The sequence below is a fragment of the Lissotriton helveticus genome, chromosome 1_1, assembly GCF_964261635.1.
Source record: "Lissotriton helveticus chromosome 1_1, aLisHel1.1, whole genome shotgun sequence".
In the NCBI taxonomy this organism is placed as follows: domain Eukaryota; kingdom Metazoa; phylum Chordata; class Amphibia; order Caudata; family Salamandridae; genus Lissotriton; species Lissotriton helveticus.
Window position 1 is genome coordinate 245056872 of NC_136057.1, and position 72089 is coordinate 245128960.

General features: G+C 45.6%; 1 long non-coding RNA gene across 1 annotated transcript; it reads left to right on the forward strand.

Moving 5' to 3' along the window:
* The first annotated feature begins 30433 nt into the window (after window positions 1-30433).
* LOC144768864 (uncharacterized) lies at window positions 30434-35793 on the forward strand. The gene is made up of 3 exons (XR_013598645.1): window positions 30434-30691; window positions 31098-31310; window positions 33577-35793. It is a non-coding gene; the product is annotated as an uncharacterized LOC144768864 (long non-coding RNA).
* Window positions 35794-72089: the final 36296 nt, after the last annotated feature.

The following is a 72089-nucleotide window of genomic DNA, read 5'->3' on the forward strand; positions in this document are numbered from 1 at the left end:
GGCTCCCACTAATTATTTCAGAATTACCCCCAGGACCTGGTCCAGCTATTTTCTTTTTGGGTTTTTTGCCGGATTTGCGCACCCAGCACAAATTCGCCCAATTTTGTTTTTAAAAAAGTGCTTTTTCTGGACTTGGGGGTTTTTGTGGGACCCTATAAGAAGGCCTAGGGGGTCAGGGGGTTTGTATCCTGCCCCTTTTCTTGGTTTTTTTTTATGTTTTTCACCCTTTTTTGTCTGACTCAGCTACAGAGTCACAAGATGTATGCCAGCACTTCCTGGTTTGGAGTGTTGACAGCCAATCAAAATGAGGTTCATGCTCGGGAGGAGTCCCTACTCCTTCTCGATGCTCAAATACTGATATATTTTTTTTTTTCTCAGTAAATACTGAATGGATTTTCATCATTTAAAAAAAGGGGGCTTTCTGACCAAGAGCTATCTTTTTCCCAAATTTGCTGTAAGTCTGTTTAGCAGTAAAGGCTGGAACCTTGTACAAAGTTCCTAAGGAAATTAACATGGGGAAAATGCATTTTTGGACCCACCCTTTTTTCTCAGCCAACGCTTGATGAATCACCCCGAAACTTTTTAGACAGATGCTGACCGGAGAGCTTCATTAGTTTTGAAACTTTCCCGAACATTTGTCAAACGGCGCCATAGATATCGGCAAATCAAAATACGATTTTCCTACCAAAACAAGGTCCTAACTATAACTACCTCCTGGTGACGGCCAGTAGGTAATTGCCTCCTGGCAACCTACAGTAGGTAATTACCTACTGGTGGTCGACAGGAGGTATTTATAATTAGGACCTTGTTTCTATTCAAAAAGTGTTTTTTCTGTTACCAACATCTTTGGTGCTGTTTGACGAATCTTTGCGAAATTTTCAAAACTAATGAGGTGCTCTGGCCAGCCTCTGTCTTGAAAGTTTTGGGGTGATTTGTCAAGCAGGGGCCGAGAAAAAAGGGGGGTCCCAAAATGTGTTTTCTCCATGTTCATTTCTATAGGAAACTTAAGCCACGGCTAGAGACTGAACTGCTGAACGGAATTACACAAAAATTGGTCAAAAAGGTAGCTCCTGGTCCAGAAAGCACTCTTTTTGTTAAATGGTGTAAATCTGTTCAGTAGATGCTGAGAAATTTAATCATTTTGCAAATATCAATATATCCACATGAAGCGAGTTACAAAAAAGGTGAAAAAATCCTAGTCACTGAGAAAGTTCACATGTCTTTTTTTCAAACCGGGAGCTAATAAATGTATTCATCTGTGGGGCTTGTTTCTTAAGTGTTTTTATCACAGTACATGCCAGGTGCACAAGATTTCCTCTGAGGGACACCTCTGGTGCCTGTACTCCTGTGCCAGCCTGCACTGCAGCTCCCAGCCTTCACTAAGTGCAGTGAAGCTGGGGAGGACCAGGAGGAGCAGCAGCCCTGAGTAGAGGCAGAGACGAAAGCAGGCTTATGTCCCAGCTGTCTGGCCTCTAGCGCTCTCTGAGGAAGACAGGGTACTTACGGCTGCCTCTCCCTGCTCCCCAGAACCTCAACAGTGAGCAGGGGAGCTCGCTGGCTGAGACTAACTCTGCAAGATTGGCAGTGGAGCTGAGCCTGGCCACCCTCCCCAGGAGCCCTTCCCTCACCTCTGACTCATTTATTTATTTTTATCCTCAAAAGAGCCCGCAAGTACCCGGGAGGTGAGCGGGTCAGCTTGGAGTGGTCGCTGGCCAGATGGGACTCCTACCACGCTGGAGTATAGCCTGTGATCTCGTCGGCCGCTTGACTTGGGGTGTGGTGGGTGGCGTGCTGCGTCTTTGTGGCCCATGTTATCTTGTTTCTGGAGTCAGATCTGAGCAAAAAGATCCAGAACAAAGCCCTGCTTGTGGAGCCTATGCCGAGAACCAGGTACCACTGAGCACGTGCCATGCTGAGTGTCTTACTAGCCCTGCACCTCCCTGTGCTTTCCTTCACCGGCTCAGTATTTAGCTTATGCTGCTGCAGTCTCACTGTAAGGGGCAGTGATTTTTGGGGCTACTGGTTACTTGTATTATTTCAGACAGGATTGCCTCCTTTGGCAAGTTCTTTATAAAACGAAATTACACACTGAGTTTTGTTTAAATGTTTTGCTTGCATGTGTATAAACTGTGGTTTAAAAGTATCACTAGGTTTTCTTTGTAAATAAAGACTTATCTTGGAAATAATGGGCACTGTATGAGTTTGCATACCTGTCAAAGTAACTCTTCTTGGGTGGCCTCACAGTTTGCACTGTGTTGTTCTGGTACAAGGCTGGCCCGGCCTAACTTGTCTACTGAGGTTTTTAGGGCTAGTGGAATATGAACAGTGGGATAATATTAGGAATCATATCCTCTTAATGGGGACACCCCGAGATACACCCGCACACTGGGGGCCGGTATGGTCATGTCGAGACAAAGACGATTAAAATAGAAACAATCCATGTTTAAGCCATGGTTTAAAGATAGCTCAGAGTCAATAATGGTGCAGTTTATTAACCAACAGCATTGTGCAATTTGTAGTTATGGTTCAGTTAAGATGATTGGTCCAACTGATGATAAAAAACCCAGCATGGAGTGATTTATAAAAGAATGATAAAAACTGGAACATTATGTTGTTACCAACATTAGTTTGGGGTTCTCCACCCAAAAAAATGAATATTGACTTGGACGTGTCCGCAGGGGACAGAGCTATCAAGGGACATCAGTACTTCAAAGCAATGTCCCACCAATTGGGAGAGAGCTATCCTACCTTGAAACACACCAACTTATGGTCTGTGTCAGTGGATATATTGTGACATGCATGGATTGGAGTGATGTAGACAATTACATAGCGCTAAGTACCCCTGACGCGACACAACAGTTCTTTATTCATGGAATCACTCTCATTTTTCTGTCAGACATGAAGTTAACTCTCTGACTTCTTGCAATATAGTAAATAGAAGAGTCTTAACAGGCCTAGACGTAAAGTGACCTTAAAGGGTCGCAATAAATACATGTTTGGCTTAGTCTGCAAGAGAGGTGATCTGACAGCCCATTGCTGCTTTTGTGTGTGTGTGTGTGTGCAGAGGGAGAAGAGCCATTCACAAAAGACCAGATTAATCAATGCTGGCTATTCTCCCTGGCACACGCTTCCTTTCCGTAGCTGGCGTGAAACTTCAAGGAGCAGGGCTGCGAGCTGAGGAAGCTTGGGCCTTATGTTTTATTTACCTGGGAAATGTTTATCACTAACACAGAAATCCTACCTTGTCTAAGAAGGCTGCAGGAAGAGAGACCCTGAGCTGATAGCTAGCACATCTCTAAATACCTCGATACGTGGGGTAGCTATACTAAAGAAAAAAACATTCAAGGTTGAGGTTAATAGGGTAGCATCTGACAAAGCGGGTAGATGGGTCATCGCTCAAATCACGTTATCAACTGTTAAATACACCATATGTGCAGTATATGGGTCTAATCATGGTGACGCTGCAGTCTTTGATCGTTTAAATATAGAACTACTAGGGTGGGAGGGAGAGATATTAATCATGGGGGATTTCAACTGTGTAATAAACTATGCAATAGACACGACCAAGAGTACCCCCTCACAGCGAATGTGTAAGACTAGGGCATCCATTTTAGAGCTGGCCCGTATACATAAATTAAAGGATGTCTGGAGACAGCTACACCCGACATTGGCGGGATATACTTACCATTCTATACCTCATAAAATGTATTCCCGTATAGATATGGCCTGGGCAACGAGTCAAATTACCAACGGCTGTAAAATGGAGATCTGCCCAAAGGTAACGTCGGATCATAATCCTATAATGGTAATTTTTAAGGTACTTTCTTCAAAGAAAGAACCCAGGCTATTTTCATTACCCAGACACCTCTTATCTGATAATACGTTCATTCCTTTACTGAAAGCTCACATAAAAGAATTTTTGGAGTTTAATATTGATTTGACTAAAATTACTTTAGTTTGGGACTGTTGCAAGGCCAGTATTAGAGGATTTGTACAGCAATATATTATCCAGCAGAATTTCAATCAGAAAACAGAGACTCAATGCTTAATTTTAGGAGTTAGAGGGTTAGAAGAACACCTGGCCGAGATTACTAGAAAAGAAAGTGCAGGAGCCCCTATTAATTTAAACAAGGATAGACTTGAACTTAAAATAAATACGCTGCGCTGCGAGACTAAAAAATTCTTAAGAGATAAAGTTACTGCTAAATTACACAAATATAAAATTACACAGTATGAGAGCGGTGATAGAATAGGAAAAATACTTGCTTATAAAATAGCTGACGAACGAGCCACCTCTCTAATAAAGAGTATAAAAGGAACAGAAGGTACTATTTATACTCAACCTGAAAAGATACTGCAGTAATTCGCTGATTACTACACTAAGCTGTATACCCCCGAGAGTGTGCCCTCAACTGATCTGGTGGAGAATTATATCAGAAATAACTGGCAATCGGAGAATGATTCGATATGTATGGAAGAGTTAGAAAAAGATTATACTGAAGAAGAATTAAAATTAGCTATTTTTTCCCTCCCATCTGGAAAGGCTGCTGGAGATGATACCCTCCCTATTGAAATTTATAAATTATGCTGGAAGGAGCTGGTGCCTATACTTTGTTTGGTTATTAATCAGATTGCTACAGATAACGGGGCACCGACATCTTGGAACACCGCCAAAATTATATTTTTTTTAAAAAAGAATAAAACGCCTACGGAATGCGGATCTTACCGCCCAATCTCCTTGATTAATGCTGATGCTAAGGTTTTTGCCAAATTACTAGCCTTGAGACTGTCCCACATTATGCCGAGATTGGTTAGCAAACATCAGCATGGATTTGTAACAGGTAGAGATACGACGCAGCATGTAAATACAGCCATCACAGTGCTTGATATGGCCGCAGCTAACTCCACCCCACTCGGTATTATACTACTTGACGCTGAAAAAGCATTTGACCGAGTGGGGTGGGATTACCTGTGGTCAGTTTTGAAAGCAATGGGGTTTAAAAGCAAGTTCATTACTAAGATAAAAGCACTTTACTATTTACCTAATGCATTAATTGGATACGACTGCCTACTTTCTACTAAATTTCCCATAAGAAGAGGAACTCGGCAGGGTTGCCCTTTATCACCCCTTTTATTTGCGCTCTCTATGGAACCTTTTATTAACGCCATACAGCTTCAAATTATGATAAAACCATTTACATTCGGGGCAAACTCTCTTAAAATAACAGCATACGCTGATGATTTGGCAATCTATACAAGCGATTTGACTGAATCCATGTTAGGTATAGTTAAAGAGGCAGAAATCTTCGGAAAAATTTCGGGTTATAAGCTAAACCTAGATAAAACACAAATTATAGCCAACTATAAGCCGCCAATACCTGTGATGGGAGTATGCTATGCTGCTATTTACCTAGGCATTAAGCTGACATCCAATATAAGGGAAATTATTTTACTGAACTATGATGCTTTATTAAAAGAAACTGAGGCCCTCCTTAAAAAATGGCATAAGGTACCTTTAAATCTTATCGGGAGAATCAACCTTATTAAAATGAACATTCTGTCAAAATTTTTATACTTATTCAGATGTATACCGTTGAAAATAAACACAGTCTTCTTTAGAAAACTAGATGGCATATTGGGCAGCTTCATTTGGGGTTATAGAAAGAACCGAAGAGCACTCTTCTCTCTGAAACTCCCATTTATAAAAGGAGGGCTTAATTTCCCTAGTTTCCGATTGTATTATATTGCATCATTTTTGGGGCGGATACAGAGTTTGTTTAACTCCAGCAATCCATACTTTTATCATCAATTTATGTTGGGGCCAGATTGCTTGCAGTTTTTGGCTAGAAGTAATGACCCAAACTACTTCAAAAGAGTGAGGTTCAAGCCCGCAAAGGACATGATTAACATCTGGAGGATAATTATGAATCAGAATAAGTTATCATTTTACCATCCTCTTTTAAGACTATGGAACAACCCAGGTTTACCTAGCATTTTTTCCGATTCTGGGTGTAAAATATGGGCGAGTCAAGGTATATTGAAACTTGGGGATCTTTACGGCTCCTCAGGTTTTTTGGAGTTCGAAACATTAAGGTTATTGTATAAACTACCTGAGCACACTTATTTTAAATATACACAAATTCGTGATTTTCTTGTAGGAAAATTAAAACTGAAAGAGATTCTGGATTCAGATTTTTGGCAATGTATGTACAAGGGAGAGGAAAAGCAAATAGTAACTATTAGCGAGGGATATAAGTGTCTTACAGAAAATAAACTAGATGAGTGTCCAAAAATAGCAGAGAAATGGGCCTTATGCTTTCCCACAGGTATCACCTCGAATGAAATATCATACTCCTTAAAGAAAATTGACACGCTAGTTCACTCTTCAAGCTTAAAACTGCAAGCATATAAAACAATTTGCCAACTTTACCACACTCCTCTACAAATAAGTAAATGGTCCCCGAATAATGCCTTTAACGATCGAACTAAATGTCCCAAATGCCATCTACAGGCTGCTGATCTAGAACACATGCTGGTCCTTTGTCCTGCGCTAGTTTCATTTTGGGACAGTATAGGGAAGATACTGAGATTGAAATTGTTAATTGATGCACCTTTAACATCTGAAATGATTCTGTTAGGTATACAGCCCAATTTTACACCTTTTCAAGATTTAATCTTTATTGTGCTGGCATGTGCCAGGTTAGTTCTGGCTAGAGCTTGGATAGCTGATCAAGCACCTAATGCGAATGAATGGTGGTGTTTGGTTAAAGAGATACATCATATGGAGCTATCTCTAGCCAGAAAAAGAGGAGCGAAAGCGATGATTAAAGTAAAGAGAATATGGGGAGGCATGTTTAATACAACCGAAACTAACTAACTTGATCTGAAGCTGTGTCTAACTCTAAGTCAGATAAGATTGTATTTATTTGTGTAAATCTTTCCTGTATTGTATTTATTTGCCCGTTTGAGAATTGATTATTATTTACAAGTTTTGGTAAACTGCTTTTTGTAATATTTTTATAGACACTCGAAGTTATGTACAACAAAATTCTGATTATTCTGTTCAAATCTGCCTGTGATACCCATTAATAAAAAGGTTTAAAAAAAAAAAAAGAAGAGAGACCCCCTTAAAGCTATAACTCGTCATTGAGGGTGAAAAATAAAAACGAAATATTAGACCACTCTGTGACAACTGTAAGACTTTGCACCTCTCCTGCTTCTTTCCGTATATCTCTTGCTTATTTCTGTACCTCTCTTGCTTCTTTATGCACCTCCATTGCTTGCTTCTGCACTCTTCTTGCTTCATTGTGCACATTTCTTGCTTTTTTCTGCACCTAGTACCTCTCTTGCTTCTCTCTGTACCTCACTTGCCTATTTCTGTACCTCACTCTCTTCTTAATCCACCTCTCTTGCTTCTTTCTGTATTTCGCTTGCTCCTTTCTGTGCCTTTCTTCCTCTTTCTGCACTTCTCTTGCCTCTTTTAACAATCGTCTTCTCTCTTTCTGTACCCTACTTGCTTATTTCTGCACCTCACTTACCTCCTTCTGCACCGCTTTTGCTTCTCCTGGCACTTCTCTTGCCTGTTTCTGCATCTCTCATGCCTTATTCTACCCCTCTGTTGCTTCATTCTGCACCACTCTTGCTTCTTTCTGCAGCCCTCTTGCCTCTTTCTGTACCCCTTTTCCTTCTTTCTGTACCTATCCGTGCCTCTTTCTGCACCTCTGTTCCTTCATTCTGCACATCCTTTGCTTCTTTCCCCACCTTTCTTGCTTCATTCTGTACCCAGCTTGCATCTTTCTGCACTCTTCTTGCCTCTTTCTGCACCCCTCTTTCTGCACCTCTATTGCCTCTTTTCTGCATTTCTGTTGTCTCTTTCTGCACATCTATTGCTTCTTTCAGCACTTCTCATACCTATTTCTGCATCTCTGTTGCTTCTTTCTGCACATCTGTTGCTTCTTTCTGTACTTGTCTTTTTACTTTCTGTACCTCTCTTGCTTCTTTCAGCACTTCAGTTGCCTCTTTCTGAATGGCTGTTTCTCCTTTGTGCACTTCTCTTGGCTCTTTCTGCATTTCCATTGCTTTTTTCTGTACCCTTCTTTCCTCTTTCTGTACCTCTCTTGCCTCTTCCTTCACCTCTCTTGCCTCTTCTTTCACCCCTCTTCCCTCTTTATGCATCTCTCTTGCCTGTTTACGCATCTCTCTTGCATCGTTCTGCATTTCTCTTGCCTGTTTCTGCACCTCTGTTGCTTCTTTCTGTACTTCTCTTTGCTCTTTTGCAACCCTCTTACCTCTTTCTGCACCTCTCCTACCTGCTTCAGCATCACTATTGCCTTTTTCTGCGCATCTCTTTTCTTTTCCTACCCCTCTTTTGCCGCTTTCTGCACTCATCGCCCCTCTTTCTGCACCTCTCTTGTCTTTTTGTGCACCTCTCTTGTCTCTTTCTGTACATCTCTTGCTTTCTTGTGCCCTTCTATTGCATCTTTCTGCACCTCTGCTGCTTCTTTCTGCTCTTTTCTTGCCTCAATCTGCATTTCTATTGCTTCTAAGGGCACTTCTCTTGTTGCTTTCTGCATATGTGTTCCTTCTTTTTGCATTTCTCTTGCCCTTGTTTGCATCAATCATACTTGTTCTGTACCTCTCTAGCCTGTTTCTGTAACTCTCTTTCCTCTTTCTGCACTTATCATGCCTTTCTGCATCTCTGCTGATTCTTTCTGCGCTTCTCTTGCCTCTTCCTGCTCCCCTCTCTCCTCTTTCTTTACCTCTGTTGCTTCTTTCTGCATTTCTCTTGCTTCCTTCTGCAGCTCTCTTGCTGCTTTCTGCACCTATCGTGCCTCTTTCGGCACCTTTGTTGCTTCTTTTTGCACTTCTCTTGCTTGATCTGTACTCGCTTGCTTCTTTCTGCTCCCCTATTGTCTTTCTGCACTCGTTACTTTGTGCACCTTGTGCACAAACTTATTTCTTTGTGCACCTCCCTTGCTTCTTTCTGCACTTCTGTTGCCTCTTTCTACACCTCTGTTGCTTATTTCTGCACTTCTCTTAGCTCTTTCTGCATTTCTTTTGCTTTGTTCTGCACTTATCTTGCCTCTTTCTGCATTTCTGTTCCTTCTTTCTGTACTTGGTGTGCCTTTTTCTGCACCTCTGTTGCTTGTTTCTGCACTACTCTTGCTTCTTTCAGCACCCCTGTTGCCTCTTACAGTACTCAAAACCCCACCTTCTGCACCTCTCTTGTCTATTTGTGCACCTATGTTGTCTCTTTGTACCCTTCTCTTGCTTCTTTCTGCAGCTCTGTTGCTTCTTTCTGTAATGCTCTTACCTCTTACTAAATTTCTTTAGTTTCGTTCTGCACTTCTCTTGCCTCTTTCTGCATTCTGTTCCTTCTTTCAGCACTCCTTTTGCCTCGTCCTCAATCCCTCTTGCTTCTTTCTGCACCTTTGGTGCATCTTTGTGCACTTATCTTGCTTCTTTCAGTACCTCTCTTGCTTCTTTCTACATCCCTCTTGCCTCTTTCTTCACCCCTGTTCCCTTTTTCTATACCTCTCTTCCCTGTTTCTGCAGCAACTCTCATACCTCTTTCTGTCTCTTGCCTCTTTCTGCACTTCTGTTGCTTCTTTCTGCACCCCTGTTGTCTCCTTCTGGACTCGTCTTCCCTCTTTCTGCACCTCGCTTGCCTTGTTGTGCACCTATTTTGTCTCTTTGTGCACCTCTCTTGCCTCATTCTGCTCATCTTTTGCCGCTTTCTATACCTCTTGTTTTTTTCTGCACTTCTTTTACCTCTTTCTGTATTTCTTTTGCTTCGTTCTGTACTTCTCCTACCTCTTTCTGCATTACTGTTCCTTCTTTCTGCACGTCTTCTGCCTCTTTCTGCACCTCTGTTTCTTGCTTATGCACTTCTCTTGATTCTTTCTGCACCTCTCTTGCCTCTTTCTGTATCTCTCTTGCCTCTTTCTGTACTAGTCATGCCTCTTAATACACTACCCTTGCCTCTTTATGCACCTCGGTGGTTTTTTTTTGCACTTCTCTGGTTCCTTCTGTATCTCTTTTGCTTCTTTCTGCACCTCTCTTGCCTCTTTCCGCACCTCTGTTGCTTCTTTCGGTACCTCTCTGGCCTGTTTCTGCGTGTCTCTTGCCTGTTTCTGCACCTCTCTTGCCTCTTTCTGTACCTCTCTTTCTTCTGTCTGTACCCTTCTACCCCCTTTTTGTACCTCTCCTGCCTCTTTCTGCTCCACTCTTGCCTCTTTCTGCACTTCCCTTGCCTCTTTCTGAACCTTTGTTTCTTCTTTCTGCACTTCTCATGCTTCTTTCTGTACCTCTTTGCTTCTTTCTGCACCCCTGTAGTCTCTTTCTACTCTCTTCTTCTCTCTTGCTGCACCTTTCTTGTCTCTTTGTGCACCTCTTTTATCTCTTTGTTCACCTCTCTTACTTCTTTCTGCATTTCTGTTGGCTCTTTCTGTACCTATGTTGCTTCTGTCTGCATTTCTCTCACCTCTTTCTGCATTTCTTTTGCTTGGTTCTGCACCTCTCTGTACCTCTGTTGCTTGTTTTTGCACTTCTCTTGCTTGTTTCTGCACCCTTGTTGTCTCTTCCTGTATACGTCTACCCTCTTTGTGCACCTCTCTTGCCTCTTTGTGAACCTCTTTTGTTACTTTGTGCACCTCCCTTGCTTCTTTCTGCACCACTGTTGCTTATTTCTTCACTTCTCTTGCTTCTTTAAGTACCTCTCATGCTTCTTTCGGCATCCCTATTGCCTCTCTATGCACCCACCTTCACTCTTTTTGTATCTCTTTCCTCTATCTGCATCCCTTTGCCCTTTTTCTGTACCTCTCTTGCCTGTTTCTGCAATCCTCATGCCCTTTTCTGCACTTCTCTTGCTACTTTCTGCACCTCTGTTGCTTCTTTCTTCAATTCTCTTGCCTCTTACTGCACCCCTCTTGCCACTGCCTGCACCTCTGCTACTTATTTTGTACTTTTCCTACTTGTTTCTTCTCCTCTCTTGCTTCTTTTTGCACCCCTAATGTCAATCAATCAATCAATCAAACAATTTATAGAGCGCGCTACATACCCGTGAGGGTCCCAAGGCGCTTTGGAAGGGGGGCTGCAGCTAGTGGTCGAAGAGCCAGGTCTTGAGTAGTCTCCTGAAAGTCTGAGGGTCTTCTGTCTGCCGTGGGTGGAGAGGGAGAGAGTTCCATTTCTTGGCGGCGCGGTAGAAGAAGGACCTGCCTCTGGAGGTGGTTCTGTGGATGCGTGTTACGGCGGCCAGGGAGAGGTGGGTGGAGCGGAGTCTCCTGTTGGGTGTGTAGAATGAAAGTCGGTTTTTGAGGTATGCCGGGCAGTGTTGTGGTATGCCTTGTGTGCGTGGGTAAGGAGCTTGAAGGTGATTCTTCTGTCGATGGGGAGCCAGTGCAGGTTTCTCAGGTGGGGGGAGATGTGGTCTCGGCGGGGGACGCCGAGGATCAGGCATGCAGAGGCGTTCTGGATTCTTTGAAGTCTGCTGAGGAGTTTGGCTGGGGCTCCGGCATAGAGGGGCATTGCCGTAGTCGAGCCTGCTGCTGATGAGGGCGTGTGTGACGGTCTTTCGTGTGTTGGTAGGGATCCATCTGTAGATCTTGCGGAGCATGCGGAGAGTGTAGAAGCAGGTTGAGGAGACTGCGTTAATCTGGTTGGTCATGGTGAGTTTTGAGTCGAGGATGACTCCCAGGTTGCGTGTGTGGTTGGTCGGTGTAGGGGCGGTGCCCAGGGAAGTGGGACACCAGGAGTCGTCCCAGGCTGAGGGGTTGGGCCCGAGGATGAGGATCTCTGTCTTGTCCGTGTTAACTTTGAGCCGGCTTTCTTCCATCCAGTCGGCGACCACCTTCATGCGGCGGTGGAGGTTGGCTTTGGCGTTGCGGGGTTCGTTGGTGAGGGAGAGGATCAGCTGGGTGTCGATAATGTTGAGGTCGTGGAGTCTGGCGATGTGTGCGAGTGGGGCCATGTAGATGTTGAAGAGCATCGGGCTGAGGGATGATCCTTGCGGGACACCACAGATCGTCTTGGTGATTCCGGAGTGGAACGGGGGAGGCGGACTCTTTGGGTTCTGTCGGAGAGGAAGGAGGTGATCCAGTCCAGGGCCTTGTCGTGGATCCCTGCGTCGTAGAGGCGTGTGCGTAGTGTGTGGTGGCAGACTGTGTCGAAGGCAGCGGAGAGGTCCAGGAGGATGAAGGCCGCTGTCTCACCGTTGTCAAGCAGGAGTCTGTTGTCGTCTGTGGCGGTGATGAGGGCGGTCTCAGTGCTGTGGTTCTTGCGGAAGCCCGACTGGGAGGAGTCGAGGATGTTGTTGTCTTCTAGGTAGCATGTGAGCTGGGTGTTGACAATCTTTTCGATGACCGTAGCCGGGAACAGAAGAAGGGAGATGGGCCAGAAGTTCTTAAGGTCGCTGGGGTCCGCCTTGGGTTTCTTCAGTACGGCGTTAATCTCGGCGTGTTTCTAGCTCTCAGGGAAGGTCGCGGTCTTGAAAGAGAGTTTGATGATGTTGCACAGTTGGGAAGCGATGGCGCAGTCGGCCTTGTTGATGATTTGGTGGGGAAGAGGGTCCGACGGGGCGCCTGAGTGTATGGAGCTCATTGTTTTGCGCGTGTCCTCGGTGGTTATGCTGGTCCAAGCTGTGAGGTGGTCTTGGTCGGTGGGTATCGGTGGGGCCGGGGTGGTGAGGTTGGCGGGGTCTGTCTGAGGATTGAAGCTGTCGTGGATGTCGGTAATCTTGCGGTAGAAGAAGGCAGCGAGGGCTTCGCACAGGGATTGTGACGGGGGATGTCGTTGGTGCAGGAATTGGGGTTGGAGAGTACCTTCACGATGTTGAAGAGCTCCTTGCTGTTGTGTGCGTTGTTGTCGAGGTGGTTCTTGAAGGCGGCTTTCTTGGTGGTCCTGGTGAGGTGGTGGTGGTAGCGGATGGTGTTTTTGAGATCTGCGTTGCTGTCGGGTGTTTTCTCCTTGTGCCAGGTGTTTTCCAGTCTCCGACAGGTGCGCTTGGATGTTAGGAGCTCTGGGGTAAACTAGCTGGCTCTCTGACTGGTATCTCTGTGGGCGTGTTGTCTTGTCGGGGCTAAGATGTTAGAGCAGTCCTCCATCCAGTGTCTGAGGGTGCGGGGTGTGTTTGCAGAAGTTCCTTGGTGATTTTGCTCCAGTGGCATCCAGGGGTCTGTAGGGTGCGGTGGTGTGAGACCAGTTTCTGGAAGGTGAAGTGGACGCAGCGGTGGTCGGTCCAGGTGAGTTCGGTGGCGTGGGGACTGGAGGAGAAGATAGCATCGAGCGTGTGGGTAGGTGTCATGATGATCTGTGTCAGTCCTAGGGTGGTGAGGTTGTCGATCAGGGTGGAGGAGTTGCTGTTGTTGTTGTTTTCCAGGTGGTAGTTCAGGTCGTCGAGGAGGTCAGAGTGTGCGTGCTGATGAAGTCGGCGATGGAGTTTCAGAACTGGGGGCGGGGTCCTGGTGGTCTATAGATGAGGGTGCCTATCAGGGTGGTCCTGGGGCCCGTGTGGATCTGGAAGTGCATGTGTTCGGCGGTGTTGAGGGTGTCGGTAGACATCCTGATGGTGTCCTTGTGGATGGTGGCGATTCCTCCACTGACGCCGTTGGTACGGTCTCTGCGGGTGATCTTGTATCCATCGGGGATGGCCACTGCGATGTCCGGGGCGGAGGCTTAGTTCATCCAGGTCTCGGTCAGGAAGGCGATGTCAGGCGATGTGGAGTCGAGCAGGTCCCAGAGCTCGACGGCGTGTTTGCGTGTGGAGCGGGTGTTGAGCAGGATGCAATGGAGCTGGTTGGGTTCCTTTGCGGCGGGTGTCTCGGTGTCTACGATGCAGGAGAAGCTGCAGTTCTGGCAGGTGAAGGGGCCGTGGGTACGCTTGGTGGCGGCCTTGTGGCAGCTGGAGGGTCATCCGAGGTTGAGTGCGGCGAGGGTGTTGGCATCATATCAGATGCGGGCAGCCTGGATAGTGCATGGTCCAGGGGTCGTGGTGCTGGGCGCGGTCCAGGCACGGACGCGCTTGCCTTAGGCACGCCTTCGGCTGCCATTTATGCAGTGGTGGGGAGGGAGGCTCAGCTGGGAGCCGGGGGTAAGTCAAGGGACGACGAATGGGGACGGGGGGGTGGGGCTGCAGGGGAGCAGCGGCGGGAATCCGGGAGACCGGGCAGGAGTCGGGCTGCGAGGGAGGGGGACAGCGGGGAAAAGGCCAGAAAGGGTCAGAATAGCAAGTGGGAACGGCCCTGGCAGTCAGCAGGGGAGACGGTGCAGGCACACCGCGCAGGATACAGAAGGAAGAAGGCTAGGCAGGCAGGCAAACAGGCGGAGGAGCCGCCGACACAGCGGGCACAGCAGGAGCAGTGATCACCAGGTGGGCAGCGGCGGATCTGCAGAGGGAGGGGAGCGACCTACCATGGGGTCAAGGGTCGCTCCTTCACCTCGCAGCGGCTGCCATTTATGCAGCGGTGGGGAGGGAGGCTCAGCTGGGAGGCGGGGGGAAGTCAAGGGATGACGAATGGGGACCGGGGGGGGCGGGGCCGCAGGGGAGCAGCGGCGGAAACCTGGGAGACCGGGCAGGGGGTCGGGCTGTGAGGGAGGGGGCAGCGGGGATGTCTCTTTCTGCACTCGTCTTCCCTCTTCCTGCACCTCTCTTGTCACGTTTTGCACCTCGTTTGTCTCTTTTTGCACCTCTCTTGCATCATTCTGCTCTTGTATTGCCTCTTTCTGCATCCCTGTTGTCTCTTTTTGCACTCTTTTTCCATCTTTCTGCACCTCTCTTATCTCATTGTGCACTCTTTTGTCTCTATTTGTCCATCTCCTGCCTCATTCTGCTCTTCATTTGCCTCTTTCTGAACCTCTGTTGCTTCTTTCTGCACTTTAATGACCTCTTTCTACATTTCTTTTCTTTGTACTTCTCGACTCTTTCTGCATTTCTGTTCCTTCTTTCTGCATTTCTCGTGCCTCTTTCTTCACCACTGTTACTTGTTTCTGTACTTCTCTTGCTACTTTCCGTACCTCTCTTGCCTCTTTCTGCACCTCTGTTGCTTCTTTCTGCACTTCTCTGGCTTCCTTCTGCACCTCTGTTGCTTCTTTCTGCACCGCTCTTGCCTGTGTTTGCACCTCTCTTGCCTACTTCTGTACCTCTCTTTTCTCTGTCTGTACCCCTCTTCCCTCTTTCTGTAACTCTCTTGCCTCTTTATGTACCACTCTTGTCTCTTTATGTACTTCTATTGCCCTTTTCTGCTCTTCTCTTGCTTCGTTTTGCACTTTTGTTGCTTCTTGCTGCACTTCTCTTGCTTCTTTTTGCATCTCTCTTGCTTCTTTCTGCACTCCTGTTGTCTCTTGCTACACTCGTCTTCCCTCTTTCTGCACGTCTATTGTCTCTTTGTGTACATTTTTTATGTCTTGGTTCACCTCTCTTGCTTTTTTCTGCACTTCTGTTGCCTCTTTCTGTACCTCTGTTGCTTCTTTCTGCACTTCTCTTACCTCTTTCTGCATTTATTTTGTTTCGTTTTGCACTTCTATTGCCTCTTTCTGCATTTCTGTTCCTTTTTTCTGCACTTCTATTACCTCTTTCTACATATATTTCGCTTAGTTTTGAACTTCTTGCCTCTTTCTGCATTTCTGTTTCTTCTTTCTGCACTTCACTTGCCTCTTTCTGCACCTCTGATTCGTCTTTCACCACTTCCATTGCCTCTTTCTGAACCACTCTTGTCTCTTACTGCACCTGTTGGACTTTGGCCCTTAGGGCAGGTTCACCCCTAGACTTTTTGCTTGAAATGGTGACCTGGAGATGGTGATTTTTGGATTCTGCGCACTTTCACTGTGTCCCAGTGGAAAGTGCGTGCGCACTCTGAGTGCATGTGCTGAGCTAGGCCTGCCCGCCCATAGGAATGCATGGGGAATGTATGTGTCCCTGGTAGTTCCTGATGCGTGGGGTGTACAGGCTTGAGTCTGGTATGTGTGAACTCGTGTGAGTGAATGCTGCGCAACGGTGTATGCAGCATGTATGTGTCTAGTAGCGAAGCGCCATTTCTAGACATGGCTGTACGTGTGCTGTGAGGGTGCTGGCGTGTGATTGGCTGGAGCTGGCTGGCATGCCAGGCTCCAGGAAGTCTGGATGGGTCTGCCCGGTGGTGAGTGGGAGATTAGCATGAGTGATGTGTGGGAGGAGTGTACCTGTGTCCTGGATGGGCTGGGTTTTCCCCACACAATGCTGGCTCCGCCCCCCTGTGGTGTGTCTAATGACCCAAGCCCTGCCAGTGAATAGAGAGGGTGGTTGAGGTAAACAGAGTACTCAAGAACCAGCTGCGACTGGTTCCGCCCCCACTCTACACCCTTGAACAAAGGCATGCACTGTATAAAAATGGGGCTGTGTCCCCACAGAAGTTGTTCTCTTCCAGGATCCTGAGGGGGCTGTTGCTGCTGGGCCAGAGGACCGCCACTTGGGGTGTCTCCCTGCCTGGAGACCCAGTGTGCTGGCTCTGGGCCCAGCCTTGCCCCTTGCCTGCCTACAAGGACTTTGCTGGGTCCTTTCCTGATTTATAGCGCTAGGAGCGCTTGGCTTTTCCCTCTAGCGCTTGAGAGCGCTTTGTTTCGTCCTAGCGCTGGGAGCGCTGGGGTTTGTGCCCACTAGCGCTTGAGAGCGCTTTATATTGACCCCGAGGCGCTTGGGAGCGCTTTCGTAAGGCAGGTGCCCACCCTGCATTCTTGCTGCTCTAGCGGCTGCCCACGCCGCATATTTGCGTGATTTATCACCCCCGGATTGCCACTACAAGACAAGCTTCCCTCGGGCCACCGCTCTGCCCACGGCGACCCGGAAGCACCTCTCTGGCCGGCCAATCAGAAAGCAGGCCGACGGAAGTCCCGCCCCCACAGCCGCGACCCGGAAGTCAGGCAGGCCGGGGGCAGGACAGAGAGGCAGGCGGAAGCTGCTGCCTGCCGGGGCTCCCATGTGAAGGGAGAGCCCCGGGAGAAGTGCTGCAGGGAGCGAGGCTCCTGTGTGAAGAGGAGAGCCCCGCCCGTTCTGAGGAAGCCGAGGAGCGGGAGCCCTCGAGGAGGAGCTGCAGCACCTGTCCACAGAGAGCCGGTGAGTGGAAAACCGGCTGGGGGAGCGGGAGGGGGGAGCGAGGTCGCGCCCCCCCTGTGCTGTGCTAGCTTTATGGCCTTGGGGTGCTAAAGCCCCTGAGAGGCTCCTGGGGCATCTAGATCGTTTTTGAGCCTGTCGAGGCTCCACCAGTCTGGGGGCAGTGTCCTTTAAGTGCAGAGTCCCCCGTGAGGGATTCCAACGAAGCGCTATAGTTGTGTAGAGCCACGAGGCTCCAGGGGCATTTTAGGCACAGCGAGTCTCCCGAGCGGGGCTCCTAGCTAGCGTGGGCCATTGTCCTCGAGTCCCCCAGAGGGGGGACTACCACAAAAAGGTGCCACAGTTGTGTTTGAGCCTGAGAGGCTCAGAGGGGACATTTTCTTGCTTTAAGAGCCCAGAGAGGCTCTGAGAGGGCCATTCGTTTTGTGAGCCCAGAGAGGCTCTGCAGTGCCACAGTGGTGGTTCTTGAGCCAGAGAGGCTCCAACGTTGCCCTAATTTCCCTGCACCAGTTGCCCAGCACTTTGTGGGCAACTGCTACGTTTAGGCCCCCCCTGACATTGGACACAGGGCGTCCTAGCCCCAGAGAGGCCAGTTGGCCTAGGGACAGTCACAGGTGGTGACTTACGTGAGTTTGGCGCAGTTGTACTTTCTATGCACCTCTGAATGTATTGTTTATGCGTCATGTGCCTTTACACCTCTGAATGAATGTTGTTATGCATTGCATCATGTGTTTTCCTCTTACACCCCTACAGGTATTGTAATACATAGGTGGTTGTTTTCTCCCTAGTACAGGTGGTGCTAGTGAGGTCCTGGTTACCAGTGATTACTGGTTGTGTGCTATTGTGTGCTACAGTGATTTTACATGCAAAAGTATTATTTCTGAAAGTGTTACTTCTGATTCCTGACAGTGGTCCAGATGGCCCTGTCTTGTAAATATCCCCCTGTAAATTCTGCCCGTGCCCCTGGCACATTGTAAAGTGTGTGTTTTATCTAATGTGTTTTGGTGTAATACAAAGGCTATTTTTATATAACCTTGTGTGGAGTTTCCTTTGTGGTGGGCCTTTGGTTGTTGTTGCTGGGGTGCGTGCGCAAATACTTAGCCTACATCGCCTCCAAGTTTAGCCTTGCTGCTCGCGCCACGTTACCTAGAGGGTGAGTAGGGGTTATCTTGGCGTGTAACTCCCTTGCCCTGACTTGGGTGTGGTGGTCTCTGACTGACTTTGGCGAAAGCCTTGGCCAGCCAGAGATCCCATTTCCAACAGCACCTCTGTGGATTCTTTCTGCATTTCTCTTGCTTCTTTCTATATCGCTCTTGTTTCTTCCTGCACCCCCATTCCTTGTTTCTGTACCTCTCTTGTCTCTGTCTGCACCACTGTTCCGAATTACTATGCACCTCTTTTGCCCTTTCCTGCAGTTCTCTTGCCTCCTTCTGTATCTCTCTTGCTTCTTTCTGCACCTCTCTTGCCCCTTCCTGCACTTCTCTTTCTTCTTTCTGCACTTCTCCTGCCCTTTTCTGCACCTCACTTGCCTCTTTCTGCACTCTCTCTTGCCTGTTTCTGTGCACCTCTTGCATCTTTCTGAACTTCTCTTGCCTGTTTCTGTACCTCTATTGCTTCTACCGTCCATCATCTCTTTGTGTTTCCTATGTTCAGCCTAGGTTGGCAGGGTATGCCCAGGTATGGGTGGTGCCTTGCACAATTTGTCACTGGATAAAAGCTAGCCTGGCTGATGAGGGTTGTTACCCCAAAACCGGTTCCAGGATACTTGCTTCCAGTCCAGGGAAGACCTGGCTTGGCAGTTCTGTCTGGACTGTTCCCATGAGCAACAGGGTCAAGACTGATTTGCACATGGCTAGGCCTGAACTGGGGTGGTAAAGTCAGCTAAAGAAGGATGATGGATTCAAGTTAGCCTGGCTGATGAGGGATGTTACCCGGAAACTGGTCCCAGATTGTTTGTTTCCATGAGGAACAGGGACAAGATTGATTTGCATATGGCTGGGTCCTAACTAGGGTGGCTTGGTGAGCAAAAGATCGATAGATTAAACCCAGAACTTTGTGACTGGGGTGAATGTTTGCATTGTTCAATATTCCGTCCATCATTTGTTCCTTTTGCTTTTGTGGTCCTAAGCCTGGGTGATGCTCCAAAACCGGTCCCAGGATGCTCATTACAATGGAGGAGGTCAGAAATGAAACTTAATGGTCATTCCAACTGGCTTCTCAGAGAGAACGTCTGCCAGTCGGAGGGTGGCCAGTAATCTCATGGGTGGTTCTTTCCGCCCTAGGGATTACACTGTTGTTTTTTGGCAGCCTTTCCATTCCGGCCTTTTCAACACAGTAAGGCTGTCAGAACTCAAGTTTGGGTGCCACCTGCAGGGCCCACTTTGGTGCACGGCCTCCGGTTGGAGGCTGGGGGGGACACCTATGGTGTCCCCTGTTAATCTCTACATCACATGGCAGTCACCTTGAAGTGGCTGCCATGGGGTGCAGGGATGAAATGCACCTCCTATTTTACAATGGTAATATGCACTCCAGACAGGTGTCGGTGGGTTTCGTGACTGAGATGATGACGGGCAGAGGAAACTCCACCCGACAATGTAATCAGCCACAAAGGCTCTTTTTAGAGCCAACCCTTTTCCCAAACACTGGTTCCTTTTGGTTTCAAATCCTTTTTTCCAATTTCTTACTCATCCTTTTTTCCAATTTCTCACTCAGATCCTGGGATCCTCCGCTAAAAACGGGGCCTGCCGCTTATGTTACAGGTGACTCTCTGACAGATCTGCAGATCCGTTCAAAACCAAAAACACATTGTCAATGCAGAACAACACCATATTTAATAGAAACATATCCTATTACGAATTATATAACCTTATCACTGCCTATGTGTGGGTGTGTAAGTAGCTGTGTAAGTAACTGTGTGGGTGTATGAGGGGATATATACATATACATGAACCTTTTTCCTGCTGCAACTGCAGCTTCACCTGTGCCAGAGCCGCAGAACCACCAAGGACTGTACACAACCACCTCCGCTGCATACTCCTGAACACCCGCTCCGCACGCAAGCACGCCGTCGAGCTCTGGGACCTGCTCAACACCTTCGCCCCAGACGTCGCCTTCCTGACCGAGACCTGGCAGAATGACTCCTCGGCACCCGACATCACCATAGCCATCCCAGACGGCTACAAGATCTCCCGCAGAGACCGCACCAATGGAATTGGAGGAGGAATAGCCATCGTGCACAAATCCTTCCTCAAGGTCTCCACCCACTCAGACGATGACACACTCAGCACCGCCGAACACCTGCACTTCCGGATTCACACCGACCAGAACACCACCCTCAGAGGAACCCTTGTCTACAGACCCTCCGGACACCGACCACAGTTCAGCGACTCCATCACTGACCTTGTCAGCACCCACGCTCTTGCATCCACAAACTACATCCTCCTTGGGGACCTGAACTTCCACCTCGAGAACAACAACGGTGCCAACTCCGCCACCCTGATCGACAACCTCACCAACCTCGGCCTCAGACAATTCGTCACCACATACACCCACGCCACCGGCCACACGCTTAATCCCATCTTCTCCGCAAGTCCTCACGTCTCCTTCGACCACACCACCGAACTCCACTGGACAGACCACCGATGCATCCACTTCACCTACAAGAAGCCCACCATGCACCATCGCACCGAACAGCTGCCCCGCCACAACTGGAGCAAAATCACCGCAGACCAGCTGGTCACCACCCTCGCTCAGAACCCACCCACCGACCCCACCGACCCAGACACCGCCGCCCACAACTTCAGACAAATGGATCAACGACTGTGCTAACGCCCTCACCCCGCTCAAGAAACGCTCCAACAACCGCACCAGCAAGAAAGCCACCTGGTTCACCGAAGAGCTCTAAACCTCCAAGAGAGCATGCCAGAAAATGGAGAAGAAGTGGCTACACGAACGAACACCAGACAGCCACACAGCCCACAAGAACGCCACCTGCAGACATCACCCCCTCATCAGATTAGCCAAGAGATCTTCCTTCAAAAACTGCCCGGACAACAACGCACATGACAGCAAGGAGCTCTTCAGCATCGTGAAGGACATCTCCAACCCCAGAGCCAACACCAACGACAAACCTCCCTCACAAGAACTGTGCGACTCGCTGGCCACCTTCTTCCACCGCAAGATCGCTGACATCCACGACAGCTTCAACACCACGACCGCCGCAACAACGCCAGACTCTATCAACCCTGCGAACACCTCCCGCACCAACCGCCTGACCTCCTGGTCCAACATCAACGACAACGAAACACACAAGATCATGAACTCCATCCACTCAGGATCTCCATCAGCCCCCAGCCCGCACCACATTCTCAACAAAGCAGATGCAGCCATCGCACCCCAACTACAGAAAGTAATCAACGTCTCCCTCAAAACAGCCACATTCTCGGAAAGCTGGAAGCACGCCGAGATCAACGCCCTTCTCAAGAGACACAAGACGAACGCCAAGGACCTCAAGAACTTCCGGCCCGTCTCCCTGCTCCCGACTGTGAAAGTCATCGACACGCAACTGAACCGCTACCTCGAGGACAAAAACATCCTAGACTCATCCCAGTCTGACTTCCGAAGAAACCACAGCACGGAGACAGCCCTCATCGCTGCCAGAGACGACATCAGAATCCAACTAGACAATGGTGAAACATCAGCCCTCATTCTCCTGGACCTGTCAGCCGACTTCGACACGGTCTGCCACTGCACACTAAAGACATGCCTCCAAGAAGCCGGAATACAAGAGAAGGCCCTGGACTGGACCACCTCCTTCCTCTCCAGCAGAACCCAGAGCGTCCGCCTCCACCCCTTCCGCTCCAAAGCCACAGACATCATCTGCTGTGTTCCCCAGGGCTCATCCCTCAGCCCGACACTGTTCAACGTCTACATGGCCCTATTCGCCCACGTCTCCCGCCAGCACAAACTCAACATCATATCATACACCGACAACACCCAGCTGATCCTATCCCTCACTAAAGACCTGCACACCGCCAAAACCAACCTCCACGAGGGAATGAAGGCGGTCGCCGATTGGATGAAGAACATCTGACTGAAGCTGAATTCAGACAAAACGGAGTTCCTCATCCTCGGATCCACCCCTTCAGCCTGGGATGACTCCGGGTGGACACCCACCGACCACGCACGCAACCTGGGAATCATCCTCGACTCCTCCCTCTCCATGTCGAAGCCGGTCAACGCCGTCTCCTCCTCCTGCTACAACACCCTCCACATGCTCCGCAGAATCTACAAGTGGATCCCCACCAGAACAAGAAAAACAGTAACCCAGGCCCTTGTCAGCAGCAGGCTGGACTATGGCAACGTACTCTACGCAGGTCTCCCGGCCAAACACTTACGACGATTGCAACGCATTCAAAACGCATCCGCCCGACTGATCCTCAACGTCCCTCGCCACAGCCACATCACCCCCCACCTGAAAAACCTACAATGGCTCCCCGTCGAAAAGAGGATCACCTTCAAGTTACTCACCCACGCACACAAAGCCCTCCACAACACCGTACCAGCCTACCTCAATGGCTGGGTCAGCTTCTACACCCCCACCCGACAGCTCCACTCCGCCAGCCTCACCCTCGCCGCTGTCCCCCGCATCCAACACACAATCTCCGGCGGCAGATCCTTCTCCTTCCTCGCCGCCAAGACCTAGAACACCCTCCCTACCCACCTACAACTGACCCAGGACCTGCTCACCTTCAGAAGACTCCTCAAGACCTGGCTCTTCGAGCAGTTGCTGCACCCCCCCCCCACACAGCGCCTTGAGACCCTCACGGGTAAGTAGTGTGCACTATAAGTACTGTGATTGATTGATTGATTGATTGTGTTAGTGACTGTGTTAGTGGCTGTGTAGGTGTGTAACCGGGTATGAGAGTGACTATGTGGATGTGTGAGTAGCTGCCTAGTGCCTGTATGGGTGTTTAAGTGCTTTTCTGAATCTGTGAGAAGGTGTTTAAGTGGCTGTAAGGGTGCGTGAGTAGGTGTGCTAGTGGTTACATCAGCATGTAAGTGGTTCACTGAGTCTCTAAGTGGCTGAGTATGTGGTTGTATGGGTGTTTTAGTGGGTTTGTGAGTGGGTCTGTGATTGGGTGTATCAGTGACTGTAGGGGTGTGTGAGTGGTTAAATAAGTGGCTCTATATGTGTGACTTGGTATTTGAGTGGCTCTATGGATGTGTGACTGGGCGTTTACGTGGCTGTATGAGTATGTACATGGGTGTATGAGTGTGTTCCTGGGTCACTGACTGGGTGTATGAAGGCTTGTGTAGGTCTGTGATTGGGAGTGTGAGTGGTTCTCTGAGTCATTGAGTGTATGTATCAGTGAATACATGGGTGTATGAGTGGCTGTATGGATGTGTGACTGGGTGTGTGAGTGTCTGTATGGGTCTGAGTGGTTGTATCAGTTTTCATTCAACTTGTCAGTGGGTGCATTATTAGTAGTGTTGCATGGGCATGCTAGTGTGTGATGGGTGGGTGTATGAATGGGTGTGTAAGTTGTTTTGTGGGTCCTTTGGTGGTATGTGAATGGTTTTATCAGTATGTGAGTGGGTGTGTGAGTGGTTTTGCTGTATGAGTGTGTCTGGGTGTGTAAGAGGATGTGTGGGTCTTTGAAAGAGTATGTAAATGTAAATGTAAATGTATTGCGACTTATATAGCGCACGTATCACCCGAAGGTATCAAGGCGCTTGCTTAGGGAACCCGTCCTGGTATTCCCCTGTGAGATACCCCGGCAGGGTATCCACAAGGTGAAAGCCAGGCATCCCGCCGCGAGGGGCCGTAGTGGAGATTAAGCAAGCTATTGCCCAGAGTCGCAGAGTGTGACCCCATGAGTCGAGTAGGCACCGGAGCGAGAATTGTCGAGTCCGTGGAATTTTTGAGCCCGAGACCCGCCGAGGCGGTTAATCGAACCCTGGTCCACGGCCGATCTCAGCTTCCGGGTCTGCCGCCTCTAACCACTGAGCCACGCTTCTCCTCTGTAACTGGCAGTATGGGTGTTTTCATGGCTGTGTGAGTGTGTGGGTGCCTGTATGTGTCTTTGAGTAGATGTGTTAATAGTTCTCTGGGTATTTGAGTGGATGTATCAGTGACTCCATGGGTATGTGAGTGGGTGTGTGGATGACGGTATAGGTGTGTGAGTGGGTGCATGAGTGGGTGTATGACTGTTTGAGTAGGTGTGTGAGGAGTTATATGGGTGTGTGAGTAGGTGTCTGAATGACTGTATAGGTGTATGACTCACACAGCACAGGGGCAAATGGTAGCCTTGTGGGGGAACTGCAGATTTTCGTGCTCATAAAAAATATTTCCCCATAATTTCTTTCCCATGTGGGGTCCCTCACAGACCCCTCCATCAGTCCCATGGGTTAGGATACCTCTAGGCGGACCCCCTGTATCCGATTTCTATTTTATCTCCCCCTCTCAAGAACTGTGCCCCGATTGACAAAATGAAAGCTGCAATTAGTCTCCCAGGTTGCAGCCAACCAATCACAGCATTACTGTTGGCATGTGGATCCTCGGAGCCTTCACAGTGGATCATCGGAAGATCTGCATTCTAGATATATTTAAATCTTTGTCCTTTAACCGCATCCATGCGGTGCATTTTCCCGCTGTGCGCTGGAAAATTGAAAAACCCACTTTACATGACGAGCTCACCTTGTCATGAGCGTACCACAGGTACAACTCATGACGAGCTGAGCTCGTCATGAGCATCGAAGGGGTTAATAAATCTAATACTACTGAACAGATTTACCTCAAATTACAAAAAGCACTGTTTCTGGATCAACATCTAGCTTTCTGCTAAATTTAGTGTAATTCCATTCAGTGGTTCGGGCTGTATTCATGTCTAAAATCCCCATGGGAAATTGCATGAGGAAAACTCATTTTGGGACCCCCCCCTTTTCTTGGCTCCCACTTGATGAATCAGCCCAAAATGTTCAAGATAGCAGCTGAAGTGAGTTGAACACTAGTTTTGAAAAATTCCTGAAGATTACTCAAAAGGTGCCAAAGTTATTGGCAAAACAAAAAATGCTATTCCTATGAAAACTAGGTCTTAACTATAACTATAACTGCCTACTGTGATTATAGAATAAAAAAAGTTGCCAAATAATTAGTGTATTTTTGACTATGTCACCATTAAAGGTTATTTGACAATGATCTGGTGGTGGTGACTATTATATTAAAAAGAAACCATATTGCTCTCAGCTGAATTGAATGTAAATTGTTTAAAGTAAATGCCCGTCATTCTTTCATTCATCTTTTCGGTGCTCATGGCGGAATAGTTCCGTCATGAGTACCAGTGCTACTGTGCTCATGATAGAACCATTCCGTCATGTGCACAGGTGCATAAAATCCCTCTGCTGCAGAAAACCAGAGTGATTTTTTTTTAAATGTTGCCTTGGGAGGTGGGGAAGGGCATCCCCAGCCTCCCAAGGCAGTTTTTTTCTTTCAATGTAATGATGATCGTGCATATGGCAGAATGCAGGGTGGGTGGAATTTTGAGGCTCTATGTAGATTGCAGAACTTTCCATCATGGAAGTGTGAGGAAAATGTGTTTTTTGTGACAAAGTTTGAGGTTTGTAAGGTGTTCTGGGTAACAGAACCTGGCAAGAGCCACACAAGTCATCCCCTCCTAGATTCCCCTTTTCCAAAATATATAGGTGTGCTAGGTTTCCCTAGGTGCGGGCAGAGATAAGGTTCAAAATCCACAGCTAGGCACTTTAAAAAACAAAAGGCCAGTTTTCACTGTAAAAATGTGGCATGTCCACATTGCGCTATGGCCTGTTTCCTGTCGTGGGCATGAGGCCTAGCCAGTAGCCACACAAGTGAGGTACCATTTTGTGTAATGTGGGGTGTGTGGAATTTTGTGGATCCACACAGTTTCAGGAAATTTCCATCATAGAAATGTGAGGATAATGTGGATTTTTTTTTACATAGATCGAGGTTTGCAAGGGATCTAGGTAACAGAACCTGGTGCGAGCCACTCAAGTCACCCCATCGTGGATTCCTCTGAGTGTATAGTTTTCATAAATTTATGAGCTAGGGTTCAAAATCCACTACTAGGCACTTTGCAAAAAAAGGGTCTGTTTTCACTGTAAAAATGTGGTGTGTCCATGTTGTATTTTGGGTGAAAAGTGCTGCACAAACAAATGATGGACGGAATGCTGAATAAATCATACATTCACCCCCAGTTAAGAGATCTGGGTTAAACCCATTGTTATTTTGCTCACCATCCAACTCCAGTTTAGACCCAGCCATATGCAAATCAGTCTTGATCCGGTGCCTCATGGGAACAGTCCAGACCAAACTGCAAAGCCAGGTCTTTCCTGGACCAGAAACAAGCATCCTGGTTCGTGTAGTAGCGCTACACGTAGCTACGCGAAGTGCACTTCGCACTACGCGAGCTATTCGAACTGCATAGTGCACAGTGCAAATTGGTGTTCGCACTGATTGCACAGTGCCGGATGCTTGTCCTCACTGTGCAATCAGTGCAAACCGCTTCTTGCACAGTGCAAGCGGTCATTTCCTGCTGATCGAGTAGATTTCTACTCGAACAGCAGCTTTCTCAACGAAAACTTGTAGTTTTCCCATCGCGAGCGGTTGCGAGCATACACAACCACTCGCAATGAGAAACCTAACCTCCCCGCATTGAGAATCTCACTGGGAAGTTTATTTTCCATGCTCGCGATCGGCAACTTGATGATGCTGATCGCGAAAGAGGAAAAAGTCTCACGGGATGTCATTTTGCTCACTCGCGGTCACCAAATTGACGTTGAGGACCGGGAGCAAGCAAAAAATGACCGCTATGCGTGTTTGCACTGTGCTACGTGCAATTCGCGTAGTGTGAAGTATCGCAAACTTCGCAAACTATGTGAGCATAGCCCAGTACTTCTCTCAGGGTTAACCCTGGGACCGTTTTCTGGTAATTACCCTTTATCAGCCAGGCTAGCTTGAATCCATTGGCACAGTGAGCAAGGGACCCACGTCTGGGCATACCCATCCCACTTAAGGTGAAATGTGCTACGCACACAAATGATGGACGGAATGTAGAATAAATCATACATTTACCCCCAGTCAGGAGATCTGGGTTAAATCCATCATTCTTTTGCTCATCATGCCATCCTAGTTTAGACCCAGCTGTATGCAAATCAGTATTGATCCTGTGCCTCATGGGAACATTCCAGACCGAACTGCCAAGCCAGGTCTTCCCTGGACCAGAAACAAGCATCCCGGGACCGGTTTACGGGTTTTACACTTCATCAACCAGGCTAGCTTGAATTCAGTTGCCCAGTGAGCAAGGGACCTACGTCTGGGCATACCCATCCCACTTAGGGTGAAAAGTGCTATCCAAACAAATGACGGACGAAATGCTGAATAAATCATACATTAATCCCCAGTCAAGAGATCTGGGTTAAATCCATCGTTCTTTTGCTCACCATGCCACCCCAGTTAAGACTCAGCCATATGCAAATCAGTCTTGCTCCTGTGCCTCATGGGAACAGTCCAGACTGAACTGCCAAGCCAGGTGTTCCCTGGACCGGAAACAAGCATCCTGGGACCGGTTTCTGGGTATTACCTATAATCAGCCAGGCTCGCTTGAATCCAGTGGCACAGTGAGCAACAGACTATTCTGACTGATGAGCGCTGAAAGCCCGAAAACGGACCTAGGATGCTTGTTTCCAGTCCAGGGAGAACCTGGCCTGGCAGTTCGGGCTGGACTGTTCCCGTTGGGCTCAGGGTCAAGAGGGATTTGCATATGGCTGGGTCAAAACTGGAATGGCGAGTAAAAAAACAATGGATTTAGGCCCAGATCTCTGTCCTGGGGTGAATGTATGACACTGTTCTGCATTCTGTCCATCAATTGTTCTTTTTTGCATTTGTCACCCGAGTGGGATGGGTATGCCTAGACGTGGGTCCCGTGCTCTCCATGCAATTGGAGTCAATCTATTCTAGCTGATGATGGCTGAAAGCCCAAAACTGGTCCTAGGATGGTTGTTTCCAGTCCAGGGAGGTCCTGGCCTGGCAGTTCGGGCTGGACTGTTCCCATTAGGCACAGGGTCAACACTGATTTGCATATTTCTGGGTCCAAACTGGAAAGACATGGTGAGCAAAAAAATGATGGATTTAGGCCCAGATCTCTGTACTGGGGTAAATGTATGACATTGTTCTGCATTCTGTCCATCAATTGTTCTTTTTGCATGTTGCATTTTGGGCCATTTCCTGTTATGAACACTAGGTCTACACACACTAGTGAGGTACCATTATTATCAGGAGGCAACTGTTATTATCTGTTGACTTCCTATGCATTTCTGCGTTCCAAATGTAAGACAATGTGTAAAAAAGAAGTTACTTTAAAAAATGTCCTATAATGTACATGCTAGTATTCGTACCCCCAATTTCTATGTTTTCTTCCCATTTTGGAAATGCATAGGTGTCCTTGATACCTATGTATCACTCTATATATTTTACTAAATGAATTGCTATATACCTAGTACACAATGAAAAACCATTGCAAGATGCAGCTCAGTTATTGGCTCTGGGTTCCTCGAGTTCTTGGTGAAACTAAAAGTTCCATATATCACCAGAACCGGCGTGTCCAGTGGATGTAACAGTATATTGCTTTAAAGAATCTATAATACTTAGTAGAAGTTACAGGTAAAAATGTTGGCACAAGTGGCTGTTTTTTTCAACTCATTTTCACTTTTTCATATTTTTATTAAAAAAACCTTGAAGGATATACACAAACGACACGTTGCTGAATTTTGAAGTTTGTCTACTTACCAGAAATGTAGGGTTTTCCAGGATCTATTATTGCTTTCATACCCATTTCTACCACAAACTGGAAGGAGGTTGAAAGCACAAAAAGTAGCAAAAATAGGCTATGTCCCAGTAGAATGCCAAAACTGTGTAAAACATTTTGGTTATCTATCAAAGGTCTGTTTGTCCTTGAAAGCTGGGTAGATGGGGATTTCAGCACCACAGTACATTTGTTGATCCCATTTGCAGGGAAAAAAATGGATGCTTTCTTCTGCAGTACTTTTTCCCCATTTTTCCCAAACCTCCCCAAAATGTATCTGTATTTTGCCTAATTTCTGGGTCCCCTCCAGGGCAATACATAAACCCTGGGTATCTTTAAAAACCCCATGATGTTGGAAGAAAAGTACGCAAATTTGGTGCAGATACCTTATGTGGACAAAAAGTTACAGGGTCCCAAGCTCAAACTACCCCAAATAGGAAAAAAAAGGCTTAGCACACCGGGGAAAAGGCTTAGAAGCAAAGGGGTTAAGTATATATAGAATTCTACTTAGAGTTTTGTGGTTGTTGAACACCAGCAGTAAAGTGGCAGATGTTGTTCCCACCCTATTTAGACTATGTACATGCAGCACTCTATATACTTGGAGTTCTCTCTATATATGGTGGAAGTAACATCTGTGGCATTTTGGCATACGGCCAATATATCTATAAGTCTGCCTCCTAGTCTTTCCATAAAGTCAATACCTTCTTGTAGTTTCAACAGGTGATTTTATAGCTAGTCTGAATGATGGGGAAAGCCATGGTTCATGACATATTTAGGTCCTAGCTGTATGACACAGCCATTAAGGACCTAGCTAGCAAACTGTTCTGGCCATGGCCGTTCAACCTCTTTATGCAATCAAACAAGATAAAGATGATCCTGGATGGCTCCTAAGAATTAGTCCACCACAGTGGTTTAGGTCAGTTGGGACTTTGAATCTGTCCCTTGTCACGGAGTGTATGCCCTTTATCTTACACGCAAAGGCATCAGAACCTGCACCAGCTTTGACATTTGGTGCTGGGTGTAATGACCCAGTTGTCCTGTTCCACCGCTAGTTCCTTTCATTGTCCCTAGTGTGCCCTCTCTCCTATGAAGGCATAACTTGGAGTAGGAATTCTCTAATAGCAATGGTGGTGCTCATGTAAGTAGGTTTGTGTTCTTTTTTTCACTAGTGCTTTTGTAGCCGCTATGATGACTCTTGACCTTTGAAAAAAGAACAAGCTCCTCTGAGACATTTATGTATTTACAATTGTTATTGTACTGCCCACCAATTTCGACACTAGCAGTTACTGTTGATGACTCACTAATTGTTTCCTACCAGTTTTTGCTGACGACTCACTTCCAGTCATTGCTGATATTTCACTGAATATTTCCTGCTGGTATTGTAATAACTCACTGATTGGAAATTATTATGACTCATTGATTGATTCCTGCCCACCCCAATCTAATTTCCAATTACTCATTGGCACCACACCTCACCTACTACCTATTTAAACCCCCAGGCTCTGGAATGAGCACTGTGCCTCATCGCTCAAACCCACTCACCTGAGCTCCGGACTTCTGCCTTGTCACCTGGCCTGGCTGGGTGTCTTTCAAAAACCCTCAGCAACCACTCATATCTTGGATCTTTTCCAGCTGTGCTGCGCTGCTCATCCCCACACTGACTCAAAATTCCTACAGACAAAGACAAAGACAAAGTCAAAGGAGGAAAGAAAGACAAGAATAACTTAACACCCAACTGCCACCTGATTACCAGAACTAAACCAGCGTTCAGGTAAACCAATTCCTTTACATAAGGACAGGTGAAATAAGAACAGCACAAAAGTTTGAAAAATTGTAACAAAAGGCACATAAGGACAGTTCATGAGTTTTGGGAATCATAATTAAATAGTAAGAAGCAGCTACATAAATGAACATGAGTATATTGCATTTTGCATACACTCATGGAAGCGCGTATCTCTCAGATCCATTTTGAAAAAGACAATTTTATGCTCAATAGACAAAACTTAATCTAAGGATTTGTTAAGACAGTATTATTGTAAATATAAAGAACTCTGGATCCAACAAGGCCAATGTTTGTTTAGGACCAAGTGTAATAAATTATTCTGTTAGCAACACGTAATTACTCAATACCTGTTTTCGCTTAACAATTGCATATTAACATAAATTGTTCTTTACAGAGGTCAAGAGCACCACCCTCCAGCCAAGGAGATTGAAAGCCCTGAGGGACGAACAGAGCCTATGCTATCTGTTTCTTCATTTGTCTCTCCTTCCCCCATTCCCCCTGCGAACTTTCACTGGGGCAGTGTGAATACCATTAATTTCTACCAAGGATAGGTCCTTAGCCGGAGTCGTGTATCATCGTCACCCCATCGGAACTTCCTGGTGTTCAGGTGAGTGGCTCCTGACACTAGGTATAGTATTATCCTGATGGAGAAAAGCCATGGTGTTTTCTGACCATAACACTTAATCTTTTTCTTCCCGTTTTGTTTCACTAGACAACCCCTCTAAGTTTAGAACCGCAATTCTCACAGTTTTTCAGGAAATCTCACTCTCACAATCACGTCAGGCCATTCTCTCCTGTAAATCTGGTTCTCCCAATGTCCCTTGCCCCCAGTCATTCTCCATAAGGCTGCTGATACTGTCAACGCTTTAATTACATGATGCTTTATACAGTACTATCAATTGTGGAAATCCAACCAGACTGGAAGCGGGGAGTCATAAAACCCCTGCAAAAAACACTCTTGCAGATCCCACACTTTCTAATCTCTGACCCATATCCCTACATCCCACATGAACTTTACTGCTTGAAAAATGTGTCACTGGCCATCTAATTTCCTTTTTGAAAACTTCAAATTCACTCTTCCCTCAGCAATCTGGCTTTTATCCTAAACACTCCACAGAATAAGCCCAGCTGGACTGGAAGTTTCTGAAACTCAAAAAGACGCTGGGTGAGGGAAATAATGAGGTGCTGATTTTACTTGAGCTCTCCACCATGTTTGATACCATCTCATGCTCCATACCCCTTCAACGGATCAAGGACTGCAACATTTCCTATAAAACCCTGTCCTTGATCAATTCTTTCTCGACTGTCAGTAGTCAAGTAGTTGCACTAGGACCTTTCTCATTTACACCAAGATCAGTGGCATTTGGAATTTTGCAGGGCTCATCCCCTAGTTCTGCATTCTTTAATATATACATGGCCCCACTAATCTTCCTTATATCATAATTTGGAATTGCCACTACATCTTAAGTTGAATATACACAGCTGATCCTTTTGCTTGATAAACAGTAGAGGTTGCAAGAAGCCTAGGAGTAAAATTAAACACAACCCTCCCATTGCACCCACAACCTTTGGGATTGGCAGGAAGTCTTCAACTATCTTCTACTAGCAACCAGGAAAACAGCTGCCTTTGCTTTCATCATTTTTATACTCCTACTGTAATAGTCTCTAAGTAGGATCTTTCAACCTGATACTCCATAAGCTTTAAATGGTGCAACATGTCAGACTTGTGCTGAAGCTCCCAAGATGAAGACCCACTTCTACAGCCCTAAAAACAGCTCTAAAACAGTACACTAGCTGCCAATCCACAAAGGGTCCATTTTAAGATCCTCTATTTGGTCTTTAGAGAATTCAAGTCTATTGGACTAGAATTCCTAGCTACCAGATTCACTCACCATACACCTCAAATGATGTTAAGATCCTCCAATGCTAACCTCCTTAAGCTCCCTCTCTTTAGACTCAAAACCCAAGGCAGAATATTATTTATGGTACTAGGAACTAAGCCATGAAACCAACTCCCCAGCCCTCTGAGTTTCATTCAATCTGAATCCTTATTCAAAAAGCACTTGACAACCTGGCTCTTCTTGGTCTCTGACACACTCTGTTAACCCCTTACATAATCTTTCTCCCAATATCTCTCAGTGTCTGCTCCTTCCTTTTAGTCCCTCCTCAGCTGGGACAATTGGAGTTTATACTTAAGTGCCAGAATGCTCGATTCCGAGTGTCAGTGCGCTCTACAAGGCTAAAATTCATTCACTTATTCTCAGCTGGTCCTGCAGAGCTTACTTCTGAAGTCCAAACAAGAGTGAAGTACAGGTACCAGAATGTTATTGCATATCAAAAACTGAAGGCATTGACAGGATGTCACAGCTAAAATCCATCCTCCTCAGCTAATTAGAGGAGGGAGTTGTTTTTCTGCATGTGCCCCTATACATCTTCACGCAGGGTCTGGCTACTTTGGCTTTTTTGTTGATAGTCTTTGGCATCATCAAACAAGCATTTTGTCTCAGCCTTGACAACGAGAATTGTCAAAGCCAAGATGTTGACTAACACCTTTGGAAGGCTTTACCAAACCATGTTTATTTGTAGGGCAGATGGTGGCCATTTAAACCAATGAAAATATTTGTCTAAATGATGTATTGCAAAGTCATTACTGCCCTGGTAAATATATGAGATGTTTGAAAATTCATAATGATGGGATTCTATGTCATTTTTTAAATATGTTTTCAAATGTGTTGTTTGTAAAATATATGAACGTCAAGTGTATCAAATGTAATGAACTAGCAATTGTGAAAAACTCATAAATTAAAATTAATACATTTTCAAAACAAGTCCCAATCTCACAGCATGATGCTTTGCTTGTATTTCTTTTTCAGCAAGTGCTATTTGGCCCTTCATGAAAGAAACGAACCAGAGCTCCATGACAGGGTTCATTCTCGTTGGTCTCACTGACGACCCTCTGCTGCAAGTCCCTCTCTTTGTTTCTCCTGGTCTATGTCACAACCTTAATTGCGAATGGTACTATAATGGCATTGATTAGGGTTGCCCCTCACCTCCACACTCCCATGTACTTCCTGCTAAGTAACCTGTCCTTTGTAGACATTGGCTATTCCTCAGCAATTACTCCAAACATGATGGCCAACCTTCTCCTGGGGAGAAAGGTGATTTCAATCTCAGGGTGTGCTGTGCAGCTCTTTTCATTCATTGTCTTCGGAACATCAGACGGTCTCCTTTTGGCTGTGATGGCGTACGACAGATATTCAGCGATATGCCATCCTCTGCTGTATTCTACGATAATGACTGGGAAGGTGTGCATGCAACTAGTCATTGGTGTCTACATCTGTGGATTTCTACATGCCATGCTACAAACTGGTCTCATCTTCAGATTGTCTTTCTGTGGCTCAAAAGAGATCTCCCATTTCTTCTGTGATGCCCCCCCTCTTCTGAGGCTTTCATGCACTGACACCTTTGTCAATCAAATGTCAATGCAGATTTGCTCCCTTACCATAGCAATAGTGTCCATCTGTACTATACTCACCTCTTACATTTATATTTTAACCACCATAATGAGAATGTCATCCTCTGGAGGTAGGCTCCCAGCCTTTTCCACCTGCTCCTCCCACCTGAGTTGTGTTACCTTGCTCTACAGCACTACCCTTGTTGTGTACCTCAGTCCCAAATTAATGTACTCCGTTGGTTTTGAAAGAGTAACTTCAGTTTTCTACACTGTTGTGATTCCAATGCTAAATCCTATCATCTATAGCCTGAGAAACCAGGATGTCAAAGGTGCACTGAGGAAAACGATTGGAAAATATTTTGCATCCATACATATCCAACATAAATAGCTAACATGTTCAAATATTGGTGGGGCCATTACCCTATTCCGGGATGCAACAGAAGACATGATGGAGCTTATTTACAAGCCCCTTGGGCTGCCAGTGCGCCACTTTCAATATGGGGAAAAGTGATGGACTGGCAGTGCAAGGGGCTTGTAAATAAGCCCCTATGTGTCTACACCACATATATATTGTCTTAGAAACGAAGACTCTCTCCATTAAACTGAGCTACAAATGGTTTACTGGCTCCCTCTTCATGCTAAGAAGATGAATCTAAACATTGGAGCATACATGACTACCTTGAAAATCGCTCAGCGACAGATGCAAGCTCATTACTTTGAGGGAGAAATAGTAAAAATCATAAAATCAAAGACCTAATAAATCCAAGACCAGATTACCCTGTCTTCAACCTCCTCCATCATTGTTCACATGTAACCAGGAGACTTTTTTTGTCAACATTCATGACACCAACATCTTCATCGCCTGCCAAATGCAATTAATTCTTGCTTTTTTTCAATGGCATATCTACTACCAGAGAGGAAATATCGCAAATAAACTCACAGGCAAAAAACCCACTTCTCATAATAACTTCTTGAAAACAGGAGACACTTCCTTCCAGATTAACTCATAAAGACTTGGAAAATAAGTAAGGGCTCAAACCAGCATCCTACAATCGAGGCTCAATCACAGCAAACAATTCCAAAACTAACATCCAGCTCCTGAAAACATTGTGTTTAATAATCAGAACCTTTCTCAGGCTTCCCTAATCTCTTGAACAAAGGGTCATATATTTCAGATTCTAGAGAAACTCAATTTGGACCAAAAGGAAATATCAACTAATAGACTGATTTTTAACTTACTCAAGATCTGGAAAATAATTGTAATATATGACCTATATTACCGACAACCACCTGCCAGTTGGAATTCCTAACAGGTTTCATCATGGTTGTGGCAAAATTGAAAGTCGGAGACTACATCCATTGTGGCCTAGATGAAGGTGAATTTTGACCTGTAATTTTATGTTTTTTGTTGGCTATGTTTGAATATCATACCGTCAGTCACGGTAACCTACTCAACACTTGAGCATGTGATAGGGTGACACATCCTTGTATATATCCCACTGAGAGTCTCTTTTCCAGCTTAATATATACAGTTGTTAAAACCCCTGTTGGATGCAACTTCAATATACTGTACGTGTGATGAGAACATGTTTTGGTTACAATTAAAGTCTAAAGGCTACATTCATGTGGCCCTAATGGATAGGTTGGCAGGTGTTTATAGACAGCTCAGTTTAACTTTTAATGTCCGTAGTCTGACATGTTTAACAAGATTGTAGAGGTAATATTTCAGACATTTCATGTGTTGTTATGTATGTCATACAATCTTCAATTGGTGTTTTATATCCATGTACCCATCGTCATAGCTACCAATGTTTCAGATTACTCATGTGTGAGATTTTTACAGATCCAGTGGGATTTTGAGTAACAATCAACGGCCAAATGTGTGACACTTAGAATGACTCTTTCTCTAAGGTCAAAATCAATCAATGAAGTCCAGGGAAACATACATAGCAGAAATCACACTCATTTGAGCAACGAGAAACTCTAAGAAGCCCCAGAAATGGAAGGGCACTAACCTAGTATCCTTGTAACCAGGTCGTACTGTACAATAAACGAGTAGCTATGGTATTAAACTTGAACTTCGACCTTAGCAGGAATATTTATAATGTCAGCAGTGTTAATATTTCACATTTACCAAATCTTGGAGTCACAGTGCTGTAGCTGGGACAATAAATCCTGCTTGTCAAGGGTCTCTGTATTCTCTTGGTGTCTGTCTTGATCCTTGGCTGCAGACAGCGGATGGGAATAAGGATAAGTTCTCACATAGTGATGATAGTGAGAGGACCTGCTTAGTGGTGTGACACTGCTGTCTTGAGAGCTGTGCCGGTGCCTTTTAAAGACACTTTGAACCGGTTCTCAGACTCATGTTGTGACTGGACAAACTCCCAGCCCTACCACGTACCACTGTTAATGTTAGACTAGCACTTTTGAATGTGGTGGTTCCCATTACGGCATTAAAATGCATTATTAAGCATTTTTAGGTCTCACCTACGCAGCACGCATGCGCTACTTAGGAGACCTTCAGCCGTCGTGCAGCTCTTTTTCAAAGTACATACTTGTGCTTGTAGTGGTACACACCTTGCGCGAGTACTCAGCGGCATGCCAAAAGAACGAGTATGTCCTTTGAAAAATAGCAGACTGCTCTCCCCAGCGCGTGTGCATGCCCCACTCCTGGGTATGTCTTAATGTACAAATGCTTTCCAAAGCATGCTAACACCCTTGGACTGTTGTGCTCGCTATGCACAACATTACATTTGAAAAAAATGAGCAATAAATAATTCTCTCTTCCTCCTCTTACATCGGCCTTGCGGCAAGATGGCCACTCGCATTACCAACTGCTCCTGCATCTCGAGGAAGATTACAAGGGCCCATTAGCATGAGAGCATGAGGCTGACCTTCCGTCGGAATTCACCAGCCCAGATTAAAATCCAGGCCTCCATGCTGGTAGCTGCCTTTGCCATTCACGTGTACTCCAGTGGTAGCTGATAATGCAATCACTCATTGTACTCATGAGTAACCCCTGTTAATACTCCAGTGAGGGACTGACACACACTGAAAGGAGGAAAGGCGGTGTGACGAAGTCTTTCACTCTCTATGCCTCTCTCTCTTTGTTTTTTTCGTTCTCTCGCCCACACACATGCATACCGGAAGTCAGGCAAACATATGCACGACACACAAGTAGACAACTGTGCACACAACGGAAAAACAGACAGCAGAGACCAACAAGTAAACAGACAGAAATACACACATGTGGATTCAGAGACACGTACGCAAACACACATGTGCATTGACACTCAACCAGACAACCGGCAGGCATGTAAGCACAAACACAGATGCATGCATCCTCCTCTGATTTTACCTGATTTTAAAAGTGTAATTAATTGCAAAAATCGGCGTTTTTCTTTCCCCTTCGTAAATTGTTCTAAATAGCTTGATTCTACTAAGTTTGACTTGCTGACCACGTCCCCCCTCTTTCCCGCTGCCCTGGGCCACTCCCAGCCGAGTATTGAAGCTGTGGAGTTGGTCCCGGGCACTCAATTGCAGCGGCCATCTTGTGTGTGGGTGGGTTCCAGCGCGCTCTAGTTGCGCATAAAAGGGGATGTTTACTCCTCCGCGCAGCGGACGCGCTTTGCGGGCAAGCCTGACTCGCGCCGGAGTCGTGCCAGAGTCCTGCCCGTCTGCGCCCGTCCGCGGCCGAACGGGCCCAGGGGCCAAGGACTCTGTCACCCCTGTCACATATACTCCCTCTGCCCTGAGAAATTTACAACCCAAACATTGCAACCTACCCCCTGCCTGTCGTGATCGCATTTCCTTACTGGGCATTGCGCGCACTGCCTCCTCTCCTCACCCTAGTGCCCATCCCCTAGTATGCACGGATAATCAAGAGTCACGCATACGTGTCTTATACTTGAACACACGATCTTTCGTCAAACATCATGTTGACCTTTTTATCCTACTCACTGATGAGTGCCCAGATATCCTTTTAATCACTGAGACTTGGCTAACCGATGACTCACTCCCCGATATTTTGCCAGCCCTACCCCCTGACTACTATATATTTAACATCAATCGTCCCCCCGGCCGCGCCGGTGGTGGGGTGGCAGCTATCATACGGAAGGAGTTTAAGATCATCTCTACATCCTCCTTCACTCTTATCATCAGTCTTGAAACAGGAGAGGGAGCCCTTACTCTCATTGTCCTCTATCGCCCTCCGTCCCCTATTTCTTTGTTTCCTGGCATTTTTAGCGAACAATTAGCCAATCTGATCACCTCATCTGCCCGCCTCGCCATCTTCGGCGATTTTAACTATTGGTACAACGACAGCGATGCTGGCCCCCATGCTGCAGAGCTGTTTGAAGTCCTCTCTAGCTTCAACATGAATCAACTTGTCTCTTCCCCCACTCACGTCAGGGGTCACATATTAGACCACATCTGGACCTACAATCTCACTCTCTCCTGTCCTGTGGTTACCCCCTGTATTTGGTCGGACCATCACCTAATCGACACGGTGATTACAGTCAGGGGCCGTGTTAAAGCTCCTGCCGTAGCAGGCGGGGTCGCTCGCAAATGGGGCATCCATGATTCGCAAGGTTTCCTATCTTCCTTGGCTGACACTCAACCTCCATTGCGCAGCAATGCGACAGTCCAGGCCTTAGAAAACGACTTCTCCAGTTGGATCACCAAAGCCAGTGATCTTTTTGCCCCCCTGTCTAAATTTCCCCGTTCTCGCCACAGCAATTCGCACAGGTGGTTCAATACCTCCCTGAAATCCCAGCAGCTCAAACTGCGTCAGATGGAACGCAGGTGGAGGCGTTTCTACTTACCACTCAACAGAGAGGCCTGCGTTGAGGCACGAAAAATATTCAAAAGTGCAATTATAGCTGCGAAATCTTCATACTTCTCCGAAAGAATCTCTGTCGCCCCCAATAGGTCCAAGGAAATATTCAGAATTATGGGCGAGTTGACGTCTGATGCCAGAACTATCCCTTCCCAGGTCCCCACCCAACAATCCTGTGATGCTCTAAATAGCTTTTTCACTGAAAAGATCATTAAGATCAAGAACACTATCCCCCCCGCCCCCCTGCTGCTCCACTTGTCCCTTCCCTTGGTAACCCATGTTCATTGTCACACTTTCCCCTCCTCGACCCTTCTTCCCTCGCCAAACTTGCCTCCCGAGTCAAATCTGGCTCCCCCAATGATTGTTGCCCTCCCTCTGTCTTCAGGGACATTTGTTTGGCTTTGCCCAACTGCATCTTGCCCCTACTAAACACCTCTCTCGAGGCCGGCATCGTACCCAACTCCTTCAAGGAAGCTGCCTTGGTACCATTGCTTAAAAAACCCGGAGCCGACCCAGAGGACCTTGCCAACTATCGGCCTATTTCTCTCCTGCCTTATTTTTCTAAGATCTTGGAGGCACATGTCACCTGCTGCCTCTCTCAGTTCATCGAGTCCTCCGGCTATCTTGAGCCTAACCAAGCTGGCTTCAGACCTGCCCACAGGGTCTCCTCAGGTCCTGATCCTTCTGGACTTGTCGGCAGCGTTCGACACGGTGGACCATAACATCCTTCTCCACTGTGTCGAACAAGCCGGTATCCGGGGTTCGGTTCTGGCCTGGATTAAATCCTTCTTGACAGGCAGAACCCAGGCTGTTCACCTGGGTCCTTTCACGGCTACTAGGGAACCATTCATCTGTGGAGTGCCTCAGGGTTCCTCTCTGTCTCCCCTGCTTTTCAATCTTTATCTTCGCCCGCTCATCCATTCCCTGAAGAGCTGGGACATTACCGTCTTCAATTATGCAGACGACCTGCAAATCATCTTCCCTCTTAACACCCCTAACGCAGCTCTCGACTGTCAGGCGGTCATGTTACATATGATATCCAGCAATGGATGAACCTTAATCAGCTCAAGCTGAACCCAGGGAAGACTGAGCTAATTCTCCCTGGCAGTAGCTCCACTCATTGGGGCCCACAGTTTTGGCCTACAGAGCTGGGCTCCCCGCCCATCCCGGCTAAATCGGCAAAGAGCCTGGGGGTTATCATAGACCCAGAGCTCTCCCTCAAGCCTCAGGTTGGGGCAGTCGTATCCTCGTGTATGTTTCAGCTTCGGAGAATCAGGAAAGTTTCCCATCTACTCTTGCCTGAAGCCCTGATACAAGTCTTAATCGCCCTTGTGCTCTCTCGCCTGGACTTTTCCAACTCCTTGTATCATGGCCTACCGAAATACCTGCTACATAGGCTGCAAGTCGTGCAGAATCAGGCGGCCCGACTAGCCTTTAAGACCCCGAAGTGGCAGTCTGCAAAACCACTACTCTGTAAACTCCACTGGTTGCCGGTCGAACAGAGAGCTGCATTCAAGATCGGCTGCCTGACCTACAAAGCTGTGATTGGTACGTCCCCCGTCTTTCTGAGGTCCCTAGTGACTCCTTACCGTCCGGCACGCAACCTTCGGTCCTCCCACCGTCAACTTCTGACCGCAGTCCCAATCAAACTCAAAAAATATGGTGGTTGCAGATTTGCTCATCTGGCTCCCAAACTCTGGAACCAGTTGCCGTTATCTTTCAAATCCTCCATGTCTCTGCTGGAATTCAGAAAACTTCTTAAAACCAATCTTTTTACACAGTCTGGCTAGCTCCCCCTCTCTACATCTCTCAGTACCACCCAGCGCCAGGAAACCTATGGTGACAGAGCGCTATACAAGTCCCTCTTAAGATAAGATAAGATAAGATGCACAAACACAAACGCACAGCAGAACAGCAGAGAGACAAGAACACAGACCTCTGTGGACACTGAGGTGCAAAAGATACACAGATGTAAGCACACAGCAAAATGAAAAGCACACACAGACACATTTACAAGCACAGACAAACACCTACACAAATATCCTATGCACTGACACTCAGCAGAAGGCAGCACCATCAAGTGTAAGCTTCCCTCTGTCTCTCACGTTGGTGAGCTGTTCTCTGTTTCCCGTTTAACAACATTAGGCACTTGATTCTGTCTCCTTTTGACATGGCACTGCCTAGCAAAGGGTGTGGACAGGGCTCAGAGGATGTAGGCAGGGATTTTGGTTCCTAGGAGAGAAACAAATGGGACGCGCACAGCCCCAAATTATTTCACAGAAGATGAACTCAACCACAAGTGATTGTGCACGACACATTAAAGACCAATGATTTGGGCTGCTGCCACTGCACAGAGTCCTTTTAGAACTAGATACTGGCGAAATTTGCATAATGTACTTTGCATAAAGTATGCAAAATGTCACACCAAATTCAGCATTATTGAATGAAATGCCGGCGTCGGCACTTTGCACTATTTATTTATATATAATGCAAAATGCATTCTGCCATCCATTTTTGTTGCGCAAACACCCACTTGAGCTCACTTCATTACGTTTTTCCTTGCTCCTGTGAGAAGATTTTTAACTGAATAAAGCTTTAGTTACTTGATATGGCACCATGCTATAACCTCAGTTATTTTGTTTAACAATTGTAATTCTCAATTGCACAGCTGCCGACTTTGGAGCTGGGGGACCAGTTGCGAGTCTCAGCGTGGGCTCAACATCATGTGATTTTGGGCTAATGTCCTTCAGTAGTGAAGTCCAAATAGATGCAAAGTAGGCGTTCCTGTTTCTTGACAGGAACGCCTACTTTGCATCTATTTAGCGATGTATATCGCTAAGATGCAAAGCGTCATGGAAATGGCAGCTAACACGCGCTAATGCATATTAGCGCCGCCATGATGATTGTGCAATAAAAAAAACGCAGCTTTTTCGGCGCTATGTGCCGAAAAAGCAGCGGTATGTCCCTTGATAATATGACTCACAGTTGTGGAAAGAAAATGCATCATTTACTGCCCTCTTGTGGCAACATCTAAAATGCCCTGTCTACTGCACAAAGGGATTTGGACTTCACTACTGAAGGACATTAGAGTCCTCTAGAGAATAAATACTGCATTGCAAAACTCAAATAAAAAAACAAAAAACACTCTTACTTATGAAAACATATCACTGGAGATTAGCAAGCTAAAAACAAAAGTAATTTAAGGATGGCAACAAGGACAGAGGAAAGGATGCCTGCATGAGAAATCATGAGAAGACAGAAGCACATATGGGTAAGGAGAGGGAACGCAGGTGTATTAGTCAAAGAAGGCAATGGTGCTCCGAGGAAAGGGCTACACCAGCATAAGATAATCAGTCGGAAAAAAAAATCTATACTTTAATCAATTTATAAAGCGTGGCTAACCATTTAATAAGGTATCAAGGTGTTTGCAGGCTCCAGAGGCTAATGCGAACAGCCAGGTCACGAGGGCCATTCGGAATCCCGGAGGGAGGTGATGGTCCGAAGGTGCATGTGGAGGCTGTTAAAGGTCTTTGCTGCAGTGTGGGTGAAGGAGCCCACTCCACTTCTGCTTCCTTAGATGCTGGGAATATGGGCAAGTGAAAGGGAGGCAGAATTTAGTCTTCTCGATGGTTGGGGGAAGCGCAGGTGGTTGTGTGCATGGGTCAGCAGCTTCAATTGGCATCTCTTCTGTATTGGAAGCCAGTGGAGTTTCCTGAGGTGGGGTGTGATGTAAGTTGGTCAAGGAAGGCCGAGGATGAGTCTGGCTGTGGTGTTCTGTATGGTCTGAAGTCTCTATTGAAGGTTTGCAGTGATACCCACATAGAGGACATTGCCGTAGTCAAGTCAGCTGATGATGATGGCTTGTGTCATGGTGCATCACATGTGCAGGGGTAGCCACTTGAAGATCTTACGTAGCATGCACATGGTGAGGAAGCTGGCAGAGGAGATAGTGTCGAGCTGTGATTTCATGCTGAGCTTGTTGTCAATGATGATTCTGAGGTATCTTGCGTGGTTGTAGGGAGTGGGTGCGGGTCCTAGGTCTGCTGGCCACCAGGAATCATTCCATGGGCTGCTGCTGTTACCAAAATCAGTACTTCTCTCTTGTCTGTGTTCAAGTGCAGGCAGATGTTCATCATGCAGTCAGCGACAATTTTCATGCATCTGTATAAGTTGGTTCTGGTGGTGACGGGGTCGTCGATGAGTAAGAGGATGAGTTGGGTGTCGTCTGCATAGGAAATTATGCTGAGACCGAGGGATCTGACGATGTTGGCCAGCGGGGTCATATATGTGTTGAAGAGTATGTAATTGAGGGATGAGCCCTTGGGGACACTGCAAGTGATCTCCTTGGGTTCAGAGGTGAAAGGTGAGAGGTGGATCCTCTGGGTTCTTACGAGGAGGAAGGTGGTGATCCATCTGGACACGTGTCCTTGGATTCTGTTTTAGTGCGTGGGGAGATTCAGTGTTGAAGGCTGCAGAGAAGCCTAGGAGGATCAAAGTTGCTGTTTCTCCACAGACAAAGAGGGTTTGGATTTCGGCGGTGGTTGCGATCAGGGCAGTTGCGGTGCTGTGATTGCTACAGAAGTCGGATTGGGAGGCGTTGAGTTGCCGATTCTGCTCCAGGTGTGTCAAGGGGTGATGGTTGATCAACTTTTCCATTACCTTTGCTGGGAATGGGAGCAGGGAGATTGACCGGTAGTTTTTGACTTTGCTGGGGTCAAAAGAGGGTTTTTTGAGTAGTGGTCTGACGTTGGTGTGTTTCCAGGCATCGGGAAATATTGCTGTGATGATAGAGGTATGAGTAGAGTGGTGAGGTCCTGACTGATCCTTTGGTTTCTAAGGTAGAAGATGTGGTGTGGGCATGGGTCTGTGGGAGCTCCTGAGTAGATCAATTTCATGGTGGAGGTAGTGTCCTGGGTGAAGAGGATGTTCAAGGAGGTCAGTATCCGATTCGGGTTGGTCACGGTGTTGGCATATCTAACAAGGAAGTCCATAGGTATGGTTTGGGGTTTGAATTTTCTCTATAGGGTTGCACTCTTGTCGTGGAAGAAGTGGGCAAGGTTGTGGCACAGCTCCTATGAGGGTATGATATTCTTTTTGCTCTCAGTTGGGTTGGAGAATTCCATAACAATCTTGAAAAGTTCTTGGTGTTGTTGGCCTTAAAAGGGGATGGGAGGAGAAAACATCTGTAGCAAAGAATGGACAGAAGATTAACTGAGGTAGAAAGGCATAGACGGAAGACTGAGGTGAGAGGGAGACTTGCAGGAACTATTTTGGAAATGAGTTGGTATCATGTTACAAAGGTTAATAAGCTTGCAGGAGTATTGTAAGTATTTTAAAACCCCTTCTAAACATAACATTGAGTGAGATTACCCTCATTACATGGCTGTAACTGATTTTTTCTGCTGACCTTATAGGGTGATGCAAAATGGCACATATAATGCATCAGACATACAAATGTCAAACATGAACTAGGGAGCTTTGCAACCCATGGGGGCCCCTTCATGACAGGGCCTGGCAGGCAGCAAGTGTTGGGGTAGGGAGGTGAGATGTCAAACACTGACATCTTCCTGTAAATATTTAATTCAGCAAAGAGGCTGCAACAGCGTTACATTGTTAGGGGCCTGGCAGGGAAGCCGAAAATTGAGATGAAAAACTTCACCTAGACTTTTTTTTGCAGTGCCTGCCTGGGTCTTGGCTTTATGGTTTCCTTCTGAAATGTACTAGTAGTTAGTACCATGAGTGAGTTTCTAGCATGAATGCATTTTTAAAGAATAAACTGCTTGGAAGCAACAATTTCTAATTTTGGATATCTGGTCATGCTGGATCGGTTCTAAGTCAAATGTCCAGGCCGACCGCAATAGAGCACGGGCTGAATACAGGGACACAGTGAGGTCCGCTGAACAAAAGTACATTGATCCTGACTGCTTCGTTGTCTAAGATGCGGAGTGCTGCTGAAACAATGGGTTGGTATTGATCCAGCAGTGGATGTGATGAGACGGTCCTGATCCACACAGCAGTGGTGATGCACCAGTTCCGATGAGCAAAGAGCTACTGATGCAGAGATTCAGCATTGTCAATGAGGATGCCACTAATGGGATACGAAGACTTTGCACCGGGAAGACCTCCGTCCAGTGGTGATTCGGAAGGTGATCCAACAACCAGATCCATGCAGCTCAGGCAATACGCCGGTTCTGATCCACGCAGAAGGACCAATGTGCCAGATAAAATCCATGCAATCGGAGTGATGCACCAGTTCTGATCCACTCGATGGTGGTGATGCTGATTCAGCAGAGGATGCAGGGGTTTTGCTCTAGCAAGAACCTTAGGTCCACTTACAAGAGTCCAGGACTGGGGTGACACCATTCTGCAGGCCTGGTTCACAGATGGCAAAGTCCAGGTGCAGAAGCAGATAGGTTGGAAGTCCTTTACAACCCTGAGAATTCAGAAGTGGAGGCCAGCCAGCTAGCTAGAGATGTCACTCTGGGTTCCAGTGATGAAGGTCCAGTCCTGCTAAGCCAGGCAGGAGAACAGCAGGCAGTAGGGCTGCACAGCATGGCAGGAGTCACACAAAGCAGCAATTCAGCAGAATTGCAGACATTCAACAGCATAGAAGTCCTTCTTCCTGGCACAATTTCGACAGGCCCAGAAGTGAACTAAAGTGGTGATATCAGAGATCCATTACCTATACCCAGTTGTGCCTTTGAAGTGGGGAGACTTAAAAGACAGATCTTTGAAGTGCACTGAGGTCCTCTCTTCCTGCCCTGGCTCCAAACTCATGATGGGGTGGATGCAGCCCTTTGTGTGGAGAAAAGGGCACAGTCCATTCAGGTGTAAGTGAGGCTGGGTCCAGGTCCTCACTCCCATCCTTCGACGATGGACCATCAAATAACACCTAAGCTCCCATTGAGGGGTGGCTGTCTTGGGGAATACACAAATCTCTGCTGTCACCCCCCTCAGATCTGCATTAGAGGCAGGCAGTAGACACCAAATGGATAAAGTAAGAAAATGACAACTTTCTAATTGCAGTTTAAAATTTGACCTCAACATTTTAAACGATTCCAGAGAAATGTCTATCTCTTCACAATTGGAAATCACAGTAATAAAAATGAAATAAGGTAATCCCAATGTTATCCTTTGAGAGTAATAGGCCTAGCAGAAGTGAAAAACAACTTCAGGAGTTTTTCACTACCAAGGCATGATTTTTAAATAGTTTGCACCCTGACCTCTGGCTCATTCAAGGCTTATCTTTGAGGTGACTTAGTTCTATGTATAAAAAGAGAAGGTTTGGGCTTGGCAAGCAGTTTATCTCTCCAGGTCAAAATGGCAGTGTGAACTGCACACACAAGCTCTGCAATGGCAGGCCTGAGCCATGGTTAGAGGGCTACTCAAGTGGGTGGCACAATACACTGTGCAGGCGAAGTAGCAGCATTTAATTTACCGGCTCCTGGCACATGCAGTGCACTTTATTTGGTCCTATAAGTAAATTAAATGTGCCACTTGGGGATAAGCCACCATGACTATGTTCAGAGAAGAGAACACTAGCACTTTAGCATGTGTTAGCAGTGATAAAGTGCAAAGAGTCCTAAAGCCAGAAAAAAAGAGGTCTGAAAAGGGGAGTAGGAAGGCAAAAAGTTAGAGGAAAGAGCACATTAAGGCTGTGCGGTCTAAGAGACAGTTATTATAGTAGGATGTGAAACACTTTTCTTGGCCTGTGCCTAAAGACAAGTCTGGCCCTAAGAATCTAGAGGAAGGGGGGCTCATCAGGATGATGCCAGAGTAAAGTTCAGCTGATGTACCAACACCTACAACTAATGTAAAGTAGCTTTGTATGTCCTCAAACATGGTTGAACAAATTGCTTAAAAGCCAAGACCTTCTCCTCAGGCAGTGTGCAAACACCTTGCACTGTGTCAAGTTCAATATCCAGAACAATTAGAGTTGTTGCAGTGCCAGAAGTACTCCTAACCTTGTCAAGAGTCTAATGAATTCCAACAGGGATTGACTACAAAGTCTAGAACCCAGAAGGGCCTAGAACCCAGAAGGGCCTAGAAACAAGAAGACATTCAGGCAGTGCAAAACTAAGGGGCTTCTGCATTCTCTTTTTTAGAAACATAATTCTAGAACTGACTACATTTTTCAAAATAAGAGTATGACAAAGTATATCTATAGGCATGCATTTATCAAAATAAAATGCAAAGTCAAATTGCAAACCCAATAAATGAAAATCATTTGTATGCAGTGGCAGCATTCTGAAGTCTGATTTAATGTCTACATTTACCAGGAGATCCGAGTGCTCAAAGGCTGCCGCACGGCAATGGCGGACTCAAAAGAAGGATACGTCAATGAACACAAGTTTTGGCCAATCTCATCATTAACAAAGTGTCTGTTTGGCACAGATAGATTGAGGATGAGGCAAAGTTCTTACAGATCATTTTTGGGAGTACCCCCAGCGGGGAGCATAAAGAGTTACAAAGGGGAGCAGTAACAAACATACCTCTCCTGTCCTGTCTCCTTCTTAATCCTTCACCTGACGATGTTGATGTTTGCTCTCACTGACTGCTGATTCCTACATGTTGCCTCTCCTCTCCACTGACACTGTGTGCCAGTGTCCTGAAATCAAAACAGAAACAGTAATACAATTGCTGAGCTGCCTTAATACATTTGCACATATTCAACCATGGAATCAATGTCTGCAAATCCACCAAACACCTGCGCTGCCCCCACAGGCTCCCCGTAGAAAAGAGAATCACCTTCAAGTTACTCACCCATACCTACAAAAGCCTCCACAACACCGGACCCCAATGCCTCAATAAAAGGATCTCCTTCCAAGTACCCAACAGAAAGCTCTGATCTGACGACCTCACCCTCGCCAAATCCCTGTGCATCTGCAAAGCCAGGACAGATAGAAGAGCCTACATTATGGTCAAGACCTGGAACTTGCTCCTGTACAACATCAGACGCGCCCCCTTCCTGAACACCTTCAGGAAGACACCCAATACCTGGCTTTTCGACTGAATGGGGCTGAAATCCCCCACCCCCGCGCCTTGTTACCCTCACGAGTGAGTAGTGCTCTTACAATTCCCCTGATTGTTTGATTGATATAATCAAGCCTGCCTACCCCTCTCTCCATGTCAATATGTCAGTGGCGGCTGGTGACATTTGAATGTGATGGAGTGTAAAAGTTCAGTGACCTGTGGTGAGTTTTCACTGCACACATGAAAGAGGAGGCAAATGGTGCATTTTCAAGCAAATTGGAGAAAGCAGGAAGATAAATAAGGAAATTGTGAAAACTGTAGTTATGACATCAATAAAGAGGTTTTATATGATTATGATGTAGGCAGCTTCTTATTCAGTATGACCACAGAACTTCATAATTCTCTGAATTCACTGAAATCCAGGATAAGGTCTTTCAAAAATTGAAGGCAAGTACATACATGCCAACATTTTAAAAACAAATAAAGAGCAAGTATTTCTCGCATTGACATGAATTGAAGAAGAGCCAATATCAGGTGGGAGGCAGCGAAATGGAAGCCATTTTGGCTTAAAACATCAAGAGGTTCCTTCCTGAATCTGGTCTATGAGCATGTTTTGAAATTGCTTCCTGCGGTCACTCACTGGGGCAGATTTATGTCGGACTTGCGCCACGTTTACGCCGCCGGTGCGTCACGCAACGGCGCGGAAACGTGGTGCATCCCTGCGACCTATTTACAACGTGACGCATCTAGGCAGATGCGTCACGTTGTAAAGCCCTGCGCCACATGAAACCTGCGTCAGGTTTCATGTGGGCGTTCTGTCGCAGGGTGGGCGTTCCCTCATAGGAAAGCCCCGTAAAACTGACGCAGTGAAATCTACAAGATTTCACTGAGTCAGTTTTATGACGCTGCCGGGTCAAATCCTTACCCCTGCTTGAAGCAGGCATAAGGAGTGACGCACCACGTTATGTATGGGTGGCATCTGTACATTGCAGGAGTTGCGTCGCACTTGCGACGCTACTCCAGCAATGCGCCGCCCGTACACCACAAGATGCGTCACGCATCTGCCCTTCCTTGCACCATGGTGCGCCGCATTGTAAATGCGGCGCATCTGTGGTGCCGCAAGGAGGGAATTGCGTGACGCATCAGTTCTGGCGCATCCCTGCTGATTTGCAAAGATGCACCAGAACTCATAAATCTGCCCCTCTGTACTGGGGTGAATGTATGACATTGTTCTGCATTCTGTCCATCACCTGTTGTTTTTGCTTTGTCACCCCGAGTGGGACGGGTATGCTCAGACTTGAGTCCCGTGCTCTCCATGCCACTGGAATCAAGCTATCCAGGCTGATGAGGGCTGAAAGCCCGAAACCGGTCCTTGGATGCTTGTTTCCTGTCCAGGGAGGACCTGGCTTGGCAGTTCGGGCTGGACTGTTCCCATGGGGCACAGGGTCAAGACTGATTTGCATGTAGCTGGGTTCAAACTGGAAAGGCATGGTGAACAAAAAAACGATGGATTTAGGCCCAGATCTCTGTACTGGGGTGAATGTATGACATTGTTCTGCATTCTGTCCATCACCTGTTGTTTTTGCTTTGTCACCCCGAGTGGGACGGGTATGCTCAGACGTGAGTCCCGTGCTCTCCATGCCACTGGAATCAAGCTATCCAGGCTGATGAGGGCTGAAAGCCCGAAACCGGTCCTTGGATGCTTGTTTCCTGTCCAGGGAGGACCTGGCTTGGCAGTTCGGGCTGGACTGTTCCCATGGGGCACAGGGTCAAGACTGATTTGCATGTAGCTGGGTTCAAACTGGAAAGGCATGGTGAGCAAAAAAAACGATGGATTTAGGCCCAGATCTCTGTAGTGTGGTGAATGTATGACATTGTTCTGCATTCTGTCCATCACCTGTTGTTTTTGCTTTGTCACCCCGAGTGGGACGGGTATGCTCAGACGTGAGCCCCGTGCTCTCCATGCCACTGGAATCAAGCTATCCAGGCTGATGAGGGCTGAAAGCCCGAAACCGGTCCTTGGATGCTTGTTTCCCGTCCAGGGAGGACCTGGCTTGGCAGTTCGGGCTGGACTGTTCCCATGGGGCACAGGGTCAAGACTGATTTGCATGTAGCTGGGTTCAAACTGGAAAGGCATGGTGAGCAAAAAAATTATGGATTTAGGCCCAGTTCTCTGTACTGGGGTGAATGTATGACATTTTTCTGCATTCTGTCCATCACCTGTTGTTTTTGCTTTGTCACCCCGAGTGGGACGGGTATGCTCAGACGTGAGTCCCGTGCTCTCCATGCCACTGGAATCAAGCTATCCAGGCTGATGAGGGCTGAAAGCCCGAAACCGGTCCTTGGATGCTTGTTTCCTGTCCAGGGAGGACCTGGCTTGGCAGTTCGGGATGGACTGTTCCCATGGGGCACAGGGTCAAGACTGATTTGCATGTAGCTGGGTTCAAACTGGAAAGGCATGGTGAGCAAAAAAACGATGGATTTAGGCCCAGATCTCTGTACTGGGGTGAATGTATGACATTGTTCTGCATTCTGTCCATCACCTGTTGTTTTTGCATTGTAAATGCGGCGCATCTGTAGTGCCGCAAGGAGGAAATTGCGTGACGCATCAGTTCTGGCGCATCCCTGCTGATTTGCAGAGATGCGCCAGAACTCATAAATCTGCCCAACTTTATTTATCCCTCAGCAGTAGCATAAACAGATACCCCAGATTCATGTTTCACTATATTCATGTTAGTTGAGTGCAGTGCATGTACAGCTGTGCAGAAAAGAAATACAACCTTTAGGACCATTTGACCAGCTTCTCTGATCAATGCTGGCAGTGCCACTGTGCCAAACGTAAGTTAATGCACAAATTCACTTACCATCCGCAGTGGTCCTGGAAGGTCAGAGACAGCAAAGAAAACGTGTAGACTCGTTAGGTGCGTTATACCTTCAGGCATGCATCAAACGTGTGAGTGACCATCAGCTCAGCCCCCAGTCCCACCTCCGCAACTCCTGAGCCAATTTAAATGCTGCTCCCTATTTCTTTATTATGGGAAACAGCATGAGAGGGGTAAGGAAATTGGCTTTGTCAGACACTGCCGATGCTCTAAAGGAGACTTGTGAGCTGTAGCAGAAATTCTCGGGACCCCCTACATTGTGCATGTTAGCAAGGATTCAAGTGTGCATGTCGGGCTGGGCAGAGCAAGGCAGCCATCCACCTAACATGTGCAGTTCACCCAAAGGAGGCACAACAGTTGACCTGTCAATCACTCAAGCTTCCTGTCCCATCCCTCCACATCCGCCTGCCTCACTCTCCTGTAAAAGGAATGATTTGCCCTGGTTATGCCTTACGCTTTGGGTACAAACAAATGTAAGGAGGGGCACGGCCTTCACACACAAATAAAGAAATCACCGCTATCTATGCCTTCTAGTGCCATTAGTCTGTCTCGTGGGTGCCTTGGGCTGCATGTTATGCAGGTAGATTTCCCCCAAAGGACCAGAAAATACTCACCTGCTTCTGTGAACAACTAAGCATGGTGCTGATTGTTATCCCTCATGCCACTTTTACTCCAACAAGCTCACCCTTCTATGTGTGCTTAAAAAAGTTCTACCTAACCACAAGCAATGCCCAAGTTTGATGTGAATCACAAATTGCAACTCATCAAAAAAACTCTGCCCCACTTTTGATACTTAGACATGTGCTCACTGTGGATTTAAGACTCAAGTGCTGCCTACAATGCCAAGAAGGGTCATAAAGCAAAGTAGCCTGCCGATTTCCTTAATTGGACAAATAAATAAATGCTTCTCCTACTGCCACCCCGATTGAACAGTACATGCTTCAAATACCCCACATGCCTCTTAGACTCTTTACTTTACCTTGAACTTGTGGATTGAGGTACAGAGTGAGGAGGAAAGACAATTGTAGGAGCCAGAAACACCACCCCAGTTCTCAGAGGCAGGAAAGAGAGCCGCAATGTGCAAAAATGAGGTACGAAGGCACATCTGAGAAAAAAGAAAAGACCTGTTGGTGTCCGGTGGCATAATTCCTACCATCTGAGGTCTGGAGAGCCAGGCAGGCAAGTAAGAGATCTTCCTGTACCAGACCATGGTTTATAAATCCAGGGGCATATTTATGAAAGGGGTTGCATTGTGCTTGTACCACACATTGAAGGAAGCCCAATATGTGATTCATGAAGCAGCACAACGCCACCTTGCATGGCCCTGAGTGGCTTCATAAACCTGGAGTTACGTTGCTGCGTTGCGTTGTTCTGACCTGAGAAGGCATTCCATGGGCATTGTGTGGGTGTTTCCATATAACTCTCATGGTTTTTGACACATTCCCAGATGTAACTAAAGTGGTAGACCTGGCAATGCTCCAAAAAGATACACCTTTTCATTGGAGGCGGCATAATTAGGAAAAATATCTTTATTTCACCTCGTTATTTCCTCTTTCTAAGTCTGCTGTATTGTGCAGCACACTTAAAACCAAGAATATGCCTCTCATGATTGTTTATGTACAGAAGAGTGCCCCATCCGGCATGAAAACAATCCTGCATGCAACAACGATAACCTTCATTGGTGAGATTCAAACGGTCGGTGGTATAATGATAGGTGAGCTGGCGCCACCCAGGTGATGTCACAAAAGTATCTACAAATAGAACTGTATAGGATAACGGTGCTGCAGAGTGAAGAGAACCACTAGCCTCCCCAAAATTGTGGCCTAGGTCAACACAAGACGTAATTACAGAACCTAGCACACGTCTTCAAGTTTCGGAAAAACACACAGTAATATACGATAGTACACACAATTAAGAAACACAGCAGTCAAATTCTTCCTTTCTTTATTCTTTTCCTCTTTTTTTTTTATTCAAACAAGTTCTTAGTCAGCCAACACGTGTTTTATCACACTGGGAAGGTAGTCCCGCAACTTTTTCATGGCTCCAATATCACATGTTCAGATCTGTTTCTATTGTACTCAAGGACACATTCTGGAAAATAGAGAAACTGATGACTGCTTTATATGAGCGACAAAAGACCTTGGATCGTCAACAAACATGGATTTGGATTTCTAACAAAGCGGATATCTTCTTTTAGAACCTTGTGGGATGGAATCATCACCACAATAGAAACAGATCTGGACAAGGGATGTTGGTGCTAGTTGATGTTGGAGTGCAGAGAGAGTTTGGAGAAGATTTTGACTGTTTGTGGTGTAGTTTGTTTCAGGTCTGTCCCTATCACTTATAGATTGTGTACCTTTTGTGTCTTTGTGTTGTATTTTGTGATTTTATGTGTCTTTGTATTGTTGGATGTTTGTTCAATTTGGGGTACTAGTTATTTATGCTTAGTTTGAGGTTTAAGAGGTGTTATTTATTTTAGGATTATAAGGAGGGATAGGGTTATGTATATGAAGGGTAGAGAGAAGAACTATTCTGAGGTAGAGGTCGGTGCATTGATCTGAATGGTCTTGCACAACCTGCCGCAGTTGGTGATTGCCTGGGGAAAGGTAAGCCAAGGTTATCCCTCAAGGGATAGGGTGCAGTTGCACATGGCCCATGTGTTTAAGGAAGACCGGAGTGCTTCTCAGATGAAACATCATTGGGCAGATGTTATATCCCATGAGGCAGATGTGGTAGATCTACTGGGTTGGGAGTTTGGAGGCCCCATAGGTATATATTTACAACCCTGTTGTGCTAACTTGCTATTTATGACATAGGTGCTTTTTAGATGTGTTATGTCATCAGTTTAAAATGTTTTAGCTATAGATTTAATTAATCTTTTTTTAAGATGATGCTTTGTATACTGTTTTATGATGGTTTACTTCCTTTTTTTAACCTCACAAGGGAAGTTTCCAATTTAGGATGTGTTTCCTAATCATATATTCATATTAATTGTTTTGACGGTTTGTACCACATGTAAGAAACAGTATTGATTTAATGTTTTTTGTTTTATGTGATTTCATGGCCTTGTGCTGAAAGAAAGTTTTTTTTAATTGACATGTATTTATGTACCATCAACATGTAGTAATATTGCTATATTAGCTGTGCTAAAAATTAATCACAAAAGGAAGCTGCAATGTATGGATGCCTTGTGACACACATTGCAAAAGAGAATGACAGATGTATCAAACGGTCACACAAAGCAGCACACCTGGCATAAATACGGTGTTGCGTTATATGGGGCAGGCGCTCGTGGGACCAAGTAATGCCAAGCAGCCCTTTTTCCAATTAGGAGTCACTAATTACCAATTGCCTGCACTGATAAATGTTTTGGTAGGACAATGTAAATATATATGTTAGAAATTGGTTTTCTGGTTGGCTAGGGTTTGCACCTAAGCCAGGCAGAATCTACCACTCCAGTCAGGATAAGGGTTTTACACTTCTAATATAATCCTTGCTCACTCCCTTAGTAGCTTGGCACAAGCAGTTAGGCTTATCCCAGAGGCAGTGTGTAAAGCATTTGCACATAACATACAGTAATGCAGTGAAACACTACAAACAGACACAACACCAGTTTTAGAAAAATATCCAACATTTATTTGTGTAAAATAAGAACCAAAACAATAAATCTACAGTGATCCAAATACAATTCCAACAAGCATTGAGGGCTAGCTACAGTGTCGGGGAGACCCACAAAAGAGTACCTTTGGAGATGCAGGCAGATGAACCTTGTGGTGAGCTCCGGTGGGGCGCATGGGCAGGCATCGTTTTGGGAGTCGGTGCAGGAGTCAAAGGGCCCATGAAGTTGTATGCACTGCAAATCAAACTCCTTGAGTTTGAATTCAGGAAGCTGGTGGCTGCAGAAGTCAGGGATGTAGTGTGAAGCAAAGCAGTGGGACGTGCAGTGCCCTCAGGTTGCGGTGCAGGCAGCAGCTCAATGACGATCATCCAGCCCCATCGGTGAGACCATGGCACTGATGCGAAGTGGGGTGGTGCTCGTTGTAGTGCTGACAGGTAACAGTGCAAGCAGAGGCATTGTCAATGCTGAAGTGCTGTGATTGGTAGATCGAAGGCTGCAATGTGAGATGGAGCAATGCATTGTGTGGGGCTCATAGATTGCAGTTAAAGCAGCTAAATCGGTTTATGAGCTGGAGGCAATGTCCCTGGTGTTGGTGCGCTGTGCAGGGTTCAGGCACCAGCATGGATGTTAGCTTGGAGAGTCTCTGTCAATGAGACCAGTGCAGCTATGCGAAGAGGTATGATGCTCCGTGTTCTCCATGAGCGGTGTCCACAGGTCATGGTGCAGGCAGTGGCATCATTGATGGCATTGCAGCATCGTCGGGGATACCAAGGCGGCTGTGTGAAGCAAGGCGGTGTGCAGTGCCCACAGGTCATCTGCAAGCAGCGGCTTGGTGGGGGTGGTGGGTGTTGTCATCAGTGAGTCCAGAGTAGCAGTGCAAGGTGCGTCAGTGCCCTCTGCAGTGCCTTCAGGTCACAGAGCCAGCAGCGGCGTTGGGTTACCTTTTTCCTCCGTGGCAGCTGAAACATCCAGTTCCAGAATCTGGTACCCAGAAGATATTTAAGTCTTTCAGTCCTCTGAGAATTCCATCAGGAGGCAAGCTCTACATCAAGCCCTTGGAGACAATTAGAAGGCAGACAGAAGAGTACATTTCTTTCCCTTCCTAAGACAGAAGTAGCAACTGCAGGTGAACCCAGCAAAGCATGTAGCAAAGTGGTAGTTTCTCCTGACAGCTCTACCAACTCTTCTTCCTGGCAGGTTTCTTAGTCGAGCAGCAATCTAAAGCTCTATGGTCAGGGCCCCAATACTTATAACACTTTTCCATTTGAAGTTTGCACAAACAAAGATCCACTGGCATACATAATCCAGTACTGTCTTGGTCAGGGCAGTCTCTCTCCAGGGGGCAGAGACAGCATTGTGGAAGACAGGCACAGTCCATTCAGGTGCAAGCAACATCTCCTCCCATTACTCTAAATGCAGCCGTAATTTATCCAGTCTGGCGAGGAGTCACCCAGTAAAGGCAGAACTCAAAACCCGCCTTGGGTCTGTCTAGTATGAATGCACATCCCCTGCTCCTGTCACTCTAACCGCAGATTTGAATACACAAAAGCAGAGGAACAATGGGTGGTTAGACAAGAAAATACCACCTTTCTAAAAGTGGTATTTTCAAACACATAATATAAAAATCATCTTTACTAAAAGATGTATTTTTAAATCCTGAGTTAAAGCTTACTAAACTCCATTTTTCTATCAGCTCCCACTTGCAAGCTACCTTGGTAAAGTGTTACCAAGCAGCACCCTTGTTAACCTATGAGAGAGTTAGCCTTTCAATATTGAAAACGAAAGACACTGTATTTTACTATTAGGGGAAGCAAAAATACACAACTACATGTCCTACCTTTTAAATGCACTGCACCCTGTTAATAGGGCTACCTTGACCTACCTTAGGGATGATTTAGACGTAAGGAAAGGGAAGAGAAGGGCCTGGCATGTGGGTGCACATGCCAGGGAGGGATTATCTGAGACACTTGTGGGTGGCACAACCAGTTCTGAAGGCCCACAAGTAGCATTTGATTTACAGGTCCTGAACACACACAGTGCACTGTACTAGGGACTTAGTGGTAAATAAAACAAGCCAATTATCGAAAAATCAATCCATAAACACAATTCATTAAAAACATAAGCATTCTAGAACTAAATAGCAGTGATAAAGTGTCCAGAATCCTAAAACAAACAAAAACCAGGTCAAAAACAGGAGGCAAAAAAGAAAAAGTTTGAGGTGAATCCGCTGAAATAGCCAAGTCTAAAAGTATACATAATGTGTTGCTGTTTTGGTTGACTCAGATGACTGTACCACTGCACACTACATTGGACAAACTGCCTCTATGGCTAGGATCCCATTACATATCACCATCCACTCTGCATACTGTCTAAAGTATTTCTGTGTGGCAAGGCTAGTGCGCATGTATCAATGGCCTCATTTATCGGGTTTTGGCATCGTACAGCACAGCAAATAACCTGCTGGCAAATAACTTGTCAAGTGAAAGGGCAAGGATGCACTGTATTTATGCAATACAGTGCATTCTTGTCCTTTCCCCCTGTACCGTTTCTGCAGCCTAGCGCCAATGCAGGCACCATTGCACCATGGCGCCAGGGTGTCTTTGTTGTAGGTAGGATCGTTATTGAGCATGAAGGAGCATTCCTGCACAAAATCAATCCAGAGAGGCATTTTTCTCATTCTAGGTGTGCTGCAGAATGCAGTACAGATGGGCGATTCCGATCTGGGTCGGAAAGCTTTCCGACCGAGCCCGATCCAGAGTGTCTACTGACCGAGCCGTAGTCCTGCAGTTCGACCGAGCGAGTACGATGAGGCCGTATGCTGCTGGGCGCGGTTCTGTCGGACTCCCATAGAAGTCAATGGGAGCCAGTCGTACGACGCGTACATGGGCTCCAATTGACTGAATGGGTATGTCTCGCACAGGGCACCTCTTACAGTGGGTACGTGTTGGTGCCATCCGCACCGTGCATGCCTGTGTTGGGGAGACCCTTGGGTCTCCCCCTGTGTCTGAGTCGTAGGGCTGCGGGTGACAGGGGGTCAAACGCGGACCCCCAAAGGCAACTTCCCGGATGTTTTGCAAACCGGACACTCCGGCTCGCACCGGCTGTCCGATGCGTGCATCGTACTGGCTCGGTCATAAAATGCATCCATTGCACGCCTCAGGCTGTGCCACACAGCTGGTTTGAAGAAATGTAAGTGCGCATGGCAATTTGGCCATCCTAACACTGTAGGCCAAACCGACATGCTCACTTACAGTGACCCCAAACACTCATCTCTCCTGCTGAAGCAGTGACACTCTCAGGAAGGCTCTGCCCAAAGACTTGGCGGGACATGGCAAGGTAAGAAAAATAAAATGACAATAAAAAAGTGTTATTATCATTTTATTTCTCATGTTTGCCAATGCTGCCGCACAACAGTGGGCCACCTCCCCTCCTCCATAATGGAGGAGCCACTCCTGATGCAGTGTCAATATAGGTATGATTAAATATTGTTGCAGATTCAAACTTGAAATAAACTTAACTCAAATTGCTTCCACATTGATGACAGTGTCACCAGGGTAGACATCACATTGCAATTATTACTCAACTGATGGGGAACATCCTTTACAACGCAACTTTTACCACGCAGTGCCTTTACGACGCAACTTTTACAACGCAAACCATTACAACGCATTGCGCTGGGGGGCGCTCTAGGATAGGGAATAGGTTTAATATACTATCCAACACCTTCCCTACTATCCAAGGGGACTGGAGTTGGAATAGTAAATTAAACAATTCACTATCCAGCGCCCCAAAGCACTATGCGTTGTAAAGGCATGCGTTGTAAAAACCATGTTGTAAAGGCATGCGATGTAAAAGCATGCATTGTAATCTCAACTGATAGATGCTGGAATGTGGCAATTACATCCCACTGTTTTTCAGGATCGTGAAATCAATCCATGCAGTGGTGTGAGTAATTCTGCAGTTAGTCTGGACATTTCATCAGTATTACCATTTATCTGAGGTATCGCTGTTGTAATCCTGCTTCAGGGGTGAGTGAGCCTCCCTCAGAGGTGTCCATGTCATACCTATATAAAGTGTGGTGACAAAGAAAAAATCATTGATTGAAGGTGTCGCTCAGCTCATTAGTTCCTAGTTTGACTGATGCACATAGTGAGGGTAGATGTCCATATGGCAGGGTTCTTGTTCTGTGGCTTAGCAGCTGCAAAGGAAATGTCAGCCTTTGTAGTGAAACCTATGCAGGTCCAGTAGGTCTCATTGCATTGATACATTGTTATTTGCATGAGTGTGATCAGCAGGACAAGCACACTGAATTCTCATGGATTGGCATATATCAATGCTAGCCTCAAGGCCAGTATGTCTACTGTGTGACATTTCTGCAAAGCATGCCTACAGTGTAATGTGGGAAGATGTCTTGCTGCTCTATGTAAGAGGGAAAATAATGGAATGCAGAGCGATACCATGATAGGGCACATTACTGACTTTCCTTGCTGGTGAAGCACTTTTGCCTGTCTAGCACAAATGCAGGCACCCTTACATCATGGTGCAAAGGGCCCTGCATTGTAGGCAACATAGTTTGTGGCCAGGCTCTAGCCTGCATACGTAGACTCCTGAGAGGTCTTTGGCATATTTTTTGTGTGCTGCTGAATGTGCACAGGGAGAATGAGTGTACAGAAATATCAAAATCAAACTTTCACCTGGTTTTAGTTCACTGGTGTACATGATGTATTATAACAAGTTTCAAAGTTTATCAATGATGGAAAATCTTTTAAGTCTTCATAAATTCAAGTGTTGAGCCATCCTCCATCTATGGACTGGCTCCCTCTGGCAAATTAAGACCAGTCAGCAATATGTGCTGCCTTGACTAATTCCATATTACGTACGAGATAAAGAGTCACACAAGCTGTACTAGGCTACCTTAACATATCTCACATAGGTTTTGCTAAGACCCTACACCACTTGAATGATGGAAGACCAACACCAAAAGTGATCATATCTGGGCCACATCTAGAATTTACCATTGACATATATGAATGAGAGCGGATCACGGGTATGAGTGAAATGTGAATAACTGGTATGAGTGTGTCAGGGCCATTCCCAAGCAGTATCCAACCTCCATAGAAGGGAATAAAGCCAGCACTATTGATGTATTTTAATTTTAAGTGGTTTCACTTTTCTTGTGAATGATTTCAAAATCTCCACCAATTGTGCTAGTGACCATCATATATGCAGTTGAAGGTGGCCCTTAAATCTGTACCTAAAAATAGGTCAATGATAACTAATGAGTGTAAAGCATTTAAAGCTGCTTTGACTGCAATGAAGATTGAAGTAAGAAATGAAGCCTGGTCTGATTTGCTTGCTGCAGAGTGGGAGGGACGCAAGGCAATTTTGGGAGGTCATGAACCTATCCCTTTTTGCTGAAGGTCCATCCCCTATGTGGATTCTTTAATCCTGGAAACATCTTGGGTTGCTCACTTCTCAGAAATATTTTATTCTTTGAGTAATGTCAACAATCACCAGGAACTGGCCCACAAGATTAACCAGTTCATCACTGTGAAGGAAGTTGAGGTGGCTATTAAGCACATTGTAGCAAAACCCCGGGGCCTGATGGAGTTCCTGTAGACCTGTTTAGAAATAACTTTGATATTTTGGCTCCCATGTGCGCCAACATTTTCGGAGCCACTATTATCAGTCCATTTTCTTCCATATAGAAGGAGGCGATTGTAGTATCCAGTTTAAAAAAAGGAGATAGATCTAACCAAGACTACTATCAGCCTATTTCCCTACCAGATTCCACAGTTAAGATTTTGGGTAGGGTTTTATTGGTGCATATAGAAGGTTGGACTATCTCAAACAACTTTTGGAAGCACATTACGAGCACAAAATGATTACACACAATGAATGGCTACGGTTGACCAGCATCTGAACTTTAGCTCATTATTACTAAGTAAACCAAGTCCATGAAAGGTTATTTACACCAAGCTTACATGGACCTGTTGTGTGCTTTTTTATGGTGAATAGGTCCAAACAATGGGATTTATTGGGGAACCTGGAGGTAGAGGAACCCCTGGTTACTCTCCTCTGGTGTTTGCACTGGGATACCTTGCCTAAGATAAATTACGGGCCTGGGGGAGAATATATGTCAATATACTTCCTATATACATTGCAATCAAGGGGTCTGTCCTATCCCATTTTTGTTTTGTCTTCATATTAGGGTTTAGAGGTTCATTTTCTCCCCCAAAAATTGGATTTTCAAAGGGTAGGCACTTGTTTTATCCCAACTCTTCTTAATGCAAATAAAGTCATCCTTATCGTCCGGGATGCCTTCAAGGTTTGGCTGAGTGGGATACTAAAAGGGGCGGTATCAGCGTGGGCAAGGTCAGAGAGGGAAGAATTGGCCAACCTCGAACAACACATAGCGGGGCCGAAGCTTATTTGAAGGCGAGAGCTCCTGATGACCCAGGGAAGGAGCGGTGGGTAAAGAGAGTGGAGGAGCGTCAGCTAAAATTTAAACTTAAGACTGAAGAAAGTTTACATCAAAAGTGGGAGATAAGTCAAATGTGGGAGGTTGGCCAAGGGGAGAACTGTGGTAAGCTTCTTGTCATGAAGTCAAGGATCCATAGAGCTAACATGTACATCAGTAAGATCTCCAGGGGGTGGAGGAGCTTATAGATAGCTGGCTGAAATAGAAACAACATCCGAGGTTAACTGAGGCTAGTCAAGAATTTCTCTCTTTAGAAATATCAGGGAGCGAGATATTGGAAGAGTTAGATTTGGCTAAAAAGTGGAAAGCTGCAGGCCCAGATCCAATCCCGATTGAGGTTTAATCTATGTTGAAGGATTAAATCATTCCTGTCTTTGTTGAAACGGTTTAACGAAATACTAAAAGGCATATCTCCTCTGCCGGATTCATGGTCTGAAGCATTATTACCTTGATCTTTAAGCCCGGTAAGGATCCTTTTCAGTGCCAATCATACAGCCCGATCTCCTTTTTAAATGTTGATTATAAGATTATTGCAGGGATTTTGAATAAACTTCATTGTAAAATCCATGAAGATCAAAAGGGTTTCCTTCTGCGTAGACAAATGTCAGACTTGCTTTATACTTTAGTTGGCACAGTGGATATGGCATCATCTCCGGGTCTACCTCTGTCAATCATCACGGTCGAAGCGGCTAAAGCCTTCGATCATGTTAAATGGCATTTCCTAGACAGGACCTTGAATGTTATGGGCTTTACCTCGGGTTTCAGAGATGTCATTAAAACAATCTATCGTTCACCATGGGCTTGGATCTTAGTTAATGGAAGCCTTTCCTCCGTTGTTAATATAGCAAGTGCTACAAGGCTAGGTTGTTCCCTGTCCCCAATTCTACTTGATATTTACTTGGAGCCCCTGGCTCAGAGTTTAAGATTAAATAAAAAGATTGCTCCTTTTAAACTGGGTGGGTGTGTTAGAAAAATAGTTCTATATGTGGATGATCTAGTTGTGTTTTCATCTAATGTGGACATCACACTACACAAACTTATACTTGAAACTGAAACCTTCGTGAAATTTTTGGGTTATGAGATAAACAAAGACAAGACAGAGGTTATGGCTTGGAACATTGCTAATCAGGTGGAGCCATATGTGACAGAAATTAGATACCTTGGAATTACAATAACTCAAAATCCCAGGACAATTCCAATGGTTATTTAAGATAGAGTATCAAAGGAAGATGAGTTTCTTTGAAAAAGATGGCAGAACAATTCACTATCGCAATCCGGCCGAGTCAATTTGATTAAAATGTGTGTCCTCCCGAAACACACTTATCTTTTTAACAACATACAGTTGGAATTCGCAAAAGCTGAGATTCTTAAAATTCAGGGAAGGATTTGCTCTTTTATTTGGGTAGGAAAAGGGATTAGGCTGTCCTGAAAAGAACTTAGGCGCAAACTAACACAGGGTGGCATGGGTTTACCAGACTTTCAGCTCTAATGCTGGGCCTACCAACAAAAAAATGCCCGGGTGCTAATGCATACCCCAGACAATTTTCTAATTGGTAATATGTTTAAAGCCATGCTGGAGGGGGTAGGGGAGTATGGTTTTATGTACAAATTTGGCTCTCCTAAATTTTATAAAAATGTTTGTCTGAAAACGCTGGGCATGGCGGCCAAGCTTTGGTAAGACTGTTGAGTCTGTTTAGGGCTTCCCTACTACAGCGAATTGGTGCCGGTGTGGAACTCCCCTGGAACGCCGGAGTGCCTTCTAGACACTTTTGCTCAGCCACTAAAAGCGGCAGGTGTCTTACAATGGCGGGATTTGGTAGTGGATAGCAAATGTCTTCCTTGAGAGTTCTGGAATCAAACTACAGTTGGAACTTTGTCCAGATTTAAACACTATAAGCTTATGTCATGGTGTAAATCTCAACGTTGGTCATGTTGTGAGGATAATGACATGGAAAATGATTTACAAAATTAGGCCCCAAGGAAGAAAGAAGTTGCCCTATGGTATAATTATCTTCTGGCTGCAGCAGAAAGAAGGATGGATAAGCCTTATCGGGTCTGAGAGAACTACTTGCCTGGTGAAGAATGGAAAGAGTTATGGCAAATAGCTATTGACCTGCTTTATTCTGTGATTAAATCTGCTGCACTCAGAAGAAACCATTTTTTCACACTCCCTAGGATATACTGCACCCATCTTAAAGTCTCTAAATTGAAGGGTGGAGGAGCAGCCAATTGTTGGAGGTGTGGATTCCAGAATGAGGATGATGTCCACATATTTGCGTCTTGTTCCAAGGTATACGAATTTTGGTTGGATGTTGGTAAGACTATCTCCAGGGTCCTGGGCGTTGATGTGGAGGTAAGCCCAACTCTTATCTTATTTGGTGTGGTGTCTATACAGGGTGGGATACGACTTCAGTTTGGGCCTCAATATAAATTGGTGTTCTACCTGATCTTGTTGGCAAGGAGAGAGAACTGCTTGCTGTGGCGACAGGAAACGTCTCCTAGTTGGAATGCCTGGTGGAATTCTGTTAAGTATTATTGAGCTGTAGACCAGAGAGTTAATGTTTTCAGGGAAATGTCTGACATTGGTTGTTTTTGTATTGGCTTGATGACCCTTTTTGAGAAGATTTTGGATTACCATATGTTAGATATGGATATAGGATAACTTCCAATGATTAAAATCTCTGGGTCAGCTCAAGTTGAGTATAAACGGGGCTAACCCATTTAGAATATATCAGATGAGACTAAGTACCACCAAAAGTTATCTGTGCCAACGGTGGGACAGGTCGAGAGGTGGCAGTAGCTACGGAGGTCATATGAGGAAAAAAATAAAGTCATCCTACCAGCTGCAATTCACTTTCATAAAGCACTGGACGCCTTTGTGGAGTTTATGTCATCCTTGAATTTGAAGATTAATGAGCAGAAGTCAACTACATCTAAAAGTTTTTTTTGATTGAGGGTGTTCCAGTTGCCAAGGAAAAAAGGTTCTCTTATTTGGGGTTGCCTTTCAATTCACAAATTAACTGGGAGTCCCTGATGGTGTGGACGCATTTTATGCTTTGCAGCCAAACTAGGACATAGTTCATTAAGGGAAATTATCACTTTATATAATGCTACGTGTCTCTCAATAGCTGTATGTATGGGGCAGGAGTTTGGGGGTTGTGTGATAGCTCTAGACTACACACAAAAGCTTTATCCAAAGTCTCCTAATGGTACCGCAGAGTCCACCATCCTTCTTTTGTCATTCGTAAGTGGGATTACATTTTTTGAGGGATATTGTGGGTCTGGCAACACTGTTATTATTGTTAAAAATCTGTCAAACTCCAGAACTAGGATTCGCTAAATACATTTTTCCAGGATTGCCTGGCCTTGGATAATGCTGAGTCTAGACCTTGGCTAAGATACCTTAAATCACACTTTTAGTAGGCTGGGAGCCCCAGAGATTTTTAATAACCTTGACCAAATTACCCGCACTGCTAGGAATCAGATACAAGTGGCATTTTATGGGCAGGTGCATTGTATGCATTAGCAATAAGCCTCTCAGCCCCCCTCTCTTGAGTTGGAATTTTACCTCTTCAATATAGAAAATGCCCAATATAGGTTTTATTCAACTAGGCTCTGGGCTCATTGCATTTCTTTTAGCTTTTCCACAAAATGGGGCATTGTTTAAGATTCTCCCTCTCTTCCCTTATGATACTCTGTCAAGCCAAAGCACATTGCACTTTTGCTGTTTTGCGTACTTTATTAATCATTGAGAACACATTTTTTACTTCCTCTTCTGTGCGTATGCAGTTTTAGCCCCCTTATGAGGAAGGGTTTCGATTTTTACAACACCTGGACTTGCCAGAATTTTGCCATGATGTGATCAGTTTAATTGTCGATTAAATGTTTAACCCATGTTTTATGGATTGAGACTTTAAAGGTCATCACTTGTGTGTCTTATGAACTGAACTATGTGTGTAGTATGCTTATAATTTACCCCTTTTTTAAGGCTTACTTGGGTCAGTTTGACATTAGGAGATGTCACTGTACTGAAGGTATATTGTACATATATCTATCCCAAGATTTAGTGTCGGTGTGGAGTGGCACTTATGATTGCAAAAGCATGTCAGACATATTTTGAAAATGTGCTGTACATATGCAACTTGATCTAAAATGAGTTTACAATTACTCCCTAGCAAATATTTCGGCAGACATGGCTAAAACCTTTTACCACGATGGGCACATTTGTAAGATTGCCCATGGATTAGGGAAAATGGGCAGCATCAACAAGAAGGCAAAAGCTACATGCATTTGTGGATCAGGTGCCAAGTCCATGTCACAGAAGACCCCTGCGGCAACAGGATCTCAGGGTGACAATCAGCAGAAGGGCAGCACACAGACCTCTCTGTGAAACTCATGAGGACAACAGCTGGCAGGCACAAGGTGAAAGAGGGGCTGACATGCTGCAACCTCCACTTTCAACTTGTTGCTCAACCGACAGATGCAGATAATGAAAAGAAGGATGGCTGGCATCGAAAAAGAGCAGGCCAGCATTCAAGACATTTTAATGGCATACCAGGAGGTACTGGAGCAGGTTTCAGCACAGATCTGACTCTCCCTTGGAACATACCGTTCCCTGACTTTTAATAGCTGTAAATCTATTTTTTATTAGGCATACTTACACTCAGGGTTTAATGTAGGTATAGTTTAGGTAAGATTTAGATTATTAAAAAAATCAAAAGTACATTTTGCGTAGTAGTTTTTAGTGATTTTTTTTATTGTAGGCTTGTAAGTTGGTGGAGATTCATTTTGATGAATTGTAAGTTACGAGTGGTATCTTTAAATCGGGCAATCGGGGCAGAGTTTCTGCACTTGTGTCGAAATCTCTGCCCTGAGTACAGAGAATCCACTCTGGGTGCAGAGACTCTACTCCAGGTATGGAGACTCCCCCTGGGTGTGAAATGGAATCTCCAAATTCGGGGCTAAGATTTCTTCCTCCGAGTGCAGATGTAAAGATACTACTTGTAACTTACCTTTGTGAATACCGAAATTTGTAACTTAGATTTTTGTTCAATGTTTACTTTTGTGAATAGGGGCCTGTAAGTCAAGATCAGTATTTAATTTTACAGACAGCACAGCACGGGTAGTCTCCTTAATGTAGCACCCTGTGTGAAAGGGAGTGAGCGGTAAGTGTTTAATTTGACCTTTTATTATAGAATGCTGCTTCCTGCCTGTGTTGCTACCTAAACTGCTGCATAGCACTAACACAAACACCCTTACACATTGTACAATGGGGGCTGCATTGCTATGTGGACTATATTTGCGTAGGAAGTAACATCTGCCTGGACAACGTCCATCATTTGTTGGAATTCGCACATCATGTGGCTCGCTTAGAAAAAGCTGACAACAATATTTTTTTATATATGTCTTCCATGTAACCGTCCCCTGGGGAGGTTAAGCAATAATACAGGTTCACTGGTCTTCCACCTATGCAACATTTGTATGTGCAGATAATTTAATATGTGGACGCACTCACACTTAAAACATGTGAGGCCTATCTTGGGCAGAGTAACTTATTTTGGTTATTTTGGGCTGTGTTGCATTATATAACAATTATCATTATTGACAGGGTGGGGCAAGGTGCACTTGAATGTCTTGGTTACTGTTGTTTACGGTATTAGTTTGCCCTTGTGCTTCCTTCTGTGCCACCAATACAATGCAAATCTATGAGGACTATGGGCATGAATATTTGGCTCTTATTGTTACAACTATCCACAGTCATGTATTGTTGATTATCTTTTGTGTGAGCAGTGATATTTTCACATTTCAGAATGATGTTTCAATCTTTACATTGCAACATTTATGTTGATATTTGTACAGTGTTGGCCTAAAATTCCTCACATATCCCATTTGTAGGTGGTACGTTTGTGTGTACTTTACAAGAACCTTCTCACTGTGTGTCTATCAAGAAAATGCATCTTGCTGATACACTCTGGCATTACATTGATAAGATATATAGTGCTCATCATAACATTGCAATAGATGTAATTGGTTTGGGTGCACATACAGCATGTGCAATTAAGTTGAGCTCACTCTTCTTCAGCTTAAAAAAAGTGACGTTGGGTGTTATGGTTACATTATGTTTATAGACATGTGAGGAACAGTCATCCAAATCTAATAATGCTTTATAAAAATAATATTTATTTTCTTCCATATAGTCCTATCCTCAAATTACAACATGTTTATGTTTGGAACACTTTACAAACACATATATAAAATCATTAGGTGTTGTGTGTGAAAAAACATTAGCTTCTACAAGTTACAACACACTTACTGTAGTGAGATCAATGAGGATGAAACAATTGCCTTTATTAAATGCTGCATGGTATTTTAGGGCACAAGTGGGCAACCAAATTACTGCTCAAACAAAGAGTACAGTTCTGGGTTCCAGATAGAAACTGGATAGGTGGGAATTCACAAATGTTTATTAGGTTGTTCTTCCTTGGAAACTAGAGAATTTTACAACTTCCTCTTCAGATGCATGTTCTGCCTACACTGGAAGTTGAGGTGTCTGAATGGAAAGCAGTTGAGAGATGTTACTAGCCTCAGTCACATGCACATCACAGGCAGAAGTTGTAGCTCCCATGTTCCCAACAACGTTTGTGAGCATAGGCAAGGCAGCATAGTGGTCCCTGGCAAGGGTTTGCTGTTCAGCCAACAAAGCAGCACCATTGCTATTGAGGACACTCCTTGATGTTATGAAGGAGTCCATCCTGGCCTCTAGGGACTGAATGAATGTATTAATGGCCCCCAGCTGCCTGACAACTTCACTGGTGTCAGATGTAGAAGGCTGGTGTTGTTCCTACTGCATCATGATACCAGCAATGTCAGCTAGGGACTCATCAATCCCATGGAGCCAAGAGTAGGTGTATAAGTAAGTTACAGACGTTGTTACCTCCTTATGAGGGCCTAGACAATTGCAGACTCATTCAAGACTAAAATTAAAACTTTGGTCTCCATCCCTAACCGGCCCTCTTCAGCCATTCACTTATGGAGTCCCACTGCTCATCATTGAAAAGCAAGGTGGGGTTCCTTAAAGTCCTCAGCTGCGATGCCAAAGGATGTGCTGTTTGTTTACTATATTACCCATTGTCATTTTCCCTAAGTTAGCCTAAGTATGCATGTTGTAGGCTGCTTTTGCTTTGTACTCATTACTAAATATTATGCTTGTTTTTGTGCCACATTGTATCTACACTCATAGTCAGCACATGTTTCTTTGTTGTGTTCTTTTGCTCGGACTTCGTCATAACAACCTAGGCAAGGTCAAACAACATTTCTCCTCGTTATTTTCTGTGGTCAGACACGAGCACCTAGACATAATAGAGAAATCCATCTGTTGTTTTTGAACACACACATCCTGTCATATAACTTGGGACGTGTCGTCCTAAAAAGGACAGACAGAGCTACGGTCCTGAGATGAGAGGGCTGTAACGATTGTGATTTAGAGAAACCATCTATGTATGCTAAGGTATGAGGTCCGCCACTAAGCCCAGAGATTTATAATCTTAAATCACTTAGCATTTTTTTAATGAGGGTGGGAGGCAATTCTGTCAGATAATATAACAGGGCTTTTTATTGTATATGGTGTAATAATGCTAATGATATCACTGACCTGTATTTGTTTTGTAGTTGTGCCGCACATCTTGCATATTAGAGCACAGTATTTTTAAAAACATTTTGAAAACTTGCTTTGTGTCTCTTTTCAATTTTATTATGGACAAGTATGAGAGAAGAAATTAAAGGGGGTGGCCTGCTACTGTGATCCCTGAGAGGGTCGGGAGTGTTGTGTTCTGGGCTGCCAAATCACTTGTGTTGGAAAGTTGGTTATTGACAGGGGTAAGTATCCACCTACCACTAGTAATATGGCCACTAATGCAGTGGTTTAGGTTTAGGTTTAGGGATTTCTAGAGCGCATGGCTACCCTTGGGCATCCCAGTGCCAATTATGAGGCAAGATAGGAGAGTTTCAGCGGATGTTTAGGGGAACAGCCATGTTTTTCGTTTCTTTTTGAAAGTTGTTTCCTTCGGGATCATTCGAAACTCTGGGTGCATACTGTTCCAGAGCTTGGGGACCAGATATTTGAACGACCTTCCACTCCATCTGGATCTCTTGATATTAGGGGTGTTCATCAAGAACTTTGATCCTGACCTGAGTTGCCCACGTGGTGCGTACAGAGAGATCAGGTATTGTACCAGCGCTGGACCTTTCCTATGCATCACTCTGTGGGCCAGACAGAGGGATTTAAATTTTATCCTGGCACTGACCGGGAGCCAGTGTAGCTCTCTGAGGGAGGCCCTTACTGACTGGAATTTGGGTATCTTCAGGAGCAATCGAGCTGCTGCATTCTGTACTGTTTGCAGTCTGTCTGTAACATATTTGGGGGAACCCAGATACAATGAGTTCCCGTAATCAAGTCTTGACACCACTAAGGCTTGAACCACTGTCTTCCTTGATTTTTCCGGAAGCAAGCTCAGTATTTTTCTAATCATTCGGAGCATCCCAAAGCAGGTATTCAACTGTTTTTTTGCTTGGATCTCTATTGTTAGGTTCTGGTCCAGCCACATTCCTAAGTTTTTTATGAAGGTTTTGAAGGAGGGGGCGGGGAACCCCATTTTGATATCCAGGGGATCTCCGAGCATGAGTTGAAGTTGCTGCCCAGGATTAGTAGCTCGGTTTTATCCCCATTAAGCTTGAGGCTACAATTGTCCACCCAGGATCTGATTTTTTCCAGTACCTTGCGGTCTAAAGTGTTGAAGGCCGCACTGAGATCCAGGAGCACAAGAGCTGCAGTTCTTCCTTGGTCTAGGATGCTTTTTAGTTTATCGGTGACAACAATCAAGTGCTGTGATTTGGTCAAAATCCCATCTGTGTTTGCTGAATGATTATGTTGTCTTCCAGGAATTGTGAGACAGTCTTGTTCACGAGTTTCTACGCAATATTTCCAGGGATGGGTCACAGTGAGATCGGAAAGTAGTTTGCCAATGAGGAGGGGTCAAGTTGTTTTTTTTCAGTAGGGGGTTCACAATGGCATGTTTCTACATTTTGGGTACCGTGTCACAGTGGAAGGTCTAGTAAAGTTCTCAAAAAATGTGTACATTTCTCAACCTTTGGTGGCTGGCAGTGAGCAGTCAGGCCTAACTTAGGAGACAGGAGTGTAAAGCATTTAAAACACTAATACATCAAATTAGTAAAACACCAAAAGCAAACAAATCCAACACCAATTTATAAAAATAGGTTATAATTTTAGGAATAAATTAACGCCAAAACAACAAAAATCCAAAGTGGGAACTGGAGATATAAACTTTTTAACAATTGACACTTTTTAGTGCTTAAAAGCCTATCGCTCCATTTTGGGACATCTGGTTGTGCTTGACCGGGGCAAAGTCAAAGTTTGAGGCCAACCGCGATGGAGTCTTGGTCAAACCAAGAGGGGGAGCTTGGTTTTAACCGAAACATGGATGAAACCCCATACGGTCACAGCAATTACACTTGGGGTTCCATCAGGCTACAAGATTCTACACTTTGACCGAATTAATAAAACAGGTGGTGGCTTAGCCATCATATATAAAGACATACTAAAGGTAACAATATTAGAACAAAGGTCCAGTCCTCAATTGGAAATAATGATCTTCAAGTTCAGCTCGGCTGGCCACATCTCCTGGAAAGGCGCATTAGCGTACCGCCCACTAGGATCCAATCCGGACTTTGCCCTCTCCCTTCTGGAGTTACTAGCTCCACATTTTAAAGCCAGGGAGGATTTCATCCTCCTCGGAGATTTTAATGTACACATGGACAATCTGACACACCCCGAAACTATCTTACTAACTGCAGACTTGTCTAACCTGGGGTTAAAGGCTATAAATAGTGGTGCTACCAACACAGGTGTTCACACTTTGGACTCACTATTCACTAACTGCACTAAAATAAGATGCCTTCCTGCTAAAGAAATCAATTGGTCAGATCATTTTTTGATAGAGTTTCTTCTGATGGGCCCGACTAAATCCTTGCACAAGGCGACGCTCCCGCCAATCCTGCGCCGTCAATGGCACAAAATATCGGTGGAAAAATTGCGGGAAAACTGGATATTACCAACATTTACAAATGAAGACTCAGCAGACACTGCACTAGAAAAATGTAATACCTCACTTAAGCTAGCTATCGACACCCTGGCCCCACTAAAACTCCATAAGCAATACCCTCCCACCAAGCAAGAAAAATGGTATACTCAAGACCTTAGAACAGAGAAGCAGAAATGTAGGCGACTAGAAAAAGCATGGAGGAAATTGAAAACTGAGGAGAAAAGGAAAACTTACCAAGAGGCCCAGTCAACCAGTTATAAAAACGTAAAGCGAACTAGGAAAAATTGTCTCACCTTACAACTAGCAGAGGCGGGTAACTGTCCAAGGGAGCTGTTTAAAATACTGCAGAGCTTTGTTAAACCCACAGCCTGTGAGAGCCCCGATGAATTCTCCCAAACACTCTGTGATGAGATTTCAATGTTCTTTGAGGACAAAATTAATCTTATTTATAATAAAATTACGGTCTCTAGTGGTGCAGGAACCACGGTCTCCCTCCCTAATGACTCACCTACTCAAAATAAAAACCCACTACTGACCTTTCCACTAGTCAGTGACTTAGACCTGCCACCTCTCATCAGCCACATAAAATCTGGGTCCCCCAATGACCTCCTCCCTGCAAAAATGGTTGCCCCTCTGATCTCCCTCCTAGGACCCTCCATTCAGTCAGTGATGAACATCTCATTGACAGAAGGGCAAGTCCCAATTAAGTGGAAAATAGCGGTGGTGAACCCAATAAGGAAAAAAGCGGCTTCCCCATGGACAGATCTTTCAAATCTTCGGCCCATCTCCCTCTTGCCGCACATCAGTAAGATGACTGAGAAGCACGTGAATACCCACTTATCTAATCATATCGAGGCAACGGAAGGCCTGGACCACTCACAATCTGGGTTCAGGCCGAACCACAGCACCCAATCAGCCCTCCTAGCAGTGACCAATAACATCAGGATGACATTGGACGGTGGAGGGTCAATGATTTTGGTGCTGTTGGATTTATCCGCTGCCTTTGATACGGTATCATACGA